Raw genomic sequence first — 60,948 nt, forward strand, 5'->3', positions numbered from 1 at the left:
AACATCTTAATTTTTGCTGTTTGGCCTCGCTCACATTTTGTACCCTATTAGGCACAGTCATTCTACAGCCAGTATAACCTATTAGACTAGTATCCACACCGCCCTCGCTCCTTATATACATTCTCCTACCCACAGCTGTATCCTTTTTTACTTCATCTTCTTCCCTCTCAATGCTAAAATCTGTGTTCTCTCTCTCTGGCTGAACTGGATTCCTCAAAACTTACGGCCTGGTTTTATTGTCAACTGCACCTGGATCATTCTAGATTAGACTCTATGCCTGGGAGCTCTAATCCAAAGTTTTAGACATCTTGTGATCATTGGATTGTTTCTCATCCTTCTACTGTGGCAACAGACACTATTCAAAAATGAAGAAAAAATGGGAGAGCTCCTGCAATACATCTCTGAGGAGGAGAACACAGAACATTTGCTTATTAAGAGATCTGATGGGCTTTCAGTGGCACAGATTGTTTCTGGGCAGATCAAGGTGCCGGCTGAACTATCTATCACACTGCATCAAAGAGCCTAAGTGAAAGATTGGATAGTTCAGATCCAATAGCTTTGACAGACCATTAATTCTTGCTTCTTAACCCTGGATTATTAGAACATGCATGCTCTGTAACATCCTGATGAGATTAGTTTAACTGGCAATTCGTGACTCAGATGCTCCACTTAGAAGCTGATCAATTCATGGCATCCTAGGAACTCTTCATTGCCACATTGTGAAAAGCTCTGGACACTTTGCAGTAGTGGAAGGGGATGCTATGCTGTTCCTTGGATATGCTCACCAAAACTTTTCATGTTTCAAATAGTACAGTTTGTAACAAGAAAACACTCCTAGGTGACAGCTTTGTTCCCACGAGTGGTTGCACCTCTTGTGAAAACATGGTTATCTGGATGCAATGAGACTCAAACTTCTAAAGGACGTTCAGCCTTGTATCCAATAGAACATTTGCAAAGAAAAGAGAAACTAAACAGAAAAGCTCAGTCAACCTCAGAAATGGAGGCAACCGGCCAAGCTCAAATTCACCTTGAAGTCTGGATCATACCATCCTAACTAGATACCTAGGGCTTGCATAAACTAGATACATAGGGCTTGACATCCCATTGCCTTGCACCTGGCCATTCACACCAGCTCAAAGGGAGTGTTCAACACTGCTCCTGGCATGAGTGAGCGAGCAGAGAGTTTGGATTTGGGACTATTGTGCATACACATTCCAGGAGAATAAATGATTACACAAGATGTAAAGAAGTGCAGGCAGGGAATCAGGCCCATGTATAGTTTGCATTTGGCATTTTCATTATTTGCCTTTTGGTACCAAGATGGGCAGCAGTGTCAATACATTATGCTGTAGGGCAGGAGTAGAACAGGAAGAGAAGAGAAACATAGGTTCCCATTTCTTTTTTAAAAATCCTGTTTTCATTCTGTCTTTTCTTTAAATCTGGCCCTTGCAGTTCCCCCCCAAAAAACATCACTTTCTACCTCTCCTGGTACTTGGTTTCTCTAATCCCCCCCCTTTAATTAGCAAAAGATTAATCTGCCTCTCTCCTAAATGAAAGATGTCAGTGCACTATCTAGAAATAGATGCTCAGAGCATTTCTTTTCTGCTGACTGGTGTGGGCTGGGAAACTGCTTAATAGTGGTTCTGATACCCTATATGACAATTTACTGGATGCATTAAGTAACGTTTTATAGCATTAGAGAGAATATAAAAAAGCTCCCGATGTTAAATCTCATCAGTCAGCATCTTTAATTACAGCTAACAAAAAATTATGCCTACTCATCTATTAATATTCTCAGCTGGACATTTTCAGAAAGTCAAAATGTTAAACGCACTTTAATAGAATTAGTCAGACAGACATCAACAACAGCAAAAACAACTAGTGTAAATCATCAACAGTGTATTTCTGTTGGCGGAAGTGGGACAGTAAATTTGATTTTATGCACCTATGTTTCCTAATGGAAATAGGATTTCAAGATAGGATTCATTCAAGGCTAGTGTCATGGGCAGGGCAGGTCTGAGGATGATGCTACAACAGATCAGAGTAGACAAATAGGACAGACAGAGTTGTGAAGGACTTTCAGGAGGAGGACAGAGCTTGAATCTAATGCACTTAGGAAAACCCTGGATTTTGAATAACATAGTACTGACAGCTGTATGATCTTGGATACCACTGTCTTATTGGGGGTAAGCAATGGCAGCAACTGGAGTGTCATTATAATTTTGACTACTTCAGTATCTATCCTCTTCCCCATCTACAGCACAATATTTCCACTTACCCTATTCAGAGGCCTGTCCCCTACTACCCTCTATAAACCTTGGCCTTTATGAATATTCAGGCAGCACTCTGCTTGTATCAGTATGCACCTTATTCTCAGCCATTGTCGCCATTAATCACCAAGTTTTGACTGAAGGAACAAATTTTGTCACAAACTTTACGATTGTGACAAAGTTCCTGCTCTACCTGGTGGGTCTTGCGCTTATTGGCGGACTTGCTCGCCTTGGAGCTTCACGGCAGCCCTCAACTTGGCCATTTTTCTGAACCCACAGTCCAGGTTGACTCCTCCTGTGTCTGACCAGGAGTTGGGAGGATTTGGGGGGAACCCGGGCCCGCCCTCTACTCTGGGTTCCAGCCCAGGGCCCTGTGGAATGCAGCTGTCTAGAGTGTCTCCTGACACAGATGAGTGACAGCTACAACTTCCTGGGCTACTTCCCCATGGCCTCCTCCCAACACCTTCTTTATCCTCACCATAGGACCTTCCTCCTGGTGTCTGATAATGCTTGTACACCTCAGTCCTCCAACAGTCTGCGTTCTCACTCTCAGCTCCTAGTGCCTCTTGCTCCCAGCTCCTCACACGCACACCACAAACTGAAGTGAGCTCCTTTTTAAAACCTAGGTGCCTTGATTAGCCTGCCTTAATTGATTCTAGCAGCTTCTTGATTGGCTGTAGGTGTTCTAATCAGCCTGTCTTAATTGTCTCCAGAAGGTTCCTGATTGTTCTGGAACCTTCCCTGTTACCTTACCCAGGGAAAAGAGACCTGCTTAGCCTGGGGCTAATATATCTGCCTTCTATTACTCTCCTGTAGCCATCTGGCCTGACCCTGTCACACAGTATATTCATGTAGGATGATTCTGAAAATTGAGGTTTCTGTTTGTGAATAAGTTTTTTTTTAAAAATGCACCAACCGCTGCATAGTCCCTATCCCAAAGATTTTACAATCTGGCACACAGTTCTCCGAAATGAGTCTCCTGACATTTGTGAATTTAACATAACCTGCCTCAAATCTCACATCTATAAAGGCTGCTATGGATATGTATTATATTACATTGGACAAACCTGTGAGTCTGCCTCATATATGTTCAGATAAACACAGTCATCACCCTAAAAAACCCCTCAAAAGATTAGCAGGGGTAACCATCTAACAATGTCTGAGATACTACATTTATTTAGGGAGATATAGTGTATTATATCAGATACCACATTCTGGTAGGGGGCCAGTGAAGGTAAAGAGAGATCCATAGAAATCTAATCGAAATAGTCACTGGAACAGAGTACCTCATATTAAATTCAGATTTGGGGCTCCACCAGAAGTCTGAGTTCGTACACCCCAGATCTTCAGATAAGTTCAGATGCAAAGTTTGCAGCTTATTCCTGTATCTGCTACAATTTCGCAGTTCCCATCTTGTTCCAGGAATCTGAACTTTCTATTTCTCACTTCCAAGAAGGCTAGCAATGTCTGACTAAACTCAGAGGGGTGGATTTTCCTTTTGCTTACACCAGTGAAAAATTTCAGTAGAGTTACTCCTGATTGATACCAATGTGAGTCAAAGGAGAAAGGGGCCCACTGACTGACTGACAGGTACAAGATCCATGTGGATAGATCCCTTGCAGGATCAGGGGCAAAGTAAACATTTCATTTTAAAATGCCAGATGTTGTGTCTTTTGCTCTTTACACAACATGAAAAACATGAAGAAGCCACAGCTGGGTCCCAAATAACCATGTTTACTAATGATACACAAAAATCCAAGGCCTAGCTATATACACACTGCTTCTCTGACTGGTTTCTGGCAGCTTCTAGAACATAACATGGCGGGTGCCACAAGAGGGCTCACAAAGGTGGGGCCACTGTCATAGACAGGATACTTGGCAAGATGATCCATGGTCAGACCCAATAAGGCAGTTCTTGTGTAACTACTTAAAAGGCTACCACCTAATTCCTATACCAAAGTCCACTGAAAATGAGAGCCTGATTCTTCTCTTATGCTAGTTTTGCTTGGGTGCAATTCTATTCATCTCAGTTACATTGCTCCTGATGATTTGCACATGGGTGAGTTACAGGCGAATCAAGGATCTCAGACCTTGTGCCATTGGAAGATGTACTCTAGTGACTCACTCAAAGAGCTTAGTTAGAATATAGAATATCAGGGTTGGAAGGGACCTCAGGAGGTCATCTAGTCCAACCTCCTGCTCAAAGCAGGACCAATCCCCAACTAAATCATCCCAGCCAGGGCTTTGTCAAGCCTGACCTTGAAAACCTCTAAGGAAGGAGATTCCACCACCTCCCTAGGCAACCCATTCCACTGCTTTACCACCCTCCTAGTGAAAAAGATTTTCCTAACATCCAATCTAAACCTCCCCCACTGCAACTTGAGACCATTACTCCTTGTTCCGTCATCTGGTATCACTGAGAACAGTCTAGATCCATCCTCTTTGGAACCCCCCTTCAGGTAGTTGAAAGCAGCTATCAAATCCTCCCTCATTCTTCTCTTTTGCAGACTAAACAATCCCAGTTCCCTCAGCCTCTCCTCATAAGTCATGTGCTCAGCCCCCTAATCATTTTTGTTGCCCTCCGCTGGACTCATTTTCCAATTTTTTCACATCCTTCTTGTAGTGGGGGGCCCAAAACTGGACACAGTACTCCAGATGAGGCTTCACCAATGTCAAATAGAGGGGAATGATCACGTCCTCTGATCTGCTGCCAATGCCCCTACTTATACAGCCCAAAATGCCATCAGCCTTCTTAGCAACAAGGGCACACTGTTGACTCATATCCAGCTTCTCGTCCACTGTAACCCCTAGGTCCTTTTCTGCAGAACTGCTGCCTAGCCACTCGGTCCCTAGTCTGTAGCAGTGAATGGGATTCTTCCATCCTAAGTGCAGGACTCTGCACTTGTTCTTGTTGAACCTCATCAGATTTCTTTTGGCCCAATCCTCTAATTTGTCTAGGTCCCTCTGTATCTTATCCCTACCCTCCAGCAGTCTACCACTCCTCCCAGTTTAGTATCATTTGCAAACTTGCTGAGGGTGCAATCCATGCCATCCTCCAGATCATTAATGAAGATATTGAACAAAACCGGCCCCAGGACTGATCCTTGGGGCACTCTGCTTGATACCGGCCGCCAACTAGACATGGAGCCATTGATCACTACTCATTGAGCCCAACGATCTAGCCACCTTTCTATCCACCTTATAGTCCATTCATCCAGCCCATACTTCTTTAACTTGTTGGCCAGAATACTGTGGGAGACCGTGTCAAAAGCTTTGCTAAAGTCAAGGAATAACACATCCACTGCTTTCCACTCATCCACAGAGCCAGTTATTTTATCATAGAAGGCAATTAGGTTAGTCAGGTATGTTTTGCCCTTGGTGAATCCATGCTGACTGTTCCTGATCACTTTCCTCTCCTCTAAGTGCTTCAAAATTGATTCCTTGAGGACCTGCTCCATGATTTTTCCAGGGACTGAGGTGAGGCTGACAGGCTTGTAGTTCCCCGCATCCTCCTTCTTCCCTTTTAAAGAAGGGCACTACATTAGCCTTTTTCCAGTCTACCAGGACCTCCCCAGATCGCCATGAGTTTTCAAACATAATGGCCAATGGTTCTGCAATCACATCCGCTAATTCCTTTAGCGCCCTCGGATGCAGTGCATCCAACCCCATGGACTTGTGCTTGTCCAGCTTTTCTAAATAGTCCCGAACCACTTCTTTCTCCACCTCCTCCCCAAGCTGTGCTGTCCAGTGCAGCAGTCTGGGAGCTGACCTTGTTCATGAAGACACAGGCAAAAAAAGCATTGAGTACATTAGCTTTTTCCACATCCTCTGTCACTAGGTTGCCTCCCTCATTCAGTAAGGGGCCCACACTTTCCTTGGCTTTCATCTTGCTGCTAACATACCTGAAGAAACCCTTCTTGTTACTCTTAACACCTCTTGCTAGCTGCAACTCCAAGTGGGATTTGACCTTCCTGATTTCACTCCTGCATGCCTGAGCAATAATTTTATACTCCTCCCTGGTCATTTGTCCAATCTTCCACTTCTTGTAAGCTTCTTTTTTGTGTTTAAGATCAGCAAGGATTTCACTGTTAAGCCAAGCTGGTCGCCTGCCATATTTACTATTCTTTCTACACATTGGGATGGTTTGTTCCTGCAACCTCAATAAGGATTCTTTAAAAATACAGCCAGCTCTCATGGATTCCTTTCCCCCTCATGTTATTCTCCCAGGGGATCCTGCCCATCAGTTCCTTGAGGGAGTCAAAGTCTGCTGTTCTGAAGTCCAGTTAATTATCCTATGCGGGCCTACACACAGCAGGCTGGCAAGAGAACAGCTTCGGATAGGAAATGGTTCAAAGAAAAACATTAAAAGTGATGGGTGGGGAATTAAAACTTAAAAAAACACACAGGTTTCAGAGTAGCAGCCGTGTTAGTCTGTATTCACAAAAAGAAAAGGAGTACTTGTGGCACCTTAGAGACTAACAAATTTATTTGAGCATAAGCTTTTGTGAGCTACAGCTCACTTCATCGGATGCATTTGGTGGCTGTAGCTCACGAAAGCTTATGCTCAAATAAATTTGTTAGTCTCTAAGGTGCCACAAGTACTCCTTTTCTTTTTTTTGAAAAAAATACCACAAAATTTTATTTCTGCTTCCCTAATAGGGTCATTCTCAGGAAGCTTGACAGGAATGGTGGAAGGGAGTCCCTTCAGAATCAGACCAGCATGGCTGAGTGCTTTTTCTTCTCTGTGCATGTGCACTTGCTCAGCTCCCTTTATTACCACAGGGCAGAGGCACATCTGGGATTAGGTGCTCTCTCTTCTAAAACTGCCCAGCAAAGACACATTTATATTCATAGCCACCTGCAAGCAGATCCTGCAACAAGAGATGAATCAGCAGAGGGAGATCTGAAGCACCTGCTGTTACTCATGCATGAGCCTTGCATCCTTCTCTCTCATTAGTACAACAATGTGGCATGATTCTTTTTAGTGTAGGTGCCTAATCAGAACATGCAGTTAAAGCTACGTACAAAACAGGAGCCTTATTGACATAGGAATATGCACTGAAATACACAAACAACCACAGAGTATTTTTCCTCATCTTTGCTGTATCCTTGTCAGCTGGAGGGTAATGTAATTGTATGATCACAAGAAAAATAATTTACCATGATCTATTAAGTACATTTGTCCTCATAAGTAAAATATGACTGGAAAATAACAGTAAGTAAATTTTAATCTATTACAATTATAACTTCCCATTTTCGTTAACAAATAGCCCAGTTCATTCCATCACCCTTAGAAATGTTAGGTTATATTTAACTCTCAGACTTATGCATTGAATTTGCTAAAATTGGCCACAGGGAAAAACTTAACTTCCCTTCTTTATTAATAGGGCTGGTCAAATATTTTCCCTCAAAAAAAACCTGTTTTCTGATGGAAAATTGGGGTTTCTTTTTGCAAAAGAAGGTTTTCCATGAGAAATGTCTGCTTTGTGTGGAAATTTTCATATTTTTATCAAAAAACTTGCCAGCCAAAAAACCAAAATCTTTTGGTTTCTATCTGAACTTTTTCAGTTGTTGGTTTTTTTGATAAAAGTTGAAATTTTCCAATGAAAAGTTCAACAAAATCTCTGCTGTTTTTATCAAAATTTCCCATGGGGAATAAAACCATTTTCCAACTAGCTCTAATTATTAGTATTTGAGCTATTGTATTGTCCAGAGGCCCCAGCAAAGATCACAGACACATTGTGCTAAACACTGCACAAACAAGAACAAAGAGCATACCTGTCGTGAAAAGTTTACAATCTGAACAGATAAGAGAGACAAATGGTGGAGGGGGGAAAGTGGCAGAGAGAGAGCAAGCGACTTGCCCAGGATCGTGCAGCAGGTCAGTGGCAGAGCTGGGAATAGCGGTTCCCGACTCTCGTTACATTTCTTCACAAACTAAAGTTGAAGTGTAAATATGCTGTAGTAAGTTTTCTGGGTATAGGTGGATTTTTAGGAAAGCCATAATTTTATAGCAAAAGATCTGTAACACTAAAGGTATGACACAAGCTCAGGAGTGAAAGAAGAATGAATGCAAATGGTTTTGCCTCCTGTCACAGACAGCCATCAATAGCAGTGATAAAGTGCCAAACAAGGGAGGAGGGGAGGCAAAAGGACAAGGAGGTTCTAATATTTGGCACTTATCTTGCAACTTTAATCAGAGCATCTCAAATCTCTTTGCAAAGGTGGGTCTTAGGTCCAACATAGAGATGAGTAAAGAGAGGAAAAGTCACTTGTCAAGGGAGGGAGCTGGAGATGGAACCCAGGTCTCCTAACCCCCGTCACCTGCTCTAATCAGGAGACAGAGCCTCCTCAAAATGATGGTTTGTCATTGAGCAAGAAATAACAGAATTGGTTGAACCTACTGAGGGATTATAGTGACAGCTGGCATAAGGGTAGACAAGCTCTCTCTGTTTTTATGTGCCCTAGAAGCATAAACAAGCTTGCTTGACAGGGGGGCACCTTGCTAGAGTCCAGCCTCTAATACTCTTAGATCAATAGTGCCATCTAGTGCCCACTAGGCTCTGGTGTATTACAGTACAGTATTTGTAAGTACAGGACAGCATTTTGCCTACATACAGTAAGTCAACTTCTTTTTTTATTTGCACTCTGGTACAAAACTGAGACATCTATTCTCACAACAAAGACACAGAGGAAACAATTCCTAATGCCCCCTTTCCAACAGTGATTTATCAGACAGCACCATTTTGCTGAATAAAAAAGCTGCAGTCAAATAATAACGCACAGACTAAGCAAAGAAATAATCACAGGCAAAACTCCCATTACACTTCAGTGGCCCATTTTTAAGTGGCTGCTTGCACTTGAAAGGTGTGGTGAAGGCCTGCATTTCTGTTTAACATGAGGAGACTCTAGGTTAGAGATGACTCAGCTTTTAACCTGCACAGACTGTTTGGCATTTAGTTTGATGATATTTCCTCATCCCTGGCATGCACAAGCCACAGTGTTTTCATGTAAGTGAAATGACTTCTTTGCTCCCCCAGAGTAAAATAGTCTTTGCTTGTCTGGGTAGGATGTTTCTCTTTGGAGCGGAGGACTGGCTCTCTTTATACATTATGCTCTCTGGACTACTTGACGTCTGCACAAAAGCGATGGCCACAAGCAGAAGGGATGTGTTTGTGTTCTGTAACAGAAGGTATGCTCTGAACACCCCTGGGGTGAGGACCAGGCTGAGGGAGGAAGAGAGACATAAGAATAACAGATGAGCGGAGTAACTCCCAGTTCTTTCAGGGCCCTTGGAGAAAGTAGGAATCGATCCTGAACCCTGTCTTTTTTCCTGTATGGCCTTCGCTCTCTCCCCCTTCATTGTTTTAGTTCCTTATTAGGTAATATTTGAAAATGATTGTTTTGAAGACAGGATGTGTGAATGTTTTGTCCCTGAATGGATGAGGGCAGGTGCCTGGCACAGGGCTGTGAAAAGGCAAAGGACAGAGTGCAGAACTGTGTCAGCAAGCCACGCACACAAATGTACACTCCAGGTGACAAATGGCTCCTCTTAGCCATCACCGGCATCCAAATACCCCCATCATGTGGGAGGCTAACGCAAGAGAACACATTTTACACAGCAATTAGACACCCGTGGTTTGCCCGTGCCAGCTGACTCAGGCTTGTGGGGCTCAGGCTTGCGGGGCTATTTCATTGCTGTGCAGATGTCAAGGCCCAGACTGGAGCCTGGGCTCTAGGACCCTGCGAGGTGGGAGGTTCCCAGAGTTCAGGCTCCAGGCCAAGCCCGGAAGTCTACACAGCAATGAAACAGCCTGAGCCCCACAAGCCTGAGTCAGCTGGCACAGGCCAGCTGTAGATTTTTCTTTGCTGTGTAGACATAGCCTTGGGGTCCACCAGTCCAACCATCTATTCTTAGGGGGCATTTCTGCCAGCCGCATGGGACGACTTCTAGTTACAAACATACCTAGCGTGCCTTCTGCACAGGGGCCAATCTCATCCTCTGAAACCAGTGGAGAAGCAGAGCTTCACTAGCCCTTACCCCAACTTCCTCTTTGGCCTTAGACAAGTCAGTGTCGTTGCTTCAGTGTCTCCATCTATCAAATGGGATAAAACATGTCTACTTACCAGTGCTATCCTGAGAATTAACAAGTTAGTTTGTGAAGCACTTTGAAGTTAAAGTACAGTTCATATGTGTGAGAGTCTATTCTCTCATTTTAAACACTCAAGCAAGTAAGATGCAAAGAAGGCAAGAGGAAGAGAGCTTGGATCTATTGGTCCCAATAGATGCTAAATAATTGATATTGCATCATGTATCGGCATGTGCTTGGCCTCCGACACCTTCCTATTTTAAGTATAAATGGATTTTGATCCTGAGCTAAAGTCTTGCCTCCATTTGGATTCTAAAAGTTATAGATCCCACCCCGGTCCAATAGTTGCTTGTGGCCTTTCTAAGCAAGTCCAAGATTCTTGTATTGGAACTCTGAAAATGACAGACAAATATCTTCTACCAGTGCCACTATGGAAGTGCAGGTGTGATCATAACCAGGGGCAGAGTAATCCACCCCTCAAGCAACTGGAACAATCAGAGCCCATATACTGGAGGCTAATGGGCAGAAAAGTAAGGTCCCAAACCAACTCCCAGTGCAGTCTAACAATAACAGACGTGGGTGAATTTGTTGACCTGCAGATTAGTGATTTCTGTTTTAAACATCAGGTGATGAGAAAAAACACCAACAGCAGCAAACAGGTACAGGAGACAAGGGCAATCAGCAGTGAATGATTGATAACAAGAGGTGCTAAGGCATTCAAAATACAGCTGATGGAATGATCATAAAATACTAAACAGACTTCGTTCCTGGTTGGCTTTCAGCGCAGACCAGCCCCAAAGAAGGGTGCACCATATAATATTGAGCTGATTGCTCTCAGGATTCACAGTGATGTTCTCATTGTCAAACTACCTGAGTATTAGGCAAGACAAATAACCTTCTCCTGATGTAAATGGGTTCCACCCTGCAGATGATCTCATTGGAATGTATGCAGAGGGCAAGGCCCCAAAGTACTTGAGCAAAGCCAGGCAGTGGGAAAGAAAGAGAGACTAAGGACAACAGACAAGAGAATATGAACAGTGTGTGTGACTCCTAGCTGCTCTCCAGTGTGCAGAGATTTGGAGGGAAAGGTCTGTGGGGGAGGACTGATTGATAGTGTAGACAGGCAGAGATGACTGAGAAGCTAAGTTGGTAGGGAGACGGGGGCTATGAAAGGCAGGTCTCCAGGTCTCTGCGCATCTAAGCACGGATAACCCACATAATGTGAACTTTTTCATCACAGCTTCTATTCTCTAATGGCTGTTTGGGTTGACATATCCATAGCCTCCTTGAATATTTTTAAACTTCCACCACAACTCAAAGGAAGAGAGGAATCTAATAATGAGACTGAAGTGTTAGCCCAGGGCAATGGCTGCATCGAAGGTATCCATAACCAATGAGAATGGTGCAACATGAATTTCCTTGGTGTATGATTAACTGGACAAAAACTAGAGGGAGTACTACAGAGAACAATCTTGAACTGCCAGAAGGTCACCTTGGGCTCTTCCATCTTTAACATCTATGATCCTACAATCCACATAGCACAGCCGGTGAATGGATAGAGGGTCAAAGCCACATGCTGATCAACCAAACCACCACTCATGAAGGCCTTTCCTTCACACTCATATCAGCAACAGTGGCAGTCACCTGCAGGCCTAGTCTAGGCAAGGAGGAACACCTGGGAATCAAGATATCCCCTTCGGTGCTTACAGGTGGGGCTATTTAAGAGATAAACATGAGAGTACAGATGGGCCCAGAGCCAAACTTCCCCCAAGTCTGGGATTGGTCACATCTAGGTCACAAATTAATTAGGCAAAGTTGTTGCACAAGTGTAAACAGTGGCAGCCCTTTGTATGTAGCTTCTGTGCTGCACTACATCTACCTTCGGGGCTTGGTTTTGGCTAATAGATCTCATGTAATTGCAACCAAATGCTTGCTGACACATTAAACGCTAAAATAAGGGGAAGTGTGCAGGTAGCTGGTTATTCTGAGGAAGATTTAAAAAAAAAAATACCAAGAATACAACTAAGGACCTTCACACAAAGAACATATTTATTTACTTGCTTTTGGCTGCATTATAGCACCATCTATTGGAAGAAACCTAGAACTAGCAAATGTGCCCACAGGATGGCAGTTTATTTTGTTAGTTTGTGTTTTGCTACAACAGTCCAATTCCCTATGATGGTCAGGATTGATACTGAGGCATGAATTCAGCAAAAAGCTGATTCACTGGCACAAGAACTTTCCCTTGTGCTGTTTAGAGCAGAAGCCTCTCACCAACCTGCCTAGAATGGTAGCAATCAAAAGCTGCCACCTGGCCACTGGCCTACGTGAAGGGAGGTGGTAAACTCATGCTAGGTTCTGTGGATCCACCGAAATCCTTTTCACGTCTGCTACTAATTGACACCCTGATTGGTTCTCTCAGCTGTGAGATATCAAGGCCTGCATGGATGTGGAGCCAGACAAACACCCAATGATGATCCTACAAAGCAAGGATTGCAATACACAAGCGGAGCCATGAAAGGACTCCTTAGGACCTTGACGACACTAGGCCAGTCTGCATGCTGAACATGACTCTGAAGGTGCAGCCCGCTGGAAATTCTAGAGAAAATGTGACAGAATGTTTCCTTCAGGATGTTGCGGCCTAGGGTTAAATGTTTGCATACTGTCTACACCAGAATTTTCAACTGTGTTAGCTAAAGGGTTTAAAACACATCATGTGTCAATATATTCAGTCTGCTGTCATCCAAATGGGGATCCTCTAGCCTCTTGTCTCAGGCCCTATCCATGCACAACAGTTGTACTGCTCTAACTAAACTGGTATTGTACTAAACTGGTACTGGTAAAGCAGTACAACTCCCCCCTCCCAATGTGCATGCAGTTATACCACTGTAAAAATGTTTATACCAGAGATAGCTTTCACCCCTTCTTGCATGGGAATAGGAAATTCTGCTGTAAGTCTCTTTTTCCTCCTGGGGGAATTCTGCACCACTACGCAATGCAGATTTTTGCAGAAATTAACGTTGTGCATACAGAATTTCCTTTCCCCATGCAGAAATGGACTGCAGTGCTGCTAGCTGCCACTAGGGGCCACTGGACTCTGCAGAGTCCAGCTGGCACATAGAAGATGCTGCCAGGGGGAGGGAGAGGGAGTTAGAGCAGGGGTGAGCAAACTACGGCCCGCGGGCCACGTCCAGTCCATCAGACATTTTAATCCAGCCCTCGAACTCCCACCAGGGAGCAGGGTCGAGCAAACTACGGCCTGCGGGCCACGTCCAGTCCATCAGACATTTTAATCCAGCCCTCGAACTCCCACCAGGGAGCAGGGTCTGGCGCTTACCCTGCTCCAGGAGAGGGCGGCGCGCAGGAAACTCTGTGAAAGCCTGTGACTGAGCATCAGGCTGGTTCCCCCTCTGGACTCCTGGGCTCGGAGATGGGGGGAAAGGGAGGGTGCGGATATCTGGGCAAGGCGGAGCCGCACGGCTGGGCTCTGGCGGGGAGTGGAGGGGGTGTGGCTATCTGGGCAAGGGGAGCCCTGCAGCTGGGCTCTGGAGGGGAGAACAGGAGGGTATCTGGGTGGGGGGGGGGCCCCCATGGCTGGGCTCTGGAGGGGAGGGGGTGCGGGTATCTGGGCCAGAGGAACCCCGTGGCTCAGCTCTGGAGGGGAGAGGAGGAGGTGCAGGTAACTGGGCTCAAGGGAACCATGGCTGGGTTCTGGACAGGGATGGGGTGCAGGTATCTGGGCTCTGTGGGGGAGGGGTTGTGGGTGCCTGGCCTCCTCGGCTGGGCTCTGTAGGGGGGAAGGAGGCAGAGAAATAGGAACTGGGTTGTCATAGGGGTTTCTTTAACTCTGTACTCCTGGAGGAATTTTTGTGAGTGTTTGTATTTTTACAGACATACTTGCTGACAGGTATTTTGAAAAAAAATTACCAAAAATAATTGAAACTGGCATGATTATGTGGTGTTATTGTGACAAATACAATTTGCAGAATTTTACAATATTGTGTGCAGAATGTTTAGGCACAGAATGCCCCCAGGTTTATCTTTTATATTGATCTAATTGTGTCCATGCTTGGGATTGTACCAATAGTACTATAACGGTTAAAAAATAAGTTATACTTCTAACCAAAATAGTTATACCAATTCAAAACAGCATGTAGCCTTTTAGGCTTTCTTGCCCGGTTCTAATGGATAATTTCATTTCAGAGCCTTCACTGAATAAAGCCCACAGAAATGGATGGTGTATATTTAAGTGGGAATTTCCATGTAAGCAGGTACTGTCTGCATCACGGCCTTGCGCGCATTGTTAAGCGGCACAGGGGAATGATTATTTCATGTCCGATCACTTTGGTGATAAAGTGGGTGATGCCAGGCCCCCGCAAGTTCATTGGACATGGTTACATTTGAGGAATTTCATCACTGTGGACGGGTATTGAAAACTCAGCACTGAGAGGAACAACTCATCCTATGTTGCACATGCATTCGTGGAAACTTTACAAATCCCATATTTTTCCTCCTCACACATGTTGAGTCACTTGCCATATTAACTGTCATTCTCGTGTCCATTCCATTTTGGTGAAACAAGCCCAGTGCTCACTCTGAGGTCACATCTGAACAACCACCTGCACATGTTTTATACCAGTGTTCTTGAAATAAGGAAAAAGCTACTTCCATGTGCCCTTCTGAGCACTCAGTGTCAAACTCTGTGCTGCGCTTCAAGCATGGGCAGCTCAAGGGAAAGGCTCAGCTACCTTTGCACCCTCCTGATTTTGAGCTACTCAAAGGATTGAAACAATCCACAGTGTAACTTAGGCAGCCTTGGTCCCTGCTCTCCCTTATAGCAGAATCCTTGACAAGGCCTATTGTTTGAGGCATAAGCCAGATGGGCTGTTGCAGAATGCACTATAGCCCCACCTCTCTGCAAGTACTTGGATGGGTGGGAGTCAGCATAGGGCTGCCTATGGCAGTCCAACCCAGTGCCTGCCCCAGGGAAATTCTCACATACCCCCTCCAGGGTTGTTAATGGCTCCTATGCGCCATCATTGTGGCATACAGGGGGCCAGAGCAGCAGACAGACACCTTCTGTGTTGCATTCAATGAAGTGAGCTGTAGCTCATGAAAGCTTATGCTCAAATAAATTTGTTAGTCTCTAAGGTGCCACAAGTACTCCTTTTCTTTTTCTGAATACAGACTAACACGGCTGCTACTCTGAAACCTCTGTGTTTCAGTCTCCTTTCATTGCCTGTACTTTGAAGTCATTCCCATTACCTGGTTTGCATAGGACATATTTCTCCAGACACATTTCCTTTTGTCTCTCTCCATAGTCCCTTGCATTCTAAGTATTATTTTATGTAATTGGCTGTATCAAAAGAACCCTTACATAACCACAGCCACCTCAGGCACACATCTTCAAACACATGGATGCCTCAGCTGTCTGTCAGTTGCAATATTTTGCACATGACTGGGCTCAACCCTTATCCAGATATATTAAAAATAAGGAAAATACTTTCCATATCATAAATTCTCCAAGCTCTGCACCAAAGCAGATCTCTTCTGCCAGTCTGTTATTTGCACATTGACTTTTGTTATGATTTTTTCTGTGAGCTCATGAACATTCTCTTTATAATTACAAAACAAATGTATGAAAAATAGGAAAGCTACAATATTCCATTGAAAAATAAATTCAGTGGCTCTGCCCATGTTCGCTCCCTTCTGCATTTGTCTTTTGCAAGTATTCTAGTGAGTAAGTTTATTGAATTGAATTTCTGGGTACTCTCATCTGCAAACACAAATTCAATGACCCCCTCTGTGCTGATGACTCACAGATCTACATCTCTGCTCCAGACCAGTCTCCTTCTGTTCAAACTACTATCTCAGCCTGTCTCTCTGACATGTCCTTGTGGATCTCTAGCTGTCAGCTCAAGCTCAGCATGGTTAGAGCAAAGCTCTTAATCCCCTTCCCCCCACCCGCACCACCACCAACTTTCCCTCGCTACCTCCTTTCTTGATCAATGGAGACACAACCACCATCCTGCCTTCACTTCCTAGGTGCAGGATGCAGGGGGTGCCTTCTATGCCTCCTACATATACCCCCAACGTTCACTGTCTGTCCTCAGAGACAAGATAACCACCTTGTGGTTTGTTTTCCCTATGTGTTGCTTCCCTGTTCACATCTCTTCATTAACATCTGATTTCATATGTAAATAGCCATCCATTGCATTAGCTTACAATGTTGAATTTACATCCTGACAGAGGGAGATTTATTTATTACCTCCTGGAGGGAGGAAAAGCTTGTTTTTCACCTCCGCTAGTGACTAATGCCTGGATATGGACATTAAAAACATATTTTCAGTACAGATACTTAACTCCCTACCTCGTATGTTTATATACATTTCACAATGCTATTAGAACAGAAGTACTTGTGGCACCTTAGAGACTAACAAATTTATTAGAGCATAAGCTTTCGTGGGCTACAGCCCACTTCATTGGATGCATAGAATGGAACATATAGTAAGAAGATATATATACACATACAGAGAAGGTGGAAGTTGCCATATGAATTGTAAGAGGCTAATTAATTAAGATGAGCTATTATCAGCAGGAGAAAAAAACTTTAGTGATAATCAAGATGGTCCATTTAGACAGTTGACAAGAAGATGTGAGGATACTTAACATGGGGAAATAGATTCAATATGTGTAATGACCCAGCCACTCCCAGTCCCTATTCAAACCCAAGTTAATGGTATCTAGTTTGCATATTAATTCAAGCTCAGCACTTTCTCGTTGGAGTCTGTTTTTGAAGCTTTTCTGTTGCAAAGTTGCCACCCTTAAGTCTTCCACTGAGTGGCCAGAGAGGTTGATGTGTTCTCCTACTGGTTTTTGATGTTATGATTCCTGATGTCAGCTTTGTGCCCATTTATTCTTTTGTGTAGAGACTGTCTGGTTATTTTCTTTGTTGGGCCTGTCCTGTAGTAGGTAACTTCTGGGTACTCTTCTGGCTCTGTCAATCTGTTTCTTCACTTCAGCAGGTGGGTATTGTAGTTGTAAGAATGCATGATAGAGATCTTGTTGGTGTTTGTCTCTGTCTGAGGGGTTGGAGCAAATGTGGTTGTATCATAGAGCTTGGCCGTAGACAATGGATCCTGTGGTGTGGGTCTGGATGAAAGCTGGAGGCATGTAGGTAGGAATAGCGGTCAGTAGGTTTCCGGTATAGGGTGGTGTTTATGTGACCATCGCTTATTAGCACCATAGTGTCCAGGAATTGGATCTCGTGTGTGGACTGGTCCAGGCTGAGGTTCATGGTGGGATGGAAATTGTTGAAATCCTGGTGGAATTCCTCAAGGGCTTCTTTTCCATGGGTCCAGATGATGAAGATGCCATCAATATAGCGCAAGTAGAGTAGGGGCATTAGGGGACAAGAGTTGAGGAAGCGTTGTTCTAAGTCAGCCATAAAAATGTTGGCATACTGTGGGGCCATGCAGGTACCCATAGCAGTGCCGCTATTTGAAGGTATACATTGTCCCCAAATGTGAAATAGTTATGGGTGAGGACAAAGTTCCGCCACCAGGTTTGCCATGACATTATCGGGGATACTGCTCCTGATGGCTTGTAGTCCATCTTTGTGTGGAATGTTGAAGTAGAGGGCTTCTACATCCATAGTGGCTAGGATGGTGTTGTCATTACACAAAGTAAAACTATTTCCCTGTGTTTATTTCCCCCTCTCCCCCGTACTGTTCCTCACACGTTCTTGTCAACTGCTGGAAATAGCCCACCTTGATTATCACTACAAAAGGTTGTGTTTTTTTTCTCTCCTGCTGGTAATAGCTCAGCTTACCTCATCACTCTCCTTACAGTGTGTATGGTAACACCCATTGTTTCATGTTCTCTGTGTATATAAAATCCCCCTACTGTATTTTCCACTGCATGCATCCGATGAAGTGAGCTGTAGCTCACAAAAGCTTATGCTCAAATAAATGTGTTAGTCTCTAAAGGTGCCACAAGTACTCCTGTTCTTTTTGCAGGTTCTAATAGTTATGTTCATCCAATCAACAAATGCAATTAGTACCATGTGACCTGTCCAATCAAAATTAACCTATGCTTTTAAAATTGTGACTGATGATTATTTCCAATGAGCTGCTTATAAACCATGTACACAGACAAAGGGCATGATCCTTTCAACACTTACAGATGAGAGTAATTTCTCTCATGTTTAAGTAGGCTACTTAAGTGCCTAAGCAAATCTGAACATTTGCAAGAGTGGGCCCCAAGACTTTATTCTCTTTGAGGAATAACTTCATATAGGGTGATATATTCTGTGCAGAGAGCCAGCAGACATCCTTTCCACCACTTAAGCCCTATATTGAGGTCTGAAGCGGAGTATTGGCCTAGCACTGATCATCTTCCTCTGCACAGGGATGAATTTCACCCAGAGAGGATAAGGGTTTGATTCTGTATCACGGAGATCAATGGGAGCAAGATCAGGTCCTAAGTGAGGAAAATCGAGATCTTTTAGCAGAACAGAGGAAGCAAGAGAGACAGACAGATCATTCATTGATTAATTATTCATTACAAATTAATAGCTCTAGTCTGACAGCACTGCCTTTCTCCTAGCTTCCCTCTTCCCTCAGCCTTCACCCTCATTTATTTACATCTGTTTACTAGGTTTCTAGCCATGCTCCTCTTCCCACCCTCAGCAATGGTTACAATGGAGCAAGCATTTTGTTGTTTAAATAATAAGATGACTTGGGTGTTGACAGTGTCCCCAAGTTACCTACTTTATCTAAAAGGGACCATCCAAGCCAAGGCACTCAGTCATGTTATGGGGAGCTGAAGCCAGACAGCTGTTTCCCCTTTTATAATCAGCATTTTTATTTTACAAAGGTCATCACAGCAGCCGTTTTTAATGTCCACGTTGACAGCTTAACTGTTTGCCTGGCTTGAAAATCTTCTTAATTTATGGGGTGCTGTCAAAGCCTGTGAATTGTGAGCCTCTGCTGCTATCAGCCTAGACAACAAGGGTCTTTTCGGTAGGAAATATCTTTACTTTCCTGTTGGTCTATTGCCATCAACTGTGTTAATTTTATTGGTGACCACCGAAGCCTCAATTAAAAGCAGCCAATCAAAAACTAATCATTTAATTAAGCGAATGGCATTACAGGCTCAGTTACTGAGCTTACTCTGAAGGCTGCTTACATACCTGCCCACTTGAAGCAAATGTTTGTGCATTCCTCAGGCTCGGTTCTGTTGCTCCAGACCTTCACCAAGCACAGGAACGGAGGGGATAGGGGAGCAAAGTGGCTTTCTGTTCCCCTTATCCTAGTACAGCTGTGGGCCTGCCCAGTCTCTGATGTAAATTAGCAGCGGTTCTCAAATTGTGGATTGGGACCCCTTTTTAATGGGGTCAGCAGGGCTGGCACCCAGGGCCGAAGCCCGAGGCCTTCAGCCCCTGGCAGCGGAGCTCAGGCCTTGGCTTCCGTCCTGGGTGGTGAGGCTCAAGTTACAGCTCACCACCCCCCCTCCCTGCCCCTGGACTGAATCAGTCATCTAGTCCAGTCCCCTGCACTCAAGCAGGATTAATATTATCTAGATCATCTCTGACAGGTGTTTGTCCAACCTGCTCTTAAAAATCCCCAATGATGGAGATTCCACAACCTCCCTAGGCAATTTATTCCAGTGCTTAACCACTCAGAGTTAGAATTTTTTCCTAATGTCCCACCTAACTGCAATTTAAGCCCATTGCTTCTTGTCCTATCCTCAGAGGTTAAGAAGAACAATTTTTCTCCTTCCTTCTTGTAACAACCGTTTATGTACTTGAAAACTGTTATCATATCCCCTCTCAGTTTTCTCTTCGGGGCTCGGGCTTCCGCCTATTCAACCAGGGCGGCAGGGCTTAGATGGGGTCAGGTTTCGATCCCCCCTCCTGGTGGTGTGTAGTAATTTTTGTTGTCAGAAGGACATCACGGGGCAATGAAGCTTGAGAACAATTGAGTTAGAGCAACCTCAGTCCCCTGATGTACCATAGCAGTTCAACCAGTGGTGAGATTGCAGTGCATCATGGGAGAGACAGTCCAGCCAGGCTGCTGAAGCCAGCCCATACAACAAAATGGGGAATGAAGCACTTGACACTGTGTCCCACAAGACACTGTGGCAGCTCAGATGGCCAGATTAATTCAAACTGTTCCAGAACAAAATGTTTCAATTTGGTTCAACAAATTGAAGCGTTTTGATTTGGGTAGAACCAACACAAAATATTTCCTTTAAATTTCCTCAACACAAAATCAAATTTTGGCAAAAATCAAAATTTTCCTGCAGAACATTAGGGTTTTGCAGAAATGTATTTTCTGTCAAAAACATTTTGATGGTAAATTCCCAGCCAACTCTAATGAACCGAAGGAATTCTTGATATCTATTTTTTAATTCATTTTTAATCTGAAGACACAATAAACTTTAAAGGTATTAAATAATTAAACCTCTACTGTGAGGTAAGAGTGTTGCATGGATCACTTCACTTGCCCCTGAAATGCAGTCATTCCTAGGGTGGAACACAACAGCGGCTTAACAACACACACAGCAGCACAATACAATAGTTTATGGCAAGAAGTGTCAAAATATGCTGAGGTAGCTTCTGCTCCCAGTCCCCACTGGGTAAACCAGAAATAACTCACTGATGTCAGTGGAGTAACTCTGGATTTACTCCAGCGTAAACACAAGGAGAATCTGGCCCTTTGTGTCCAATTGTAACTGCCAGGGGAATGTAGATGGCCAGAATGTAATGAATGGAGTTCGAAGGTGGCCAGGATACCAAGATTAACACCCTGTTTTGTGAAAAATATCAAGGTTTGTGATCCTGGGTTCAACATTTCATCAGAAAACAGCCCTCCAGTAGCACAATATCCCCAATGCCATCAGCTCACTACTACCCCTCACAGGGTACTCTACAATGCACACTCCTTATGGCTGCATGTAAAGTACATGCAGTGCCCGCCCTCTTAGCACAGATATAAACAGCAGTGTAGGTGATGAGACACGGCTTAGGCAAGTAAAGACATGCCAGAACCCTTGGGGTATGTGCCCTACGTGGCTCGCTACATGTCCAAGCAGTTCCTCCTTCATCTACACTGCTATTTTTATCCGTGTAGTGTCTCATTGCCTCCCACTGCTGGAGCCTTTCCTGTGTCAGGGGAAAGGCTCTGGCAGGGAAGAGGCAGTGGGAAAAGGTTCTGGCAGCTCCACACTGCTTCCCCCCGCCAAAGCCTTTCACTGCCATATGTAGCTACCCATCGCAGCATGGACCAATAGCCACACCAATCCAATAAATCACCCAGCTTTTGTATATACTTTATCACAGGTGTCCCTACTGCCCTCCCAAAAAGCCCACTCTATCTGCTGTCAGCCTTACAACAGTTATACAGTGTTCTTTATCCATGCCAAGGAGCCCTGAACCACAAAACATTCACATGCGTAGGCAGCTTTGCTCAGCATCACAGCTCTTTAGCAGCAGGCTTCCTGCTGGCGACTGACAAATGAGACAAAGATCAGGCTTGCAGTTTCTGACCCTGGCTGTGCCACAGATTTGCTGTGCAGCCTTCGACAAATCAATTAATCTAACCCCATCCTTGTCTTCAGTTGGGAACGGATTTAAGCTAAACTGAAAAATGTCACTCCTATACCTGAAAACAAATGTCCACAGGGAGTTATTCAGTACAACTGGCAACATTTGTCTACTTTGCATAATGAACATAGGCTTTGAACCAGATCCTGAAGTTCCTACTTGGACAAGAGACTTTTGTCTGAGTTACAAGGAACTACACCATCAGGCCCTTTGTATTTATTTCTTTTAAACCAGCATCCCTAGTTCTCTTCCCAGGAGGACTCACGGTGCCTTCCTTATCTTTTCAGTAAATTTGGGGTGGTGCTTACAATGCCAATATTGGCATTTTCTCTTTAATACAGATCCAGATTTATTACTCATCAAGCAAAATGCTAATCTATCCAGGGTACTTATATGACCACCATTACCATAGTCTCTCAACACCTCCCAGTCTTAAATGTATTTATCCTCATGCAAAGTAGGGCAGTTCTATTATCCCCATCTACAGACAGAGAACTGAGGCACACAGAGACTAAGTGACTTACCCAAGGAAGTGTGTGAAGGAGCAGGGAATTGAATCTGAGTTTTCAGAGTCCCAGGCAAAGACACTAGCCACTGGACCATCCTTCAATACCAAAATTTGGAAGAAACAAAACACTTACGTTATTTTATTTATTTATTTATTTATTTTTAAGTACGCACCTTATTGTGGAGCTTATATTCCAAACATTCCGGTAGGTGGCTATAGCTCTTATATTTTGTACACACACATGCACTTTCTTTTTTATATATATTCTGTTTAATAACCACTTGGGATCATTAGGGGCTGTTGATTAATCAGATCATCTTATAGAAATGAATGGACAATTCTGAAGCACTGAAGAATCAGTGCTACAATACAGCTCATGGCCCAAGATAGCCCCTCTCTGCAGTCATTCTTAAGAATCCTTGAATGTTGGATGTTGTCACTCACAACACCAGCTGGAGAGAATCAGCTGACTTCACTGTAAGATTGGTTTCCTTCCCTGAAACCCTTCTGACATTATGGACCCAATCCTGCTCCATTGATATCAATTCCAGTTTTGCATTGGCTGCAACGGGAGCATGGCCAAGCCCTAATGCTACCAGTTAGCTGCATTTTCCTGTCTGAGTTTCACTTAAAATATGACACCAAAGTAGCAAACAAAACAAACTACAACAAAATGTAATATTAATTGTTCCCTTGCCTTCCTTTTTGGTTTCTTCTATAATCAATACCCTTCGATTAAGGCATTCTATTGCTTTATGTAACTGCTCTTTTGTAAAGCCAAAAATGGGTTATTTTTGAAATCTTCGTCAGTATTGTTTGTTTGTCCCCTTCCAGGAAAGGGAAACTATGGCAGGTCAACAGAACATCTTGTAGCGGGATACAGGAGCCATTGCTGCGGATAAACAAGATATTTACAAGTTTCAGAGTAGCAGCCACGTTAGTCTGTATCTGCAAAAAGAACCGGAGTACTTGTGGCACCTTAGAGACTAACAAATTTATTTCAGCATAAGCTTTCGTGGGCTACAGCCCACTTCATCAGATGCATGCAGTGGAAAATACAGTAGGACAATTTTATATACACAGAGAACATGAAACAATGGGTGTTACCCTACACACTGTAAGGAGAGTGATCAGTTAAGGTGAGCTATTACCAGCAGGAGAGAAAAAAAAAAAACTTTTGTAGTGATCATCAAGATGGGCCATTTCCAGCAGTTAACAAGAATGTGTGAGGAACAGTAAAAGGGAAAAATAAACATGGGGAAATAGTTTTACTTTGTTTAATGGCTGACTTAGAACAACGCTTCCTCAGCTCTCGTCCCCTAATGCCCCTACTTTACTTGCACTATATTGATGACATCTTTATCATCTGGACCCATGAAAAAGAAGTTCTAGTGGAATTCCACCATGATTTCAACAATTTCCATCCCACCATCAACCTCAGCCTGGACCAGTCCACACAAGAGATCCACTTCCTGGACACTACAGTGCTAATAAGCAATGATCACATAAACACCACCCTATACCAGAAACCTACTGACAGCTATACTTACCTACATGCCTCCAGTTTTTCATCCAGACCACACCACATGATCCATTGTCTACAGCCAAGCTGTACGATACAACCGCATTTACTCCAACCCCTCAGACAGAGACAAACACCCACAAGATCTCTATCGAGCATTCTTACAACTACAATACCCACCTGCTTAAGTGAAGAAACAGATTGACAGAGCCAGAAGAGTACCCAAAAGTTACCTACTACAGGACAGGCCCAACAAAGAAAACAACAGAACGCCACTAGCCATCACCTTCAGCACCCAACTAAAACCTCTCCAATGCATCATCAACCTATCCTGAGGCATGACCCATCACTCTCACAGATTTTGGGAGACAGGCCAGTCCTTGCTTACAGACAGCCCCACAACCTGAAGCAAATACTCACCAGCAACCATACACTACACAACACACACGCTAACCCAGGAACCTATCCTTGCAACAAAGCCCATTGCCAACTGTGTCCACATATCTATTCAGGGGACACCATCATAGGGCCTAATCACATCAGCCACACTATCAGAGGCTCATTCACCTGCACATCTACCAATGTGATATATGCCATCATGTGCCAGCAATGCCCCTCTGCCATGTACATTGGCCAAACCGGACTGTCTCTACGTAAAAGAATAAATGGACACAAATCAGACGTCAAGAATTATAACATTCAAAAACCAGTCAGAGAACACTTCAATCTCTCTGGTCACTCAATTACAGACCTAAAAGTCGCAATTTTTCAACAAAAAAACTTCAAAAACAGGCTCCAATGAGAGAGTGCTGAGTTGGAATTAATTTGCAAACTGGACACCATTAAATTAGGCTTGAATAAAGACTGGGAGTGGATGTGTCATTACACAGAGTACAACTATTTCCCCATGTTTATTCCCTTGACCCCCCCCCCCCTCACTGTTCCTTACACATTCTTGTCAAGGGCTGGAAATAGCCCACCTTGATTATCACTACAAAAGGTTAATTTTTTTCTTTCCTGCTGGTAATAGCTCACCTTACCTGATCACTCTTGTTACAGTCTGTATGGTAACACCCATTGTTTCATGTTCTCAGTGTATATAAAATATCCCCACTGTATTTTCCACTGCATGCATCCAATGAAGTGAGCTGTAGCTCACGAAAGCTTATGCTGAAATAAATTTGTTAGTCTCTAAGGTGCCACAAATACTCCTTTTCTTTTTGCAGATACAGATTAACACGGCTGCTACTCTGAAACCTTAATTCTAGAGTTAACAGGCAGGATGATTCTTATCCCACCCCAAACTCCTAGGCTGACCACATACCATCTCCAAATAACAGTCAGTCAATAGGGAGGAGCTGCTTTTTACAGGGTTTTTTCACAATTAATTTTTAAATAAATTAATAAACTCACCCTTATTGCCATCTCTAGCGGCTGCACAAGTGACTGCTGGAGGAGTGGGAACGTACCTCAGCTAGTCTCCAATTCATCTAGTTCCCTGCAGTCTGGACTTTTAGGCTTGGAACCTCCGCACCACAAAATAGAGGTGGTGCATCCCAGGGGACAGGGTGCTCCTGAAGCCCAGGCAGTGAGGGCCCAATTCGCAGCATAGCGACTACAAAGCCTGGAATATCCCTGGTGCTATAAGCCTCTGCATTTCTCCTTCCACAAACCCACACTGTGGGAAGCGTTCCAGGGCACAGGTGAGCCTTCTGGAGGTGGAAGGGGGTATGACCTGGGCAATCCTACATTCCAGCTACTCTTTGGCAACCACAAAGCCCATAAGTACACTGTAGCAGCTTTTCGGGCTGACTAAACCAGCTCCTAGTAGCCAAGCTCAGGCGAGAACAAGCCATTTCCCATTCCCTGCATTGGGCTCTGCACTGATGAACAGACGTACTAGGGCCTTAGACTCCTCAGCTTCACTGAAAAAAGAAAAGGAGGACTTGTGGCACCTTAGAGACTAATAAATTTATTTGAGCATCTGATGAAGTGAGCTGTAGCTCACGAAAGCTTTTGCTCAAATAAATTTGTTAGTCTCTAAGGTGCCACAAGTACTCCTTTTCTTTTTGCGAATACAGACTAACACGGCTGCTACTCTGAAACCAGCTTCATTGAGTATCTCTGCTGTGCACTGGCTAAACTCCCAAAGTCCTGTCCCAGTATTCAGTGGGCTCAGGGTAAAACCTGGGAAGGAAACTCTGGCTTAGTCTCTGATTGCTTCAGAGTCCTGGTCAGGAACATGCAGGAAACGTTCCCAGGATATTGCTGGGGACTTGAATGGCTATATCTTGTGGAAAGATTCTCCCAAAAATGAAAGCCTGATGCTTGTGTGCTAGTTGTGAGAGTAGAGGCCAGTGGAATTAATCAAAGGTCATTCAACTCTCCCTTGCTAACATATTCACTCTCCTCCTCCAACACTCTTAAGGACATCTGCAGAGGCTTTATCATCAAGTCCTCTGCAGAGTAGTCACTAACAAGCCACACAAAGCCAGACTTTCTTTCCCCCCTAAATCACCAATGACCAACCAAAAAGAAATAGAATTTTTTTTTTACTTCAAACATGTGGCAACTCTGAATAAATCAACAAGGAGAGGCTGTTTGTGCTACTCTGGCAAATGATGGTAGTAGCCCTAATGCCACAATTTGAAACACAGGGGGTGGAGCAGAGCTCCATTAACTAAGTGTGGGCTCCATGCCAAAGGGTGGCGCAGAGTGTAGAATCAGGGCCTATGTTTCTCCAGGGCTGATCTGAAATGCCTGAAATCCCCTTTCCTACCAGCAATGTCCCTATCAGCATGAGTTCTGCTGATTCTAGAGGTAAGTTTCAGGTGACAAGAACATAACACAGCAAGTGGAATTTCTCTGTGACCTTCAATTCTCCCCTCTGCTGGATCACATCATTGCATTTTCACAACAGGAGCAAAGTCACCATTTGCTGGTTTCATTTGAGATGCCCATACTTTTGGTCAAACTCCATTTCCTTCCCTCCAAAGCAGTAAGAGTGGTCTATGACTCAGCCTTCAATAAAATACAGTGTTGACTATTAAAAAGGACATGCAACATAAAACTAAAGTTCCTAGAATACATTTTCTGGGCAGGAATCTTTATAGCGCCTGTATTTATCCTGTAAAACACAACATCCTGTTTCACCAATAGATTTACACCAATATACGTAAGTGCTATTTTTAAAATAAAGTTTTCCCTGTGGTGAGAGAATCCAGCTGTTAAGGAATGCAATGGACTGGAAATAAATATTGTGCATTGAAAGATGTCCAAATCCCTTAAGGGTAAAATCCTACCAACTTTACACAGGACTCACTGAGACAACACTCCAAAAATCAATGAGAATTTTGCCTAAGAAAGGATCCCAGGTCGAGCCAAGCAAACTGTAGAGAAATGTGGGTTGGTGGGAGAGAAAGGGACTGGTGGGATTGTCCTGGGTTTGAATTCACAAATCTTCCCTGAAAATGGAGCATTTTTGATGAAGTCGGGCATGGTGCATTTTCCATTGTTTGGATGGTTGTGGATATGTTAACAGATGTATGTCCCTGTGAGGCAACCTGGTTCATTTGACTGAACACAGGACTGGGAGGCAGGAACTCCTGAGTTCTCTCCCCACTCGTCCAGCTGAGTGGCCTAGGAACTATTTTGTATTGCTCTAGCAATTCGCAATAGCCAGTTAGGCCTCACAACACCTCTATGAGGTAGGTAAATATCCCCATTATACAGCTGGGGAAATCTACTAGAACAGAGCATCTCTCATCCAAAGTTCTGCTCCAGATCTCATTGAAATCTTCCTTTCCACTGATTTCAATAGGCTTTGGATCTGGCTGTCAACCCTCTGAAACACACACACCAGGAGTCTTTCTGATTTGACACATGCATCATTGAGAAAAATAACCAGTCTCCCAAGATTTTCCCCAAAATAGAAATTTTAGAGATGTGAAATCACACAAGATTAAATGGGGGGAAATGCTGCATGAATCCCCACAAAAAATAATAATGTGGCTAATTTTGTACAACTTCAATGTCAGGATTTGGCCCTAAATCTCATCCTAAAAATATTTCTAAAGTATGTGAAATATGCTTTTTAAAGAAGGTAAACCAAGAGGCACTTAAAAGATCTCCAGGGAAAATAAGTCTTTATTCTTCAAAGGTTTCAATACAACCTTCAGAGTAAGCTTGAAGGGTATTTCAAATGCGCTTTCAGGCAGCAAAAACCCTTGTGTAACACTGAATGAACTGAGGACAGTTGTCATGAAAATATCTTTCTGTGGTACTGGCTTTCCTTCCCCAGCTATAATTGTGCAGCATAAAGCATATCAGTGACAAATCTCAATTACACTTAAGAAAAATAGATAGATTCCAAAGAGAAATATGCTGAGTGGCTGTCACTCGAAATACATGGTAATGGTGCAATTTTCCAGTTCAGGACTACTTATTCAATCATTTAGTAAAACAATTTATGTGTTTGAGAAACAGAGAAAAATACTATCCAAAGCTTGAAAGGTGGGTGTTCACCTTCGCTCAGGCCCTGAGGAGGGATGGAATAGCTCCATTGAAGTCAATGGGATTATCCTAATTTACTCCAGGTTAGGATCTGGCGCAGAAACTGGTGGAAAATGGCATGTTGAAAGCAATCAACATGAACAATATGAGGAAAATTGCCAGAAAAAGAAGACTGAAAGACCATTTTTAGAGGCTTTTCTTCTCCCTTCTTTAGAAAGGTAAGAACTATACTCCAGATCTTGAGCTGGAGTAAACTGGAGTAGTCCCATTGACTTCAGGGGGACTATACTGATTACACGGGTTGAAGCTCCAGCCCTTTGCCAGTTGTGTGGATGCTCTGACACACTGAGGGTCCACCTAGGATACAACACATAGTCCTTTTGTTGTGGCCTGGTGTGTATGACCAGGCTTTGATTATGCTCACTTTAAAATCCAGAATGAAAACCTGACCCCATTGAAATTAATGGTAAAAATCTCATTAACTTCAGTTTTCAGAGTAGCAGCCATTCACAAAAAGAAAAGGAGTACTTGTGGCATCTTAGAGACCAACAAATTTATTTGAGCATAAGCTTTCGTGAGCTACAGCTCACTTCATCGGATGCATTCAGTGGAAAATACAGTGGGGAGATTTATATACATAGAGAACATGAAACAATGGGTGTTACCATCCACACTGTAATGAGAGTGATCACTTAAGGTGAGCTATTACCAGCAGGAGAGCACGGGGGAGGGGGGGGGAGATGGGACCTTTTGTAGTGATAATCAAGATGGGCCATTTCCATAACTTCAGTGAGGCTAGGATTTCACCTCAGGCCTCCAAGGGTAGTAATCATTAGAGAGAGCTTGGTTTTCTTAGCTTTAAAGCCATGGCATTATGGTATTTGTATGTTTGTAAGTACAGAACTTTTTGAATTTGTCATTTCCCTCTCTTTATAGAACAGTGACATAAAACTGTATCAAAAGGATTTTATTATTTTTAAAAGCAAAGCTGGATGCTTAATTTATGAAAGTCTCTTTGATTTGGTTCACAATGAGATGATGAGCTGCTCCTTGACCAGTAGGTGTCATTGTAATCAATAGAAATCACACCAGGCTCTTTGCTGGAAGAGAGTGATTTGTCCCCAGCAATCATAAAATATTCCATTTGGATTTAAAGGATGATTATTTTGCTTCTAGACGTGTATTCAGTTCACACCAAGGGGGCAACATTGTTCAACAGAAATGCCAGCGGAGAGGAAAGTGAGTGATATGCATGGGTATAATTTCCGGGACTCCACTTTACATTAAAATGTAGATATTATGCTCAAATGGGACTGACATGTGTTTAGATGCATAAAAAGAAACTCTGTTTAAGGTCCCAGATGATGAGCATAAGCTATATGTGGAGTTAAAATATATAAATAAAGGCATTTTAAAAGAAATATTTGAAAAATCAATCCAATCCTAGCTAAACCCGAGTTCAGATATCTGTGAGTGTTCTCTTACCTCTGTTGATGTCCTTAACAGCTAGAGAATGACACAGAGTGCTGGAAGAAAAGGAGTACTTGTGGCACCTTAGAGACTAACAAATTTATTAGAGCATAAGCTTTCGTGAGCTACAGCTCACTAAAGCTTATGCTCTAATAAATTTGTTAGTCTCTAAGGTGCCACAAGTACTCCTTTTCTTTTTGCGAATACAGACTAACACGGCTGCTACTCTGAAAACAGAGTGCTGGGAATGTAAGCAAGCATTTTAGGTAATAGCAGTGTCTACACCTGTTGAGTTAGAACTGCTGCACCCTCAGCTCAGTTCTTGGCAGGTAAAAAGTCTCGCAGTTCCTACGGCACTGAAAGTGGAACATATGCATAATGAGCCTGCCTCTGCCCCACTGAAACCATTTGCAAAATTCCCATGGATTCAGTGGTGCACGGCTGGGGCCTATATAACCACACTTGATCCTGAGATCTGCTGATATCGTACCACGTTACATACATCAGAGGCCTCTACTGTTGTATTTCAATTTGGTCCCATTCTGAAGATATCTGAGCCTCAGATGGTGTAAAACATCCTAGCTCCATGGAAGTAAATTGAGTTACAGTGAATTAAACCAACTGATTTAAACTAGTCCAGATATCTTTCCAGTGTGTAATAAAGATCTCAAAGTGCACAAAGCCCCACTCTGTGGGGAGTTTTAATCACATATGCCTGGCACTACAGAATTTCTTGATTCAGAATTCATGTATCTTAAATTTAACCCTATATTAACTGAGCACTAGCAACTGCATTAAATCTTAATCTGTCCGTGGTTCTCTGCAGTGTAATGTGATGTGTTTGTGCATTGCTGATGGGCAGTAAATAAGAATGTTGAGAAAAGGAATGAATATAATCCTGACTGTGCAGTAAATCTCACCTGCTTTCTGTTTCTCCCATTTATTGGTGATTAAATTGAAATGATTGGTCCAGGATTATTACAAGAGAGTGCTCCCTGTTTATGAGACAATAGCAATTTCGTGCTAAGAAAATACAGAAGGCGATGGCTGTGGTGCTCATCAGCCCAAAATATAAGGATTACCAAACAATTAAAGAGGACTCTCAAGTTATTATCCCTCTGCTGATATGGGCTCTCCCTCCTCTAAATCCAGTCTTCCCTTGCTGCCCCCCATCCCTGTACTTCTCCACTCCCTTCTTCCCTTTGCCTTATATTGATTTTTTTAATACTCTATCTTTCCTACACTTCCTTCCTCCCACTGCCACTGAAAAAGAATATCCCACTCAGTTATTTAATAGCTGGAGGTGGGGAGGGTATTTGAAATGTGGAGATACTGGATTCTACCTTTCTCACTGCAACAAGCAGTGGGATGTGCATATTCTACACTTACTGTGAAAAATCCTTACAGCTGCTATGCATATCCATGCCCTCTCTTTGGGTACTAATGGCTCTCAGCCCATCAGAGCACAGGGATTTCCATTCTGTAGGGTTACTGAGTGCAATTGTTATGGAAATCAGTCCTCCCCCACCAATCAAGCTGCATGGATTTGCATATTGAATTATAACAGTGCAGTTGTGGGTCAGTAACTGCACAGCATGACTGCACTCTATTGTTCGAGGCAATTCCATACTGTATAACAGGAAATTCTTGGAATACTATAGTCTGCCTAGCTAGACTTTCATACTATGTCACCATCCTGGTTTTGGAGCAGCTGTGAAACAATGAGGTGAAATCAGAGCCTTGTAATCAATCTGCAAATAAGCTGCAAACTTACACAGCTGATAACAGGATATTCTCTTAACGATCCCTGATGATGAAGGGAGGTCTGGTGGTCAACACCCCAGATTGGAACTCATCAGCAAAACTGGGTTCCCTCCTGGCTCTGCTATGACTCCCTGCATCACTTTGGGTAAATCATCTAAACTCTCTTGGCCTTAGTTCCCTAGCTGTAAAATGAGGATGGATGATAATACACTTTTCCTCCAAAACTTTGTGTGTCTTGTCTGTATAGACTGGAAGATCTACAGAGCTCACAGTCACAGACATGGGAAACAAATATTTGATAACAGGCTCTTCAGTCTAGCACACAAAGGTAACGATAAAATGGCAGAAGCTGAAGCTAAACAAATTCAGATTGGAAAAAGGACATACATTTTTAATAGTGAGGGCAGTTAGCCCCTAGGACAACCAAGGGTTGAGGTAGATTTTCCATCACTGGCTATTTTTAAATTGATTGGATTTTTGTTATGCTCTAGCTTAAACAGGAATTGTTTGGGGGATATTATATGGCCTGTGATATACAGGAAGTCAGACTAGATGATCACAGGGATCCCTTCTAGCCTTAGAATCTATGAATCTTCAAGTGGGGGTGGTCTTTTACTGTCCCCCTAAATTCAGCTAGGGCCTCTAAGTGGTATCGTAATACAAATAGTAACAATCATTAATACTGCAGCTGTAATTATTACAGTCATTTTCATATGCTTTGTACTGATCTCTTTAAAACCACTAGTTTAAATAGAATTGGAGTAAACACAACACCACAGAGCCAGTAAACCCACATGATCAGTATAGCAAGAGTAAAGGGTTCTCCAAGAGCCACAGTGTAAAATTCTATTTGTGATCTATTGTATGAAAGCTTTTCTTTCTGTCCCTGCAGTAAGAGTGACACACTCAGGGCTCTGGGAAAGAAAACCAGGAGGGTGGGGTGGGGTGAGACATGTGCATTAGGTAAGGAGGCAGAGGGAATTTTGAAATTAGTATGACATTTTGTGGCACTATAGAGTAGGCATTTGCTGATGGGTCAATGGTCTCCACTCCAGCACTGCTGCGCCATGGCACTTTCACTGCTGTGGAATTTTGCTCAGGGCATTGTTGCAGAAGAGACAAATTACAGATATGCTTCTAAATAACATCATATAGGCTCACTGCTTGCAGGGGGTTCAGAAGGGGAGTAGTCAGAGAACAAGTACTAAAAAGAGGCTAAGAAAAATGAACTGACAGTGAGGACGTGTGTGGGGAAGGTCAACAGGAAGAGTAAGACAACTCAAAAACAAAGGATAATTCATTTATATAATTGCTTGGGGTTTTTTTCAGTAAAGCCCAACTTGAACCTATATTATATGCATAGATAGGTAGGTGTGTGATTTCTCCATCCCACCCAGTGTTGAGAAAGAGTACTGAATGTGCACCTACCAGAGATATGGTGTGAGCAGGGGCAGGTCCCCACCTCTTAACCTCTAGTGTTAAGAGTCTGTGATGGCAGCACTATCTAGTGGTAAGGGGTAGGGAAACCTGGACCCTCCGACTCCATCAGGCCCTGACCCAAGAGCCTTACTTGCATGCCTTATGGAAGACGTCTGCTATCTGTGGTCCAGTTGCCATCTTCCCTATGTCTCTTCCTACTGCTCTGTTCCTCCTTTGGGCGTGTCGTGGCTTGTGGTTTTTCCTTGCAACATGGCCCACAGGCTTCTGCAAGCTGGGGAGCCCCAGTTTCATGCAGCAGTCTTCCTCCTAGCATAACCTCTCCATAGCAGTGCATGGTCCCTCTCTATTCCCCCACCACCTCTGCTGTTCTAAGGGGAATCTCTTCTAAGCCCCTCTCCAACAAGATCATGCTCAGCAAGCCTGTCAGGGTGGGGCTTCCCAGGCCCTGAGTTGTTCCTGTATCTCATCTCTCCAGTGTTGGGGTTTGTCTACCCCAACACACACACCTCCCTCTTAAGTTTGGTGTTGGCATTTCTGAGTCCAAGTCTTGCAGTACCTCATCCCAGGAAAATAAATCTGTATTCTGGTGTTTGTTCTCCAGCCTAGGGGCCACATGGAAGGCATAGGTTTATATAGCCAAATACTGCTTCATAATCCAGGGGTGGTGACTTTTATGGACTTTAGCCAGTAAGGGGTGCGTAAGGTGTTCCCATCAGGTAATACTGCAATGCTTATATCGCCCACTTCATCACCAAGGCCTCTTTTTCTATAGACAAGTAGGTCTTCTCTAAGAGAAATCGTTTCCTGCTGCTATTGGATGTTCTTCTCAATCAAAATCTTAGCCTGCCCATCATCTCACGTCCAAAACTTCTTTTCACCAGCCCAAGCCCCCAGCGTTTTTGTCCAGGGATGCATCCATCAGACGCTGGAAGGTGGCTGTAGCCCTATAAAGGCCGAAGGGCATGATCTTGAAATGGTACAGGCCAAAAGGAGTTGCAATGGTAATTTTCTTTCAAGATCCCTTTGTTAAGGGGATCTGCCAGTAGTCATTGGTCAGATCTACAGTCAAGATATACTTTGTGGCTCCCCAATCTCTCCAACAACTCATCAACTCGTGGCATGGGATATGCATCAAATGTGGATATCGCATTCACCTTGTGCACCAAGACAACTGGTTTCCACCACCCACTGTGGGATTCTTCTATCATCCCAAGGTTCAACATCACCTGCAGCTCCCAATATACAGTGTTCCACCTCTTCATGCACAGGGGACAGTTCTCACAGATTTTCCAGCCGGGCTGCATTGTGATGAGGTGACAAATCAGCCAGGTTTGTCCAAGTCATGATTAGAATACAGAAGGGAAAGATCTGACCACCTGCAATATCTGCGCCCATTGAGATGGCTGGAGCCCTTCCCCCAAGGGAATCATATCTGAATCCTGGATAAAGGAGGTTGTGGGTCCAGTTTTGGATCGGGAGCGGTGGGGGGAAAGGGCCAGGGGCGTTATGAATAAGCTCTCTTGATCTCACCAGGTCTTCAGAAGGTTTATGCAGTAAATCTGTCTCTCTTTCTTCTCAGATCTGCTAACCCACTGGTCCTACTGGGCAAACCTCCTCAAAGGGCTCTACTACCTAGCCATTAATTTTAACTCTGAGCTGGGTAACAACAGCAGTACCCTGTCACCAGGCTGGAATTCGTGTGGGTGGATCCCCTATTAAAGGCCCAAGAGTATCAAGAGCAAGCCTATAGGAGGTTTTCCTTTGTGATAGCCCCTGTTGTCTTCAGCTTCTTTTGTAGCTGGAGGACATACCTCGCTGGGCTCTTGCTCCTCCCAGGTTTTACAAAAGGATTCCAGGATCCCCCAGAGTTTGAGGGGTGAGAACGCCATTGAGGCCTGGAGAACCTCACACACTGCAAAGAGAGGGGTGGTAACAAGCAGTCCTTGTGGCAAGGGTCTTCAGCCACACATTTTCTCAGCATCCCCTTCAGGGTCCCGTTGAAACATTCAACTAGCCCTTCAGTTTGGGTGTGATGAACAGATGTTCTCATAGAAGTGATTTTCAGTAGCTTGCACAAGTTCTTCATCAGTCATGACATGAAGTTAGTTCATACCCTGGTCCATTATTATTTCTTTGGGGATCCCCACCCTCACAAAGACCTGAGTTCCATTGGTATGGTCACTGCATTGGTTGTGTGAAGCAGAATGGTCATAGGGTACTGGGTCACATCATCCACAATTAGCAGTGTGCGTTGGTGTCCATTTGTGCTCTTCTCTAGCAGTCCTATCAAATCCATGCCAGTCCTCTCAAAGGGGGTGTCTACTACTGGCATCAGGATAAAAGGGGTCCTTGGCGTGCTCTTGGTCCTGGCAACTGACACTTGGGGCAGAACATGCAGTAAGCCCTTACCTCTTTGTAGATGCCTAGCCAAAAGAATCTGCTGGTGGTTCTCTCAAGGGTTTACTCTCTCCAGAGGTAACCAGAATATGGAACCCAGTGCACAAGACAAAGTAGCTCCCTCCCAAAGGGATGGGATACCAGAAGTTGGCCTGGACCTTGTTGTCTGGTAGTCATGTACCAACCAGAAGAGTTGTTCCTCTTTCAACTCGAGGTGTGGCTATTTTTTTTGTTTTCTTCGTCAGTCGATTACCCCCCGTTGACAGTAGCCATCTGTTCATGTGCCCAACACAAGGGGGGTTTCCTTTCTGTTCTCCTATGAAAACTCTGTTTCGGGTCATCCACTCCATAATCAAGTGGTGTTGAGTTTGTTGGTCTTGCTGGTCCCTCAGGGACTCTTTCTGAGGTTGTGAAGTTCCTTCCCCAGGTTTTTTCACACTCCTGCATCAACCAGATCTGCAGATCCAGCCTCTTTTTCAACCTCAGAGGTATGGTCATTCCCCCTGACTGGCTTCCTCTCCCATACCTGCAAGACCTCACTGAAGTACTTCCAGTCATAGCCCAGACCACCGGGGTAAGCGAGGGAGGCTGCTAACCCCACACAGAGAGTCTCAGTGTGGTTCCCCACTGTAAGCTGTATCACATTCATGGAGGACAGGTGCACATCTCTGTGTATACATTGAAGGAAAATTATAGCAGTTGGTGTCCCCTGGGCCTTAACCAGCTTTTCCCTTACGAGGGTCTGAATCGATTAAACCCAATAATTTGGATCCATAGACCCTCACTGGGACTACCATCTTGGCTAAACCCTGTGGAAAGTGGTGGCCCGGCCCTTGCTGCTTCCCACAGCTCCCATTGGCCAGGAACGGCGAACTGTGGCCACTGGGAGCTGCGAGCGGCTGTACCTGTGGACGCTCCAGGTAAACCAAGTGTTTCACGGCCTGCCAGGGGCTTACCCTGAACAAGCCGAAAACCACGTTTGGGAATCACTGTCTTACAGTAATCTAACACTGAACAAGGCAAATGGAGGTCAGTTCACTAACACCCTTACATGTGGTTAGTCATATTAGCTACAGATACACCAAAGAAGGGTTACCGAAAGAGGGGAACAATCAAAAAGATTTACATTTGCTGAAGAACTGAATTGTATCGCACTATTTGTGGGCCAAGTTTTCCAGCACATGAGTTCATCTGGTTGGTCCCTTTCTTTGGTCTACCACTCTGTCTGCAGTTTGTGTTTATCTATTAATGGACTTTTATGCCATGCTCATCACTGTGGGTTCTGTGTGTCTTACTAGGATTTGGATGTGAGAAGTGGGGCAAGTAGCACCTAGCACTGGACTGGGACTCAGAAGACCTGGGTTTATTCCTAGCTCTGCAACTGGCCTTGCTGGGTGACCTTGCACAAGTCTCTGTACCTCAGTTTCCCCATTTGTAAAATGGGGATAATGATATTAACTTCCTTTGTCAAGTGCTTTGTGATCTGCCGATGAAGCATGAAGAGGTAGGTATTGTTAAGTGTGCATCAATTAAGTTCTAGAATCAGCTCGAGAGCAAGAGGCACTGTAACTACTCATTTTATCATGGCTGTCTTTCCTCCATAGCACTCAGGTTATTTAAATAAAAGAAATCACATCCCAGCCACACAATTGTGTTTATACTGTGTCAGCCAAGCTGAGCAGTTCAGGTACCCTAAAGGCAAAAGCAGCAACATGCAAGCAAGCCCACATATGCTGAGGCTAAAGGTTAAGGTTGATTCTGGATTGTTTGAGGTAGTAATGTTAGTGAAGAAAGTACATTTCAAAACAGAACTTTTTCTTTAAAAAGATTCTGTGTGGAAAAATCAGGCGTGGGGGGTGGGTGCTTCCCCACATCCAGGATGGGCATTGATGGATCCATGCTGATGAGGTGATTTCTAATTGCATGAGGGTGGCTCCTTGCTAGCAATTGGAGTGAAACCATAAACAAACAAACAATCCCCCCACAATATAGTGTGCTTGCCATTTATAGGGGCTTTACTGAATCATACTTTTCAACTAGTTTAAAAGGGAACATAGTTTCTGCTTAATATATTCTCCTGGAATACCATGTTATCACTGGAGATGTCTGTGTTTCTCTGGAGGGTGCGATTCCCAGTGAAGCAGGCGCTCTGTCCCATTCCCACACACATCAACATGCAGTGTGCCACTACTAACTAAAAAGAAAAGGAGGACTTGTGGCACCTTAGAGACTAACAAATTTATTAGAGCATAAGCTTTCGTGAGCTACAGCTCACTTCAATGCATCCGATGAAATGAGCTGTAGCTCACGAAAGCTTATGCTCTAATAAATTTGTTAGTCTCTAAGGTGCCACAAGTCCTCCTTTTCTTTTTGTGAATACAGACTAACACGGCTGCTACTATGAAAACTACTATCTAAATCCACCTTCAGATGGATTACAACTCTGTTAGAGTGTAAACCCAGGAGAGTGGGAGAATATAACTGCTTAGGCTGCCTGTTCCAGAGGTAGGAGGCAAATTCTGAAAACTTCCTGAAAATCTCTTTTGACTGACTCTAGTGCATAAAGGCCTGGCTCTTGAGAATTTGCTGCCCTGGGCAAACTAGTAAATATCCCCCACGCAAAACAGTCACTAAATATTGTTCTGCCCTTAATGATTAGCTGCCTTCAAAGCTGGTGGCTGCTGTGCAGTTACATTTGAGAAGACTCTATGCCACTAAGCATGTAACTGCCAGCCTGTGCTGTGAAAGAGTCCCTCCTTTTTCAGATGTGTGTATGTCTAGACTACGTGTCTACCGATGAAGTGAGCTGTAGCTCAGGAAAGCTTATGCTCTAATAAATTTGTTAGTCTCTAAGGTGCCACAAGTCCTCCTTTTCTTTTTGTCTACATTATGCATATGTACCAGTATGCATCGGGATGTGCATTTGTGTGTGTATATGTGTAGCTATTTTGTTCTATCTGTGAACTTATACTGCACTCATCAGTGTAGCACTGGCACATGTGTATATTCTGTGTGATGTGCATGTGTGCATGAAGCACCTCTCTTTGTCACACATAGACCTGTGTCTGTGAATAAGTGTACGCATATCAGTGCATGTCTTGCCCCTGTGTGTCGATCACCCTGCCTGTGTGTTGTGCATTTGTGTACGTTCATGTGTCTGTGTTGCTTTTCACGTGGGTACTGTGTGTGGGGGGGGGGGAATGGGCACGTCTGGGTCACCCCTGTGTATTTGGGCACTAGCTGGGGTAGGTGTGTCACTCCACAAATGCCTGTGTGTTACACACGTGTAGCGTGTGTCCTGTCCCCCCTGCCCACGTGCCTAGCGCGGCTCCCGCTCCCACGACTTCCCTGAGGCGGGCACAGCGGGGCTGCGCCGGGAGGGGGCTCGGCCGGGGCGGGGCAGCCGAGGTGGGAGGGGAGCTGTCGGCCCCGGCAGTACCGCAGCGGAGCTGTCAGCTCAGCCCAGAGCGCGCCGAGCCTCGCACTGTGCGCACTGCCGGGGCGGGCGCTGCTGCGCCCTGTGCACGGCGGGTCCCGGCGCTTGGCTCCACTCCCCGTCCCGGGGCCGCCGCGCAGCCTGGGCAGAAATGGGACTTGCCCGCGGGCTGTGAAGGAGACAGTGCCCCGCCGCCCCGTGCCACCGACCGACCGCCGGCGAGCGAGCGAGTGCGGGCAGCTCCCGGTCCCGGCCCGGCTGGGGCGAGGGGGACGAGCCTTGCGCGGGGGAGCCCTGGGGGGCCTGGGACCGGAGGTGAGCTGGGGCGGGGAGAGCCTTGCAACCGGGAGCGCGGGACGAGGGAACCAAGCGCGAGGCGGGAGGGCGAGCCCTGGGGCGGGGGGGGGGGGGCGAGCCTTGGAAGGGGGGAGCCGGGCGGGGGGGGGCGAGCCTTGGAAGGGGGGAGCCGGGCGGGGGGGGCGAGCCCTGGGGCAGGCGGGGGGGCGAGCCCTGGGGCGGGGGGGGCGAGCCTTGGAAGGGGGGAGCCGGGCGGGGGGGGGCGAGCCTTGGAAGGGGGGAGCCGGGCGGGGGGGGCGAGCCCTGGGGCAGGCGGGGGGGGCGAGCTCTGGGGCGGGGGGGGGCGAGCCTTGGAAGGGGGGGCGAGCCCTGGGGCGGGGGGGGCGAGCCTTGGAAGGGGGGAGCCGGGCGGGGGGGGGCGAGCCTTGGAAGGGGGGAGCCGGGCGGGGGGGGCGAGCCCTGGGGCGGGGGGGGCGAGCCTTGGAAGGGGGGAGCCGGGCGGGGGGGCGAGCCTTGGAAGGGGGGAGCCGGGCGGGGGGGCGAGCCTTGGAAGGGGGGAGCCGGGCGGGGGGGCGAGCCCTGGGGCGGGGGGGGGCGAGCCTTGGAAGGGGGGAGCCGGGCGGGGGGGCGAGCCCGGGGGCGGGGGGGGGGCGAGCCTTGGAAGGGGGGAGCCGGGCGGGGGGGCGAGCCCTGGGGCGGGGGGGGCGAGCCTTGGAAGGGGGGAGCCGGGCGGGGGGGCGAGCCCTGGGGCGGGGGGGGGGCGAGCCTTGGAAGGGGGGAGCCGGGCGGGGGGGCGAGCCCTGGGGCGGGGGGGGGCGAGCCGTGGAAGGGGGGAGCCGGGCGGGGGGGCGAGCCCGGGGGCGGGGGGGGGCGAGCCTTGGAAGGGGGGACCCGGGCGGGGGGGCGAGCCCTGGGGCGGGGGGGGGCGAGCCTTGGAAGGGGGGAGCCGGGCGGGGGGGCGAGCCCTGGGGCGGGGGGGGGCGAGCCTTGGAAGGGGGGGGGGGCGGGGGGGGCGAGCCCTGGGGGGGGGGGGGCGAGCCTTGGAGGGGGGGGCCGGGCGGGGGGGGCGAGCCCTGGGGCGGGGGGGCAGGCGGGGGGCCAGGGACCCGGGCGGGCCCTGGCGCGGGATAGCCGGGCAAAGGAGGAGCTGAACGCTTTGAGCGAGCCGGGGGCCGAAGGGAAGGCGCACGGGCTCGGGGGAGGAAGGGACAGACGGGGGCTGAGCAATGAGGCGTGTGGGGCAGCCAGAGGGACAGAGCAGCCCCTGCATGGTGGCGCATTCCCAATCCCCTCCCTCCCCGGCCGGGCCAGCTCAGCTCCGATCACCCCTTCTGCGCCTTCCCCGCTGGGCTCCTGCTTTGTTTGGTGGCGGGGTTTTGTGTTTTGTTTTTTTCCGGGGGGGGGTTAGAATATTTCTAATCCTATTTGCAAGGGACTCCCCCCCCCCCCCCCCACTCTCCGCTTGCAGCTCATTTCGCCGGGAGCTGCTGATACATAATACCCAGGCTGCTTTCTGGGTTGTGCTTTATAGCCCCGCCGCCTTTGGCGCGGGGAACAAGTTGTCGGCGTGGGGGGGAAACAGGTTGGTGGAAGGCAAATCTCCTGCGCCGGCTGCCCAGCCTCCGGGTGCTCCCGCTCCTCACAGGAACGGGGGCCTCAATCGGGGCTTCTGGTCCCCGGGATTCCGCCTCCCGGCGTGGGTAGGGGCGGCCGCTGTTCTGTGCAAATAGCACGGGACACACAAGGGGGCTACCCGGGGCTTGAGCAATGGAGGGCAAGAGCCTTGCTGGTGGTTTGCGGGAGCTGAGCATCGGTAATGGGGGGAGGGGAGCCACGATCCAGCGCCCTGCTGCAAGCGAGGGGGCCAAATGCACCTGAGTCAGGGGGAGAACAGATGGATTAGTGGGTGGGTTAGGGGAGCCAGACAGTATTTCGGGAGGGGGGGGGAATCTGCCTCGCGCTCTACCCAGGGGGGCTGGAACAAGGTGTATAATGGGGATGCGAAGAGCCATTGACCCAAACTGCAAACCTAGGATGGAAACCACCTTGCTACCCCTAGTTCCAGCATGGCTAGAGACATGGGTGCTGAAGGGCCAGGGGGTCCCAGGCTCGCTGGTGCTTGGTACGGTGGAGCCTTTGGAGGGGTACGCGCAGGCTCCCCGTGTTTGGAGGTGCCTGAGCCTCGGGAAGATGTTGCTCACTGTGTGCTGATTTAGCGTTTACACGTGAAGATATTTCACAAGCGAGGGGCTCTCTCCACCCGCAACCCGGGTAGACCCCAAACACTAGAGATTGGAGGAGACAGACGCGACAGAACTGCAGCCCCGGCTTCCCTCATCTGCGCCTCTGCAGCTCCAGCGGAATTAGCCTGGTGGCTGACAGCAGGCTGGAGATAGGAGTATGAGGGGGATTAGGTTGGATATAGGACAGGGAGGGGGGGCTGTGTGCAGCTCTGGGGGAGGCGGGGAAGGGGGTTGGAGCCTGAACTAGGGGAAAATAGTGCCAGAATCTGGCACACTTGGGGCTGGGGGACAAAGGAAAAGAGGTTGGATCTAGGACAGAAAGAGCAGTTGGCGCAGACAGGGTTATGGGGAAACTGGGGAGCAGGCAGCTGCATATAAGACTAGGAGGACAGGGCTGCTTGCCTCCTCTTTAGGGCTCCATTCCCCTTGTTACCCAAGCACTTTGGATGCTGCATCAGAGCCAGAAACTCTTCCTGCTGTTCTGCGGCTGGCTCCCGGTGGGAGCTAGAGGATAATTGTAAGGGATCTGGGTTGAATAGAGGAAAAGCCCTTTGTTGGGCCAGCCCCATCACTGCCTTCGTTGGGGCTCAACAGTATTTGTTTGGACTGTGGGAGCCCTGCTCAACTGGTACAGCTAATTGTATGTGAGCTGGTACCTTGTGCATATTACAGTTCAAGGCAGCTGTTCTCAACCTTTTCAGACCACTGTACTTCCTTCAGGAGTCTGATTTGTCTTGTGTAACACCCCTCCCCAATTTCATCTCACTTCAAAAATCAGACATCAAAACACAGAAGGGTCACAGTAAATTATTGAACAATTGCTTGCTTTCTTATTTTTACCATATAATTATAAAATAAATCAGTTGGAATATAAATACTGTACTTACATTTCAGTGTATAGAGCAGTATAAACAAGTCATTGTCTATATGACATTTATAGTTTGTACTGTGACAGGTTTCAGAGTAGCAGCCATGTTAGTCTGTATTCGCAAAAAGAAAAGGAGTACTTGTGGCACCTTAGAGACTAACAAATTTATTAGAGCATAAGCTTGCATCCGATGAAGTGAGCTGTAGCTCACGAAAGCTTATGCTCTAATAAATTTGTTAGTCTCTAAGGTGCCACAAGTACTCCTTTTCTTTTTATAGTTTGTACTGACTTTGTTAGCGCTTTTTAGGTAGCCTGTTGTAACACTAGGCAAATATCTAGATGAATTGATGTACCCCCTTGAAGACCTCTGCGTACCCCCAGAGGTACACATACACCTGATTGAGAACCACTGGTCTAGAGCAGGGGTTGGGTGACTTGTTGTCTAGTTAACAGAAAATTCTTATAAATGTCATGCCCTTAAACAGCAAATAGGGACAGGGACTTAGTACTTCTTTGAACCCTTTGTTTACACCTGATCTAATGTTTATCCCAAAGATAACAGGATTTCTTATGTCAAAGCACTTAGACTGGTAAATCATTTCTGCAGTCTCTATTCCTGTATGAATCGATGAAGTGAGCTGTAGCTCACGAAAGCTTATGCTCTAATAAATTTGTTAGTCTCTAAGGTGCCACAAGTACTCCTTTTCTGTATGCATGGTGTTTTACATGTAAGTTGGCTGTGATGTACTGTATTTGCATGTAGTGTGGAGAATCCCTCAACATCAGAAGAAATTGCAATTAATCTTTTTGTAACAGAATGGAGAGGGAGTCCATGATTGACGTTCTTATATTAACAGGGACATTCCTAGAAGTAAAAGCCAGTAAGAGAAGTGATCAAGTGCATAATCACTTTAGTGCAAAACCCAGTGCTCCTTAGACCTTATAATTGCATGTATCTAGACATGGATGGATGGATGTGAAGAACACAACTGAAAGGAATTCAGAATATCTAGAGTATTAGAAAGAATTTCAGTTATATTTAGCACTCCAAGGTATTTTTCAGATACAGCAATAGTTATTCTACATATTCCTTCTTGAATGGAGTCACAAATTCTATAGCAGCTGAGGTGCTGAGCTCTAAAAATCTTATGTTATGATTAATTTCTAACTCATAAGCATCTCTACACAATGCTTCATGGTGGTGGCAGCATTTTCTTTGTGGCAGTATCAGTGACTAAAACTAATAGTGAGGAAATCAATCAATGTGTCATGGTGCACATTCACTGCTTGCAGGACCTCCTACTGGGGATTAGCTTTGCCAGCTCATGCTCTCCCTTTGGTGATAACCTCTGAATCTGCAGCCCTGCTCACTCCCAGATCTGCAGTCTCCCCTTCATGAATTGGTCCTTCAGCCAGGTCACTAAAGTCCTCCCCTTCCAGGGAAATCACAGTCCTTCCAGAGCAGCTGGCTGGCTGGCATCTCCAACATCCTGTGTCACTTCCCAGTGGTTGGTAGGGAAACCAAGGCCCACTCTCTATACTGGATTCCAGCCTAGGGATCCTATAACAAGCAGGCACTGACCCTGTGCAATCCTATCCCTTGCTGCTGTTTCCTTGGACTTCTTCCTTCATCACTGGTTCCTATCATCTCTTGGTTTGCCAGCCTCAGTCTCCCTCCACTCAGGGAGTCACTGCAGTCTACTTCCCTGCACACTCCTGTCCCCAGCCCCTTAACACTCCTCCCTCTTCCCAAGGAGTAACTGCCCTATTTCAGCAACAGCCATTCTCTGCAGGCTGCTACCTGCCTGTTCCTAAACAGGTGAGCCTGTTCCTCTAGTTAGGGCTTTCTTCTCTACCTCCATTCTACTAATTGCCCTATCTGGCCTCCATTAACTCCTTCCACTCCTGTGTGGGGTGGACACCTCATCACGCCATGTAAGACAGAACAGGATCGGTAGCTGTACCACTCATGCTTTTATGTAGGACTCTTCTTCCTGCATTGATTTTTAAAAGGTTAAACAGTTTAATAATGGTACATTATATAACCATTTAATGTAGCTGAAGAACTTTATTCAGGTTGGGAAGTGTTGATGCAAGGGTTTTGTTTGTTTGTTTGTTTTTTAAGCGTAGAGCACTGTGGTATCTTTATGTGAGCTAGATTGGCCAGATGCTCAGATGAATTCAGCTAAGGATCAGCTCAACATCTTTAGCCGTGGAAGGTCATCCTGACCAAAGCATTATTTAAGATTCTTAAACGTAACAACTTTCGGAAGATAGCTTTTAGCCCTTCGGTCTCCTTTTAGCTGTTTAGAATTGTGCTTTGTAATCGCTGGAATGGCTTGGTGTCCACCATTCCTCCTGTGAATCATATACTGAGACCAGACTCTACTCTCAGTTAAAAACAATAGAGTTAGTTTTGGTGTAACTGAGATCAAAATTTGAGCATGTGTTTTCTGGATATTCAGGCCCTTCTGATTTTGTTTGCGTGGGGTTGCAGTTAGAGGTATTGGAAATGTATTTACTGAAGAGTCTAAAATATAGTGTACATATTTCTTTTTCAGGTGCCCAGGGTTCTATGCTGAGTTAGACTGATGGCATGGAATTTAATTTTGGGGAAGGGTCAGTTAAAAATAATTGTACAATAGGTTTGCTTCTGTGCTATAACTGCCCCATTGAAAGCTGTTTTTCCTTAGGCTACTCCAACTGTGTTGGATACTATGACACTACCTGTGTCTATAGTGGATGTGTTTTTGAAATCTCCCAATGTGGCAAAATTACTGATGCAGTTTTCTCAGTGGTAGCAATGGTGGAAGCCCTAATGTAGATAGTGTCCTATTTTTATTTATTTATTTATAACCCTGAGCTCCTATAACCCTGCTCAGAGCAGGTCTACATTGGTGGTAGTGCAAGAATGGAAGATTTCCCCCCAAAAGTCCAGTGTAGACAAGGCCTCTTTGAGTCTGCTCACTACCGCATGGTTGTAACACAGGTTGGTTTGGTTTATCCAGTGTGGACACGGTTTTTGCTCCTTCCAAAACAACCCTCTTGCCAAAAACATGTTTTAGACTTCCCATTTGGACCCACCTAAACTACAAAAGAAAACAGGGTAGGACTCTGCCATGTCCCTATGCTATAACATGAATTTTTCTTGTCTGGTAGAGCTCTGTAACAGTGTCAGGGACAAAATTTTAGCGAGGTTTTAGACTGATTATGAAATGCAGTTTAGGTCCATTCTACGCTGCAAGTTGTAACCAAGTTAGGGGCCAAGTGCGTTGTAAACAGGTTAAATTGCATGATTGTGCTTACAGGGTAGACAAGTCCTTTGGCTTATAAGTATGTTTGGGACTGCTTTTAGACATTGTTACAAAGCCCAGTGTGGACAGGACCTCTGATAGGACTCAATAATACCATACACTAATGTACAACTACAAAATGGGGAATAACTGGTTAGGCAGTAGTACTGCTGAAATGAATCTGGAGGTTATAGTGGATTACAAATTGAACATGAGCCAACAATGTGATGCATTTGCAAAACAGGCTAATATTCTGGGGTGTATTAATAAGTGTCTTCTGTAAGACACAGGAGATAATTGTCCCATTCTGCTTTGTACTGAGGAGGCTTCAGCTGGAGTTTTATGCCCATTTTTGGGTGCCACGCTTTAGGAAAGACGTGGACTAATTGCAAAGATTCCGGAGGAGAGCAACAAAAATAATAAAATGTTTAGAAAACCTGATTTCCTATGAGGAAAACTTCAAAAAAACTGGGCATGTTTAGTCTTGAGAAAATAAGACTGAATGGGGGACGTGATAAGTCTTCAAATATGTTAAGGACTATTACAAAAGGATGGTGATCATTGTTCTCCAGGACAAGAAATAATTGACTTAATCTGCAGCAAGGGAGATTTAGGATAGATATTAGGAAATGCTTTCTAACTAGAAGGATAACTAAAGCCTGGAATAGGCTTCCAAAGGACGTTGTGGAATCCGTCATTGGAGGCTTTTGAGAAACAGACAAACATCTGTCAGGAATGATGTTAGGAATACTTGATCCTAGCTCAGCTCAGGGGACTGGACTAGATGACCTCTCCAGATCCCTTCTAGCCCTACATTTCTATGATGCTACAATACTGAAACTTGACATGAAAAAAACTCCCAGCACCAATCCCAAACTTTTCCCTAGTTGCTGTTGTAGATATTGTGGAGCTTTCTAAAGAGAACAAATAAATATCTCCATATTGGAGTACACAACTCTCCCAAAAGTCACTACTTGAAAAAACTCCCAGTAGAGTTTGATGACTCTGGCTTTTTCTGAGTTTGATTTTGCTGGAGATTTCCTTCTCCAAAGAAACCTAGCCCTTCCTGTATGGGAGATAAGAATATCCAAATAGGAACAGGAAATAAATGATTGGCTGACATTGGCTGATTATCCATGGAGCACAATCTCCATGGAAACAGACTGTCCTAGAATAGCTCAATCACATGAGGATTACATGACATGAATAAAGTAGCCAGAACTGGAAAATATTTCAGAATTGGACCTACTTGTATTTAATTCATTACCCTCAGGTCTTTGGAGAACTAATCAACAAAGCTAGAATTTAAACCAATTTAATAAAGGTGTATTCTAATTTGGATGCAATGGGATAATGCACATTTAAAGTGATCTTAATTTAAAGGACAGTTTATCATATTCTTTCCAAACCCAGCAAACTTCAATCTAGAGTGAAATCTGAACAATGATCCACATGATCCATTGCTTGAATTTAGTTCCTGTGGTTTCTAATATTGCACGGACTCCTTTAAAAGTGGATTTGCTCACTTTGTTGTAAATGGGAGTTGAGGGGGCTCAGCACTTCTTAGAATAGGGCCCTTTAAGAATTGCGTGTCTCAAAACATGTTAACCAAGTGACTATGACTTTTGCTTCTGGCAAAGTTAATTACAGTAGTATGTTTTCTGTGTTTCAGTTGCACCCTGGGTTGTATTACAGCCTCTGCAGCTGTAGATATGAAAGCCTCTGATCTGCTATTGATCTATTTTCAAATCCTGATTGGTAACCCTGCCTTTGCTACTTATGCCTGCTGAATTTAAACATGTAATTAAGTGGTTTTTTAGTTTTATTTTTCAACAGTGTGGTGAACCCCAAAATGTGTTTCTTCCTCACTCTTGTACCACTGAAGACATGACCATTAAACACGTACATTATACACTGTGATTCAAGACTACTCAGCAACCTAGAGTAGTAGTCAATGTGCTATCACAATTGTTCAGGAACTGATACATCTCTCAAATGGAGTTGTATCTGGCCTAAATTTGTTAGTGCCAGCTATTCACCTTCCAGAATGGCTTGGTTCTAGAAGCATGGTTTGAGACTGATCTGAATTCTCAAGACCAACACTGGCACTAATGGATTATAAGCATGAAATATCCCACAGTCTGTTAAGATTTCCTACCTGCCTCTGTATTTCATTCTCTGCAGTATGAGTTTAGTAGTATTCTTTGCCTAGTACATTTGGATATTTAGAAAAGCCCAACCAGATGCCTGATCCAGCAAACTTACTCCTGTGAGTGCTTACTCGGGTGAATAGTCCCATTGAAGTCAATGAGACTTTATTGTATAGACTGCTCATATGTGGAAGGGATTGTAAGATTGTATTCAGAATAGGTCCCCTTTTGATTAATTCCATTTTCGTACTCCAGTGAATGTATCCAGTGTAACAACTGTTCAATTTAAAGGTAAACCTAGTTTATTGGAGACTAAATTCCTCTTGATAAGGACTTCACTGATCAAGTGAATGGGTAGGGGACTCAAACATCATAAACAAATTCTTTCTACCAATCAATTAAATAAAAACACAGTTTGGTTGAAAAATAATTATTAGCCCTGGTGGTGTTTCAATACATCATTATTCAAGTTAAGCCCATTTGTGTGATAACAGCATCTTAGGAACAGGTCACAGAATGATGGAGGTAACCTGTTATTCCAATGAGCATGTCAACTTTGTTTTGTTTGTCCAAACCATATTACTTAATTGTAACCACATTACTGTTTCAAATTCATTTTTTACATTACGTATTTCTTATTTATAGTACAGATGAATAGAAAAAGCATTGTGCTTCTGTATTAGTATATTTACTCTCCTGGTACATCAAATAGAAAATGCTGTTATTCAGAATCTTTGATCTTAGCAGGGACCTAAAATGGACATAGTTAATGATTCAGGGTAGTGGAATGAACATTAGTTTTTAAAACTGCTTGATATGTCCATGCTTACAGCTTTGATCATTACAGTAACATATAAACTAAGAAATCACAGCTCTTACCTTTTAGTAATCACATGCTATTGTAGTCTGATAATAGTTATTGCAGTAGTAGAATTAAAAAAAAATTATAACTTTGATCATTATGTTCAATTTGATAACATTTTATAGTTACATTAGTCCTTTTCCAAGTCATGTCAACTTATTTTCAGGTCTTCAACTAGCTGTATTTCTGATCTGCAAAGTATCTGTACAAATTTGCCAGTTTGGGGCTGTTTGCCTAATTCTTAGGAAATCTATCTTTATCAATAGTTTCTTTTTTCCCTTGATGTACATGTTCAATCTGCCACATGGTGATATGTTGGTGCACACGTAATGTAATAGCTTACATTTATGTAGTGCTTTTATACCAAAGGATCTCAAAATACTGTGGGCTTATCCTTCAAATGCTTGGTCATGTGAATAGCCCTTATCACATTAATAATGCCACTGAAATCAACAGGGCTATTCCTGTTAGGGAATCAGGCTTCATATATGATCCATATTGGACACTTTTTACCGAGCCATTGAAGTACGGCCATCACTGGAATGGAATGCATGTTTTAAAAATGACAGTTTTTTTTAAACAATTCTTTTGTTTTAAGAAGGCATGAAAATGAATACCACTATTTCTCTAAAACTGCAGGGAGAATTTAGGTAGGCAGCATGTAACTAAAGGGAATTAGAAACTTTTGGTTCTGCTGGTGCATTTGTGTGTAATATGACTGGATATGTTGTCTTAGAGAATTTAAAGTTGTTTACTCTGAGGATGCAGAGACCATGGTGTTCCATTTTTGTTGTTTCTCTTGTTGGGTGGCTTTATATTTGTTAAGGAGAATGATTGACTCATTCTTCTTTATTCAGTTGATTAATAATGCTGCATGTGTGCAGTGTACTTCTGCCATAGATAACTTTTGTAGTTAAGCATTCCCTGCAGTAAATGCAGAAGATCTCAGTGTGGGAAGGAATATTGTGTGAGGAGATACAAACTGAGCAGAATGAAATTTTAACCCAACACAGACAAACATGAGGGGGGAAAAAAAGTATTTAGTTTTAAATGCATACTTTGTTCCTTGTATAAACAGTAACAATAGCGCAAAAGACTGGATCTGATTTACCTTAGACCCCCTCTGAAATGGGGGTAATTCCAGGGAAGGTAATGGTCTTACACAGGTGTAATATCAGTGGCTTGATTCTGGTATCACCTATATTGATACTGAAATCAGGCCCTGTGTTTATATAACAGGCAGTGTAATTTATACACATTTCATTTTCATCTTCTCCATTGCATTTGATTATTAAATAAACATAGGTACTTTATCATTCATTGCTTCATAAATAGTTCCTTTCAGCAATAATAAAGGTTGTATTTGAGGCTGAATCCAAGTCCTGCATTTGGAAGTCTCTTCACATTATGTAAAAACAAAATGGAATCATTTTTAATCCAACAGGACAACAATAGTTTTTATGACTTAGGGAAGCAGTTGAGACTGAAAATCCAGTGCAAATAAGAGTAAACATGTTCCTTGACATGAACAATTGGAACAAATTACTTCCCATGGTGTGCAAGCTGTGCTTCCAGTTAAAATGATATCTCGAAAGGTACAGTGTAGTAAATGATGTTTTCTAAGGAAAAGCTTAAGCACAGTCAGCTAAAATAAACAATTATTTTGTCACTTTATCTTATTGTCTCAGACAGAAAAATGAAAACCCACCCAGCCATTGCTTTCCTCCTCCTCTTCGTCGTCAGCTATGGCTCTTCTGAAAACTCAAGTACGTCCAGAGGGTGTGGACTGGATCTTCTCCCCCAGTATATTTATCTGTGTGACCTGGATGCCATTTGGGGAATAGTAGTGGAGGCAGTTGCTGGAGCAGGAGTGCTGACAACATTGCTGTTGATGCTGATTTTGCTAGTGAGGTTGCCATTCATCAAGGACAAAGAGAAGAAGAGCCCATTGGGAATGCATTTCCTCTTTCTCTTTGGGACACTAGGACTGTTTGGACTGACTTTTGCATTCATCATACAGGAAGATGAAACAGTATGTTCCACTCGAAGGTTTCTGTGGGGAGTTATCTTTGCGTTATGCTTTTCCTGTTTGCTAGCTCAAGCCTGGAGATTACGTAGACTAGTTCGACATGGCAAAAGTCCATCTGGTTGGCATCTAGCTGGCATGGCAATCTGTCTTATGCTGGTCCAGGTCATTATTGCAACGGAGTGGCTAATACTAACAGTTGTGAGAGAGAAGAAGCTGGCCTGCAATTATGAGCCAGTGGATTTTGTTATGGCTTTGATTTATGTTATGTTCTTGATGATGGTTACCATGGGAGTCTCTCTGTTCACCCTATGTGGAAAGTTTAAGAAGTGGAAGAAAAATGGAGGATGCCTAATTATAACAATTTTTTTCTCTATTCTAATTTGGGTAGCTTGGATAACTATGTACCTGTTTGGCAATACTGAACTGAGGAAAAAAGACAAATGGAATGACCCCACTCTTGCCATTGCACTGGTGTCCAGTGGTTGGGTGTTTATTTTTTACGCTATCCCAGAAGTTCATTGCACCATTCTTCCATCACAGCAAGAAAACACACCCAATTATTTTGATACTTCGCAACCAAGAATGCGTGAAACTGCTTTTGAGGAAGATATACAACTTCCTCGGAGCTACATGGAAAACAAAGCCTTTTCAATGGATGAACATAATGCAGGTAAGATTTTCCTGTATAAAGGACCCATACTGGTCTGACTGTCTAATAAGAAAGAAAAGAAAATGTATACATTTGCTCAAAGATATTTGTTCTAGTGTATTTGGTTTGTGTTAAAGGTCATTCAAAATGCCAATTTTTCCATCCACAGTGTTTTTGCTCTTTTCAAAATTTCCCATGAAACTTAAATATTTTTGCAGTGTTTCAAAACCTGTAAACTGAAAAATTCCAGAAGTGTGTGTGTATGTTGTTTTAATGGTGGGCTTTGTTTCAAACAAATTATTTTAGTTTACAAGGAAGATTCATATGAAAGGCAAATATTCAGTTTTCATTTGGAAAGAAAAAGATCACTTTCCGCTGAAAAAAGTTTCAGTAGAAAATTTGTAATTGGTTCTAATTGTAAAGATTAAGCTACGAGTAAAATATTTCCCTAATAATATGACCTGAAGTTCACCAGAGGAAATTGAATTTATTCATGCTTCTTGCTCACTGAGCCTGAATTTTTTCTCATTTATACAAGTGTAAATAAGTAATAATTCTATTGAGATCAAAAAACTTTGTTTGCTTGTGTCAAAAACACTTGATTAGCAAAGGCTGGTGCATGAAGTGCTCAGCATTCTTGGGCCACAAAATAACTTATTATACATTAAATGTATACCTTCTTTCACAGAAATGGGTCCCAAATTTCTTTTCTGATACTATATAAATAATGTGCCTGGTGCTTTACAAACAGGTATAAAGACAAAGGCTCTGTCCTGCAGTGTTTACATTCTGGATAGAAAGAAAAGGAGTACTTGTGGCACCTTTAGAAACTAACAAATTTATTTGAGCATAAGCTTTCGTGAGCTTATGTTCAAATAAATTTGTTAGTCTCTAAGGTGGCACAAGTACTCCTTTTCTTTTTGCAAATACAGACTAACACGGCTGCTACTCTGAAACCTGTCAATCTAGATAAAGAATGAAAAGCAACTGAATGGATGCTTTACCAACTGTACAGGCGATGTAAGAAGGAGTAGCTTTGTTTGTCACAGAAGTGCAACTTGGGTGAAATATGGCAACTGTGTAATGGTGTACAACACCTGTATGCAACATTTTAGGTGACAGGAAATGAAGAATAATAGATCCAATTGCAATCATAGTGAAATTGGCCTTAAATGACTATTCAGGGGGACAGCAAAAGTTGATTGCCTAGCAGAGACAATCAGTAGCTAAAACCTGAACAACATTCTAGTGGAAAGGACACAGGGATACTTATGTGGCTGCTTATGGCAGAGAGCTGCCTGATGGAGGTCCTTAGTGCAGTTTTAATTCTAGCTGGGTAAGAAGTGGGTTGTATATTTTTAAGGAACCAGTAGCAGATGGTGTCATCGCTGTTCTTCGGTTTCCTTATTGTTAAAGCCACTAAGCATTTTGGACCTGATTTTTCCCTCCCACTCAGCCTATTTTATACTGGGGTAACTAGAATTACTTCACTGGAGTTGTTAGAGACTAATGCAGACATAAGAGAACACAGAATTGGGCTGTTTAAATAGAGAGGTGATGATATTACTGTACTGTATTATGTTTCTCTAAACAAAAGCCCACGTTGTAATGATTGTTTTGTCTCTGATATTTACATGGTGAGGATTTGTAAACTTGTTAAATCTTCCAAATATATATACTTTTAAAATGGGCCATTTATCTCTGTTTAGAGATTCTAACATAGCTCAGCCAAGCTGATCCCTATTATTGCAATCTGCTCTGGACTGGGTGTTTCCTTAATAAAATAGTTGTGCATCATTTTTTCCCTAGAATCATTAAATTGCATTATTTACTATAGCCTAAGCTGCATAGTGACGTTTTAAAATTTGGCATTATATTTGCAATACAACCTTGTTAGGGAGGTAACTAGATTTTCCCTATCTGATTATCCCTGGTATTAGTTGTTATGATGAAAAACAAATGTTTGTTTGTGTCCTGTGGAGGTAAAGCTATGTCTTCACTAGAATCATAGTAGCTGCATTGCTTCAGTGTAGACACTCACTACAGTAAGGGGAGGGGTGACAGCTGGGTCAACCTATCTTTTTAGTGTAGACCTGGCCTAAGGGTCACCTTGGGAAGAGTATCTTGCATACATCTGTGTTGTGAGAATGTTGGTAAAATACTTAGAATTTACACAAAACAGATAATGGTAACTAACTCCCAACACTTCCAGCAAGTGAAATGTATGGGAACTGAGCTACTCCTATAAGGCACACAGGATTTGGTTCTTACCCAAGTTTCCCAGACAATTTTAGGTTTTTAATCTACAACTTGCCTATTGTTTTTAAAGTTTCTCCTCCGTTGTGTTAAAGACATACAGACCGAATGATTAGACAAATGCACAATTTAGGAATTACTTGCAGTAATAGGTGTTTAAAAAAAAAAATTCAGCCAGCAACATGAAATTTAATTTGACATTTTCCTGTTAAGATTTATTTGCAAATAGATATGTGAATTATAAAGGTAGTAAAATAGATACGTAATACCTTAATTTCAAATGGTACACTGTAATAATCTGAAACTATTTCTGAGCACATAGTAAATGCCAGTGTAACCATTTATGCTAAAACATTGAGAGAAGGCCAATTTATATATTAAAAAAAATATATATATTACTGATTGTGAGATGGACATGTTTAAAGGGATGTCTTAAATATTGACCTGTGAATAACATAATAATATGTAGTATTTAAATAGTGCCTTTCATCCATCCCTTGGAGGAGGTACTAAGTATCATGTGTGTTTGCAGGGCCAGGGCCTAAAAATTATGTGTAATAAATTATTGTATGGTAAAAGATCAATATTGATCTTCATCTCTGTGCACAACTCCTATTGATTTGAGTAGCAGAAGACTGAGGGCAGTATACAGCCCTATGAATTATGATCAGTTTTAAGTCTTGCTGTACACATGGGGTGAAATTCTAGCTCCAGCAAAGTCAATCGCAAAAATCCCATTGACTTCACTGAGGCCAGGATCTTACCCATTGACTGTAGCATTGTAACCTGAGTTAAATGTAAGAGAGAAATTCTAGTTCATGAGTGGCTGAAACGGGCATGTTTTGATCTTCAGCCTCATATCTATTAATAATAATACTGAGGTGTAGAACAACTGTAATGACACAGTTTGCATATACAAATGAAGGCATATTGTCTGACTGCAGCTGAGTTCAGTGAAGCCTATTGTTCACCTCTGAACTAATCCAATAACGTATGCAAATCTCTGCTGCCTGACTGAATCAGAGGTAAATATCCCCACCTCTTAATTTCATCTCTCATTTAACATGTAAATATTAGAAGAAGAAAAATGATGCATTAAAATTCATGACTATCATAATGGAGAGTATCAGATATTTCTGATATAAACAGCATTTTATCTTTTGCTTCAAGAAATCTTCATGATCAACCTATTTAAAAGCAATATTTGTGCAATATTTCTCAAAGTAACTATAGGAGATATTTGGAAAATCATTATGCACTAGGCCCTCTGAAATAATGCTCAGGGGGTTGTGTTTACTGGCTCAAACAATAGCTTGCATGTCTTTTTTCTGAATATGAGAAGATGTAGAAATGTTGTTTTATTTTACCACTTAGTGTGTGGATACCTGATGGGAAACACATCAGCAGTTATAACTGGGAGCTAAATTCTTTCTTACACTCTTGTAATTTTTAAAAATATGTATTATTCTGACACATGAAAACAAGGGTTTGATTTGTTTGCATGAGAATAAAACTGTCTCTTGTTCTAAACACAGCTTTAAGAACGGCAGGATTTCGCAATGGCAGCTTGGGAAGCCGACCTAGTGCTCCCTTTAGAAGCAATGTTTATCAGCCAACTGAGATGGCAGTTGTGCTAAATGGTGGGACTGTAAGTATAAAAATGTGATAATGTACGGAGTCTTGGGTGGGGAATGTGCAACCACTACTTATTGAATGAACTTCTGAGTTTAGACTGCTTGTTCATATGAAAGAAAACACACTAGAAATGAAATGAAATCTCTAGTAGCAAGTATGCATGTAATGCTTCCATTCCCCTCTTGAGATTATTCAATTAAAAACATTTGGACTTCTTTACTTGGCCATTCAGTTTAAATTGAATGAACCAAGTTTTCTGCCAACTGTCCATACCCAGTGGCTCCTTTGGATGAATGTAACGCAGTGACAGTTAATAACTGTCTGATTTCTGCAAGTTACACTTTTGGTTACAGTCCAGTATATTCTTGGGCATAAGAATCTTTGCTGCAAATAGCTGCTATCACATTTTCACTTTCCTTATAAAAATCTATATTTTTCGCTATATGGTGAATACCAATTGAGGTGTACTACCCTTAGAAAGAAATACATGAGAGGGACATGTAAAATATCTTTATGCTAATGTGAATTAATTTGCCTCTCAAACAGTGGGTTGGCATACTATTATTTGATAGATCTACTGTTATTCAAGGTCATTGCAAGAATGGCTTAGAGATCTGATGCCAAACAGCCTCTTTATACACACAATGGGAATGAAATTTAATTTGCACTTGAGGAATTGCATATAGCTCTTTCCTATTGTTAAGGAGAATTTTCACTCCCACATTTTCATGCATACCTACATGCTTCTTAAAAATTTACTCATGGGCTGGTTTACACTCATGTAAGTTGGATTTTCATTATTTTAAATCATGAGCTGATTCCATAACTCAACCTGCACATTTAAAAAAAAAAAACCCACAAGGAAGCTGATCTGACTGAAGGTTTTTTGTTAAGTAAGTAGAGTTTGGATTTATTATAGGGAACAAGAGTTACTAGATCTCAGGATTTTCCTTTCCTGGGTAGTACAATGAGTGATACATCATGCAAAAGTGATTGTAAATAAGCTCATTCCTTGTTCTCAGAATAATTTACAGGGCCCATAATGAGCACTATACTTTTGGGTGCCTGCATTAATCCATCCCTATATTCCCTTATACCAGAATAAGCAGCTCAGGGAAGAGGCAGTTTAAGGATGAAGGGTTAGAGAGATTTTCTGGGGATAGGCACAAAGCTTGTTCCTAGAGAACATTCAGTAAAGATTATTACCTTAGACAGTAAAGAAAGAGACTAATATATACCTATTCATCCCTTTTTCTTGTGGTGAGGTACGTGTTTTGTACACACTGAAGATACGCTTTGCTGAACCATTTTGTTGTAGAACTGATAATGCTTTTATTACTAGACATGTAATGTAGCATATGTTAACACTGATTTCTGAATAGTCTGGAAAACTCTTAGTTATGGGTTGATTATCCTTATTTCCAGATACCAACTGCTCCACCAAGTTACACTGGAAGACACCTCTGGTGAAAGGCTATAGGTTCTAGAGATAAGAATCTTTGTTACAAATGTTATTCCCTGGCAGTGTGTCTTTCTAAGGGAGGAATCAATAATACCACAACAAAGCAACCAGACATCCAGGAGCTTTGGAATCCTTGAGAGGATTTTATGTAAATGTGAATACTGTTGAACTGATGAGCTAATCACAAAAACAAAACTCTTCAAAATTCAAGATAAATTTAATTAAAAATAGAAATAGGCACACTTTGAAATGGAAGAGAGGACATTGCGCATTCTTAAATGTGAGAGAGAACCTGCCTGTAACTAGTGTGCGAGGCAAGCCTGATTTTGGTTGGTTTCCAGCTGTTTGCAAAAAAAAAACAAAAAAAAAACAAAAACCCCTCTCCCACCCCAACTCTCCCATACCAACTTAATCCATGCTGCCACTACAGTGTGAAAGTATGCAGGGTTTCTTCCTACTTTATTTTTTTTTCCTCTTCAAGTGTTGTGAAGTGTCTTGATTGCTCCATTATCCATCTCTGCTGTGAACGTCATCTAGGGTCATCGTCAGTCTGTGGCAACTAAATTACCATGAGTCAACAATGAGACATGATCCACTTAAGGGGGTGGGGGAGGAGTATCAAATTTGGTTGTGGTGAAAGGAAATGACTGTGCATGCTTCATGCAACTTTGCGAAGCATCTGTATGGCAAGAGTGAAGGTAGTCAGATCATCTCAGCAATGTAGAATCAGACACTGCAGTTCAAGATGCCCTGTTGATGCAGTCTTACTCCAGAGTACAAGCAAAGAACCACGTGTTCTCAAACCCTCAAATTTTTTTATATATGTACCCTTGAGGGCACTAAGTCAAATTATGGAGGGCCAAGCTTCAGCAAAGAATCTTAGCTGAGGAGAGAATGTGGCTTGGGGTTGCCAAAAGGAATCCCATAGGATGATGGATTAAAGGAAACCTACTGTATTACATAGAACTTAGTTTGTGTTCTGATGGCTGATCCTGTAAGGTGCCAAGCAAAAACTCAAGGGGAGGGAAAGGTACTGATCACCTTCCAGGAGGAGCTTTGTAATTTGTGGGATTGGACCCTCTCTCCTAAAGTTGGAACAGGTGCTGTAACCCTGCTCATGGGAGTAGCCCCATTGACTGCAATTGTTTGTGCATCTTAATGTATTTGTGTCTTTTAATGCATAGCTAGGAGAGTCTCCACTCTAGAGGTTCAGGGGGTTTTGTGTTTGGAGTTGGGATAAGAAAGCTTTGGGATAAGGGTTTTTTTACCAAGGCTTATCTAGGCTATGTAACAAGTTCTTACTGCCCATTATTCTTGCCACGCTTTTTGTTACTTTTAAAGCGAATCATTCCTTTATTATTTAGCATTTAATACATATCAAACATTGAAAGCATCATTGTATCCTCATTGTTTGGTCAACATAACGCCTAGCTTTCCTAGATACTAAAAGCAATTGTTTTTACATGAGGGTGTGGGTTATGTATAAGGGTAAAATTTTGCATAAGTTGTAATATATATATATTCTATTTTCAAATGAAAAATAAAATGATAATATACAAAGAAAACTGAATAGCTCAGTAGCTTCACAGAAGGACACTATTTGCTGCATACCACAAAAGAAAGATAAGCTGTTTATTTTTTTTAAAAGGCTCCCTGTTTCTTCTTGTACATCTTCACAGTAAACAGACCTAATCCTGTCGTCTTGTACTCACATGAATAGGCCCCATTGACATCAAGAGGTCTACTCACAGGTGTAAGGGCTGCAGGATCAGGCCCTAAGCATTACACACAAGATATATTTTGCCATTCTTGCCATGATCACCTTATAGGATTTTATTTCTAACAGCCCTTCTGGTTCAGGAACCATACTTTTCTGTCATGCATGATTAAAGGAACATGTTAGATTCATGACTGATGTTCCCAATACAGGCAAAGTGGAAGCATGTGCTTGCTTTTAAGAAGAAGAAAAAAAAAATTTTAGTCTCTTGTTTAGGTAACTAGATTGTCTAAGAAACTGAGTAGGCTAGAGGTGGATATTGCATGCTATCCAGTAATCTAGAAGTACCTCTAGCTGTTAAAGTCGTGATCAGATAAAATATTTTAGATTATTAATGGTTACTATCCCGGAAGCTGCATAATTTGGAGTAATATAAAAGCTAGTGATGTATGTCTGCAAAAGTTTCATTTTAAAACATCAGTTTTAAAAATGTTAAATTCTCTGAAAAGGTCTTTATTGTAAAAATGTATAAGATGACCATGGCATAAATGGGAGGGCAGCTTTCTTTTAAAATTTATCATGCTACAGCTGAGAAGTATACATTCAGTACTATACACATTTTATAGACCTTAGATAAATTCTTTCCATGAGTTATTTCGTAAACATTTACATGGCGTTCAGTTTTCTAGATGAGAGTGGATTAACAAATTAAGGGCCTAGTCCTGCTCCTTAGGAAGTCAGTAGGAGTTTGAGGCCCTAAGCACAGACCGGGCCAGATCCTGCAAATCTTTGGTCACATAATCAGTCCAAGGCTGCCAACCCTCCAGAATTGGCCTGGAGTCTCCTGGAATCAGCATCAATGTCCAGGTGACTATTGAAAGCAATCCAGGAGATTTTATTAGGATATTTTAAGAAAATGACATCACCTCATGTTGGGGGGAAAAATATCCCAGAATAGCTTCAGTCAGAGTTGGCAACCCTAAATTAGGCTTTGTCTACACTACCAAGTTTTGTCGACAAAACTTATGTTGACACCCAAAAGTCGACAAAACAAAAATCGCCAAAGGGTGTTCACACTTGCTCCCTCTGTCAACAGATCATGTCCACATTGTGGGCACCATCATCGACAGCATGAGCAATGCACTGTGGGTATTTATCACGCAGTGTAGTGTAGCGTTGTGGGAAGCTGGAGCCGAATGCCACAGCCACCTCAGTGAACTCTGCATGTTGAGGCATGTCAAAGCAGTCTCTCCTGCCCCTCTCCCTGGGACAGCAGTCTGTCTGCTGCAGCGATCCTAGTGCAGGGCAGAACAGGAGCCAATGATTTGCTCTTTGTTCCCCACAGGGAGCAGCCCACTTCTCGCAGCTTTGAAAGGGGAGGGGCACATGCCTGCAGGGCAGGAGAGATCAAAACACTGAGCAGAGCGACCAGGGCAGGCATTGTGGGATACTGGCGGAAACCAGTTCTGCCGACAAAACAAACAGCAGTGTCTACACTGGCTCTTTGTCGACAATAAAGGGAGGGGAAAAGAAAAACGTCTCTTGTAGGGGTGGCAGCTTTTTGTCACCGAAACTGGGTGTTTTTCCGGACAAAAGTTGCATTGCAGTGTGTATGCTCTCACTGTTTTGTTGCCAAAGGCAGTTTTTGGTGACAAAACTTGGTAGTGTAGACAAAGCCTCAGTCCCATTGAGTGGTCATGTGAGTTAGGACTGTTCACATTAGTAATAGCATGCAGGATTGGGTCTTCAATTTGGAGTAGCGGAGGTGTGTTAACTGATTAGAAGAAGGAGTTTATTCATTTTCCAGCTTCACACAACTAGAATAGGCAACTTATTTTTGCCATTTGATAGTCTAATGCCAAATGCTTCAAATAACACGTGACTGAAGGCACCTTTGTGTTAATTTATTTTTATTAATGTAAACAAGTTGTTTACTTCTGCCTTTTAGAATGTAGAGCATCTGTGAGCAAAGTACTAAGTAACTGTAAACACAAATCTTTCAGGATTGTTATAATTAGCTTTATAAAAGCTACTATGTTGTCCCTTTTAAAATTAATAATGGTTATTTCCTTCTGGCCTCTTACCTATACAGAAAAATGAAATCCTAAAACATTTTTAAAACGTTGTTACAGAAAACATTTCTGTAAGAAGTGGCTTCTATTCAATGGCTAAAAGCTAGAAAGCAGTTCACAGCCATACATTAAGACCCAGTCCCAACTGCAGTGAGAGTTGAGGGTGCTTAGCACCTCCCAGGAGATGTATAGCACCTGATAGGATGGAGCCCTAAGTGCACACAGTTGTTTCTATAAATAAGGTAGATGTCAACTGTTGCAGAGCTCACTAGTTTGTATTTAGTATCAGACAGGAATCATGGCTGGCTATGTTCGAGTCTAACTAAAGGCTGTGCAAAAGGGAGCACTGTAATTTTTATAGTTAAACAATTGGACTATTCTACCAGCTTACAAGATTA

The 60,948-nt window shown here is 43.5% G+C and overlaps 1 protein-coding gene across 3 annotated transcripts; it reads left to right on the forward strand.

Moving 5' to 3' along the window:
• The first annotated feature begins 39,007 nt into the window (after nucleotides 1–39,007).
• Nucleotides 39,008–58,722, forward strand: GPRC5B (G protein-coupled receptor class C group 5 member B). 3 transcript variants are annotated; one of them, XM_038419896.2, is made up of 4 exons: nucleotides 39,008–39,332; nucleotides 50,419–51,429; nucleotides 55,200–55,312; nucleotides 56,725–58,722. In XM_038419896.2, the coding sequence occupies exons 2-4, from the start codon at nucleotides 50,427–50,429 to the stop codon at nucleotides 56,767–56,769; spliced, it is 1,161 nt and encodes a 386-aa protein (XP_038275824.1). In that variant the 5' UTR covers nucleotides 39,008–39,332; nucleotides 50,419–50,426; the 3' UTR covers nucleotides 56,770–58,722. The 3 variants fall into 3 exon arrangements, with proteins under 3 accessions (XP_038275824.1, XP_043349930.1, XP_043349931.1); XM_043493995.1 differs by having other exon boundaries at nucleotides 39,125–39,253; XM_043493996.1 differs by having other exon boundaries at nucleotides 39,125–39,247.
• Nucleotides 58,723–60,948: the final 2,226 nt, after the last annotated feature.

This window comes from Dermochelys coriacea, chromosome 10, assembly GCF_009764565.3.
Source record: "Dermochelys coriacea isolate rDerCor1 chromosome 10, rDerCor1.pri.v4, whole genome shotgun sequence".
Taxonomy (NCBI): Eukaryota; Metazoa; Chordata; order Testudines; family Dermochelyidae; genus Dermochelys; species Dermochelys coriacea.

What these genes read in the sequence shown, in the direction of transcription:
- GPRC5B (XM_038419896.2), top strand. Translation starts at nt 50,427, where the DNA reads ATGAAAACCCACCCAGCCATTGCTTTCCTCCTCCTCTTCGTCGTCAGC. An exon ending in AATGGATGAACATAATGCAG is followed by an intron (nt 51,430 to 55,199) that starts GTAAGATTTTCC and finishes TTCTAAACACAG; the next exon opens with CTTTAAGAACGGCAGGATTT. An exon ending in TTGTGCTAAATGGTGGGACT is followed by an intron (nt 55,313 to 56,724) that starts GTAAGTATAAAA and finishes CCTTATTTCCAG; the next exon opens with ATACCAACTGCTCCACCAAG.